At 43.7% G+C, this 50779-nt stretch overlaps 2 protein-coding genes across 2 annotated transcripts; one reads left to right on the top strand and one right to left on the bottom strand.

Annotated features, from left to right (window-relative positions):
• Positions 1-3140: 3140 nt before the first annotated feature.
• PECR (peroxisomal trans-2-enoyl-CoA reductase) lies at positions 3141-44522 on the bottom strand. The gene is made up of 9 exons (XM_056861624.1): positions 43868-44522; positions 30782-31075; positions 27903-28036; positions 20214-20379; positions 14364-14445; positions 8273-8369; positions 7090-7197; positions 5489-5600; positions 3141-3240 (listed from the first exon to the last, which is right to left on the bottom strand). The coding sequence occupies exons 1-9, from the start codon at positions 44520-44522 to the stop codon at positions 3152-3154; spliced, it is 1737 nt and encodes a 578-aa protein (XP_056717602.1). The 3' UTR covers positions 3141-3151.
• A 1166-nt stretch (positions 44523-45688) lies between these two features.
• TMEM169 (transmembrane protein 169) lies at positions 45689-48396 on the top strand. The gene is made up of 2 exons (XM_056861666.1): positions 45689-46067; positions 47761-48396. Exons 1-2 carry the CDS (start codon positions 45773-45775, stop codon positions 48372-48374), a joined length of 909 nt encoding a protein of 302 aa, XP_056717644.1. The 5' UTR covers positions 45689-45772; the 3' UTR covers positions 48375-48396.
• The last annotated feature ends 2383 nt before the right edge of the window (positions 48397-50779 follow it).

The following is a 50779-nucleotide window of genomic DNA, read 5'->3' as shown; positions in this document are numbered from 1 at the left end:
TATCATGCCAACATTATTCCACTCTACAAAACTGTTTGAATAATTTCGGTTGTTGGCTCTGCTGGATTTTAAACTGCGCAACAGCTGGCAAAAAACCAAGTTTCACTTCAGATCTTGTTAGTAGAGTTATAGTATGGAAAAAATAGTTTTTTTATTTCCCAAAAGTAACTTCTAGACACCTCAATTATGCAAATTAATGGGTTTCATGAAAAAATTGTACTTGCTTCTTTTAATTGGGGAAGATTCTGTCGCTCGTCCCGGCTGCCAAAAGGGAAAGTAATGGTGCCCGCTTTGCAGTTGCGATCCGTCCGAGCTCTCTGTGCCGATTCCTCGGCAAAGGAAGCTTCAAGGATGGTGCGCTTGCCTGCGCCGTTTCTGCACCCCCTCTTACATCAAGGGGTGCCGCTCATTTTTTGGGGGGCAGTTCTTTTAGCCCCCCCAGCAGCCCATAGCCGGCGTACTCTCTTCATTTGATTTAATTTTGTCACTGTACAATTGAACTTTTAAATTGACTCATGTACATCAATGTATATACTATTTTGAAAGTATCATTTGATTTTATGTAACCTATAGTGGATATGTTTCAATAATACCACTACAGTTACAAATTATTGTTTCTGCATTTTATGCTTCTGTCCTTGTCTACTAACCACCTGGAGGTTGGCAACCACAGGGGAGGCCACGCAGAGAAGGCCTGGAGGGCACCCCCGCTCCCCCCACCCTCCCAGGCGGGAGGGCAGCCAGCTGTGGGCCCTGAGCAAACGAGTCGCCAGGGGGGTGCAGCTGGCAGCCGATCTGCAGGGAAGGAAGGGAGGAAGGAAGGAAAACAGGTACCTATCCACAAAAAACCTGCGCTCACTGCGCCCCTGTAAAAAACTCAGTGAAAAATACGTGGGACCTTTCCCAATTTCACGGCTCATCAATGACGTCACGGTGGAACTCAGTCTCCCTAAGTCCCTCAGGGGAATCCATCCAGTATTCCATGTCAGTCTTTTGAAACAACATGTACCCGCTCCTGAGTGGCATCCCAAGTCTCCTACCGAGATCCCAGTGTTGGTGGGGTGGGGGAGAACATTTTGAAGTGTCAAAGATTCTCGATTCTCGCATTCGGAGGGGTCGCTCTACTATCTAGTGCTTTGGAAACATTTAGGTCCGGGCCATGACGAATAGGTGGCCGAGCACAACGTAGCGGCTCCCCGATTAGTTTGTCAGTTCCACGAAGCCTACCCCCACAAGGCTCGGCCGGCTGCGGATAGCGAGGGGGGCCCCTGGGGGGGCAGAATGTCAGGCCTTTGCTGGTTCAGGCCTGGCTCCATGTCAAGCGACCTTCGTTCACATGCCTGTAGCTACTGTGTATACTTCCCTTCCTTCAGCTGCCTAATTGTTTTGTCTACGCTTCATGATAATTCTTATCTTGGGCTTACCTCATTGTGTTTTCCTCTAGTAGCTAAAGTGCTTTTAAGCTAGAGCTTTCCCTATTGTGGTTATTAGCAGCCTTCCTCTGTTTCTATACAGACAGTTCTTATATTTACCTTTTTGCTCCTAATAAAGTATACTGCTTCAGGATCACCTGCATGAGCGTGTTTGCTTTTGGGATGCTACAGGTAAACACCTGATTCTGACAAAGAGGAAGAAAAGAGAGAAAGGTCTCTCCCACACACACACACCGGCCCCGCGCAACCAGGACCCAGGCTCCCCGCCTCCCCCAACACACACACGGCAGCACACGCAGCCCCTCACGACCGGGCCCAGCCTCCACGCCCTCCCACCTCCCCACCCTGAGTTCACAAAAGGCCCTCCAAGCCCGATCGGCTCCCGCGTGCATGTTCCACCGCTGGGAGCCGCCGGCCTCGAGAGGGGCTTACAGTGTGCAGCTTTACAGGGGGCAGCCTTGGGGGAAGCGTCCCTCCCCTTCCCCCCTCCTCTCGCCCACCAACAGTTGACAAGAGGAGGTCCAAAGGACACCGCAGCGCCCCCGCAAGCCGTGGCCCCAGGAACACCCTTGGGGAGGGCCGCACTGTGCTGCGCCTCCGCGGCTGGGCCCTGGAGCTCCCGAGGGCCACTGAAAATGTCCTCGGGGGCGCATATGGCCCCTGGGCCGGACGTTCCCCATCCCTGTTGTAGAGAAATAGGCCATTTATTTAGAGACACAAACTCCCACAATTTAAGAACAGATGCTAAAAAGAAGCTTAGTAATAATTTCACCTTGAATACAAGATGAGAATAACTTGTTAAGTAGAGCTTAAATTAAAATGGTTTCAGTGTAGCTAGTCCCTGTGCTATTTACAATTATTAACTATGACCAACCTGTTCATGGTACAGCGATATACGCTGAGTTTGATCCAAATGCATCTTCTGCCCATAGAACATTTATAGAGCAGAAGGGGTTCTTCCCCCCTACACACTCCAATTCTCCCATCTCACTCAGCTGCTCCCGCTCCCCGTCACACCCCATACTAGCCCTGAGGTCCCCATCTTCCAGGAGCAGCATTTCAGGGAGCACAATGGGCTATAACTGGAAGAGGGAGGTAGAAAAGATCCATTCTATGGATTGCAGGTCTCCCAGTAAGTTGGATTCTAGGACTTCTTTTCATCAAGTTTTCATCCAACCTTGAAAGACTTCCATTGTGTGAAGTTTTTCTCTGGTGAAAGAAGACTTATGGAGCAATCCTGAGCAGGTGTACTCAAAAGTAAGTCCCATGTTATTCAATTGGGCCTACTCCCAGGAAAGTGTCCTTAGGATTGCAGCCTCAGTGGATGACACTTATAGGATCCAACAGTGGAAGAAAATCACAGGCTCCAACCCATTGTCTTTAGCACTGGCACACATGGTAATCAATACAAAATAGATCAGATCATGACTGTAGAATTTTGATTGGCCTCATTCACTTCAGTGCCTTGCTCCTACATAGACAGATGTAGTACAATCAAGTTGCAAGAAGATAGGTCCATAGGAAGCCATACTGACTTGATATTTTAGTTTTTCTTCCCTACCTAAAGTACACCGCATATGTAGACAAATAGTTGTTTCCAGGTTGGATCAAAATCAATTAAAAAAATCAAAACAATCAGATTTTTAAAATTTAAATCAGGCTTTTTATTTAAATTGGATTTTTTAAAAATAAAATGTGTTTTAATAAAATGTGTAATTTTACAGTTTTGATAAAGATTTTCCAGAAAGGATCCTTGTGAGTGCTTTAGAATTATCTCCCTCTGGAGCAGGCGGCCATCTGTTATGATCTGTGAGAAAGGATAAAATAAAATTCAGTTTCTTTGGAAAGCAAGCTATTTCATTCCTGTCCCAGCTAAGAAGCTTTTTCATACAACAGAGAAAGCAAACACTTTCTTTGAGGCAAGGCTAAATAAAAATCTGCATCAGATTTTTTTCTGATGCAAAAACATATTCTGTGGTGAAAATTTTGGCTCCTTTAACATTTCCACTGTTTTTCAAGGCAGTCTAAAAATTTAATAGAAATGACCAGAATTACATACATTTGTTTATTACGGTCAAAGACCAGCTTGCACACACACACAAAAAATATCATAAGTAATTAAAAACAAAATGTCTGAAATTTGCTCAATGAAACGTAAATTTAGTTACATCAACCCTTGGTAAAATAGTATGTTTAATATGAAAAGTCATTATAACAGCTTCTTCTGCCTTATAGCGCATGCCTTGGCACAGAATCTCGCAGCCTGAAAGTTAATATCTTTAACAGAATCATCTAATAATAAAGTAGTATAGCTAACTCTGTCTCTATCTGGGAAGCTAGACAAAATTGGATCAATGAGTGTTTTACGTATGTCTTGATAAAATGGGCAGTGTAACAGAACATGTTCAACTGTTACCTCCATTCCAGACTGACATGGACAGAGGCGGAATTCGTAAGGAAGACAGGCATATCTCCCATCAAGAAGAGCAGATGGAAGGGCATTAAAACGGGCTAAAGTGAAGGCTCTCTGATATTTAGGGTGATCTAAGGCATAAAGATAATTTGGGGGAACCAAAAATCTAATACGGTTCTCCACTACTCGGATTGAGTGAGCCCTTGATCTATCATCTTGAAGGGCAATGTCCCAAAGCCTCTGTTTGGCTGTTATTTTTGCTCCTTGATATCCAAGATTTAATAGGGTTGTACTTGATAAACCTAAACGTTAGAGTTTGTCCTCAATTAACTTCTCCTGAAAATGGATTAAATTATCTGCAAAGATTAGGGGAGTTAAACCAGATGAGGTGAGCTTCAACTTTAACCAATAAGAAATGGCATGGTACCAAGCACGTGTTTCTAATGTTACCATCCTGGCTTCCAATCTAATCAGTGAGTTTGAAATACATTGTGGGACTCTGAATAGGGATCTGAGGAACTTAGAGTGGACTACTTCTAATTTGTAAATACCAGAATTTGGAATAGGCTCAAAGATTGGTGTTATGAAGAGGAATGAAACAACTGCAGGGATAGCCAGGAAAGCTGGGCAGAGCACAGAAGCTCAAGTCAATAACTTCTGGCATTCTAAGATATCAGTGAATACTAATAAACGCTTTCAAATGTCTCAAGAATTAAGGTGCTGCAGTAAAGACACATAACGGCTGTGGCATCTCAGTCTTCTGTCTGCATCAGCAATTTTTGTTGCTGTGTCTGCCTTGCTGTTTGCACAAAGGATATGCAGCATGTGTCCCACAATACATTAACACTTGCACATCACTTCCTCATTTAGCAGGTATGAGCTCTTGCATAACTAGCATCAATAATGTAAGTTAATTGCCTATATTGCACCCATGCCCCCTATAGTGCAATCTTAAAGTTATACCTTCTATGCCTACTGATTTCAATAGTGTTAGAAGGGAGTAACGTGGCCTAAGATTCACTGGTAGACATCTTATTATTTTCATCTTGCAGCAGCAGCTAAAAACCTGGCTGGTTTAACGTTCTCACATATAATCTTAAAATTTATTGGAAGGTTAAAGGCATACGTGTGCAAATTTAGCATTTACTAGGAAAAATGCAAACAAGCTGGAACTTCTCAAAAGAGCAATACAGAAAATGCAAGATCATTTTTTGGCCAGCAAGCCTTCAAAGTAAAATGAAAAGCAAATAAGAGTGTTGGAGCAGACACAACCTTGGAGACGGACTTGTTATTGTGGCATGAGCTCATCAGTTGTGTTGGACGTGGCAAGATCTTTCCCATGACAATTTATTGTACAATTAATCCTTTTGTTTTTTAGGTAGCTGTCCAAGCAGTCTTGGGTCTGTGCAGTCATTTTCAAATTTCTTCCCTCACAACCGTGAAAATAATGTTTCCAAGAAAGAGAAGCAAAAACTGACTCCCAGGAGCCAAATCCTGAACCAGTCTTCATATTGTACTTTGCCTAAAGCCACTTTTTTAAAATTCTGGCTTCTCGTCGTATCTCTCTAACTCTTTACTAAGATACCTTGTGTATTTTCACAGCAAGTATAAAAGCATTTTAAAAAATGAGTGTTTTTTTTACCTGCAACTTCCCATTGGCATGAGTATAAACTCTGTCCACCATCAACCTTCACAGTTTCCCCAGTTATATAGGAGGCACCCGGAGAGAGCAGGAAACATACCAAGGAAGACACCTTACAAAGAATCAAGACTTACTATGAAAATGATGGGGGATCCATCCCTTCTACACCACTCTAGCTATAAATGCTCCTTAGATGAGCCACCATTAGCACTCACTACAGAGCCATCCTCACCAATATTCTGTGGTGGAACAAATAGTAAACTGAAGACAAGGTATTTAATCCAAATAAAAAATTCTCTCTTGGCATTGTACTGCCTACAAATGCTAATTAAGAGTTTATATACTTTTCTGGTTGGGAACTCCACAGTGCTAACCACCATCATGAATCATCTCTATAACATAACAATTCTAACTGCTACAAGTATGGAAAGATAGCACTACATAGTTAAGAAGAACATTCCTCTTGTAGACTTGTTCAACTATATGATCACAGCAGCGAGATTAGTACTGGCAACAACTTGGAAACAAGAAAAAACTCCAGAATTGGAAAAATGGCAAGATAAAATATCAGAATATGCAGTGATGGCAAAGCTATCCAATTTGGTGAATGGTAGAACAATGGAAGAATTTCAGAAGAAACTGGTGTTTTATTTTGATTATATAAAGTAGAAACCATAACTTAGTAAAGAAGGGTGGAGGCATATTAATAAACGAATAACAATATAAAGGCAGTAGATTTATCATGTATATGAAATAGTTTAGAGCAGCAGACAAAGAATTAAAGAAAGGGAAATATTAATTGTATTAAGTACCAAGTATTAGGTATTGCTTCGACAGTAGTGGAAATATGGATAAAGGATTTAGATTGATTAAATAAATGTCCAGTATGACACAAATTATTAATTCAAATCGAACTCCCTGAAAGATTGTTTACACTGTATGTATGTGAATGATTGAGAATGTTATGTTTGTTTGTTTTTTTCTGAAAACTTCAAATAAAAAATATATTTTTAAAAAGAACAACATTCCTCTTGCCTGGGGCAAGTTCAATATTCAATATTCACATGGGCAAAAAATAACTTTCTCTTTCTGAGTGAAACTTCCAGCAAACCTTTTATCATACCTTAATTAAGTATTAGTAGCACTGCTAGGAGCCAGATAAAATTTCTTTGGGATTTGATGTTGCCTTTTGATTACCAACTATCCCAATTCAAGCCCAGAACCATGGTAGCTGCTTGCACTAAATCAGACTTATTGCATTCCCCTCTTGTGTTTCTGCTTGCACAAGATCTGGTCCAACAAATTTCTGGACATTACTATATATAGGGAAGACAGCACTAGATGTTGCACAAGATCTTATGCAAGCAGAACTGTGCTATATGTTGTGGGGAGGGGAAGGGAAGGTGATTGTAAGCCAGTTTGAGTCTTCCTTAAATGGGAGAGAAAGTCGGCAGATAAAAACCAACTCTTCTTCTTCTATATATATTTATGTTTTTGTTCGTGCATCACTGGGTCCAAGCCAATCTAAATCTGAATGGGGGGGTGTTCAATCACCTGGAAGGCTCTTCCTCATGCAAAATATTACACATATGTTATTATACCTCTTCAGGAACTCCTAGTCTTTTTGCAGGAATCTTTGAAATGTAGTTTTTAAACATTGTTTCACCAGCTTTGTAGTTTGCAGCAGCAGTTTCTGAAAAGATCACCCCCTGCATTGAAAGACAAAGCTCCATTATTATTTTACACAGAAAAAGAAACCCCATCACACCTTTCTAAGCCTACTGAAAAGCAAGAACCATTCCAGCTATTAGACACAAGTATTTTTACACAAAACCCCAGCTTTCTTCTATTTTTTCAAATAATTCATTGGTAGAACTGTGAATTAATTCATTGCCACAGTTCTGCACAAACACAGATTTTGGCAATGAGTTCATCTTACGGATCTTGACATTGTTGCAGATCTGATTTTTTTGCATCCAGAACTATGCCAATAAATCCACCCCAATGAAATAATTTTGTTTTAACTTTAAATTTGCCTTTCTCCTGAGCTTAATTTAATTAAAATAATTTACAGCAAATCTCTACATGCTTTGTGTACAGATTAGTTTTGAAGAGGTTTTCCCGTCAAGTTCCAGACAAAGAAACCCAAACCCTTTATGCTTGTGTTTAGTTCCAAAACCCTTGACAGACTCCAATAATTATAATCAACTGCACATCCAGCATGTGAAAAATACACCTGGTTCCAACTCAGCAATCAAGCTAAGGCAGATCCTATCTCCATATTACAAAACCCTTTCTTGGGTTGTTTCCCAGTCTATCATGAGGGCTTTCAATCAGACATGAGTTGCAAGTTTCCAGCTGAGAACCTATTTGGATCAAGACCATGGCATGCAGTGAGAATGGTTCCCCACCTTGCCACTTTCCCAACTTGAAAAGGCCCTTGGAGATGCTATTTGACTAGTTCTGGAATCCTATAAGTAACCCATCAGTCCAAGTGGAGCCCCTAACATGGCAAAAAACACCCCCTGAGGATGTTTCTGGTCTAGAAAATGTCATGGGGAGAGGCAGAAGCCTCTTCTCCCTGTCTGCCATGAACTCAATCAAAATCAGTTCTTGTTGCCTGGGAGCTGAGTTCTCAGCAGGTACTCACAACTTATATCTGATTCAATGACCCTGGTCAGGTGGCCCTGGTCACAACCCGAGGACTATTTAACATGTAGCTAGCTCCATCTCTTTTAGAGACCAAAGATGTTTGAGCTTGTCTGGTCCCATTCCATTACCTACCGGGGCAATGGAGTTAATTCTCACTCCACTCTGGGCCCATTCAACAGCAAAGCTTTTAGTCAGGTTATCAACTGCTGCTCTTGCTGCACCCGAGTGCCTGTGAAGAAGGATGATCAAAACATGTAATCACTTCCATCAATAAGGTAACTTAGGCACATGGCAGCCCTGTCAATATTGGAAGCTTCATTACCATAAAGTGGGCCTATGATATCTAGCAAGTTTAACTTCGTCAGACTCCAATAAGTAATCTATGTCTTACAGATTTTCATGATTAAGGGACAATCCAAACTATCGAACCTTATGACAATGAGGCAGGCAAGGCAAGATTATTTACCAGCCCAGAAGTTAATTGCAAGTAGGCTCATTTGTGTGAAATTGCTAACATGTTTGGCGAGTGAAAGGATGACTGAAGCCCCGTAGTGGAGAACATGGTTTTCTGGTGTGTGATATCAGGCAGGAAAGACAGGATTGGAGTTTGCCTATTTCGTTTTTCCGTCCTAATTGAAAGTTACCAGAATGTAAACAGTAGCACTCCCTTGTGACCATCCAAACTCCATACTTGCTAACAAATTACAGACTACTGTACCTTTTCCCTGTTCCTACAGGCTTTCCCTGTAATACTGCTGAAAAAACAGTGTTGCTTACCTGTAACTGTTGTTCATCTAGTGTCTTCTGTGCAGGCACACATGGGTCCTGCGCACCCGCAGGCCAGCCATGGAGAACTTATGCTGGAAAGCTCTAGAATTTTCGGGCTGCTCGTACCCCCTCCCCGCCCAAGGCTCTTCCCGCCCAAGTGGTCACATGACGGGGGAGGGACGAGCGGCCGCCCCTCCAGTTGTCCACTTCGCAGCCGCGGAATTGACCTGTAAAAAGAGCAACCCACAGCGGGGATGGAGGGATGTGTGCCTGCACAGAAGACCACTAGATGAACAGCAGTTACAGGTAAGCAACACTGTTTTTCATCGGCATGGCTTCTGTGCAGTCCCATATGGGAGAGTAGCACGCTAATAAAACACAGGAGGCGGGAGTAAGATTGCAACTAACATCTTTTTATTAACTCCCTACAGAACTGTGTTCAAAACCGCCACACCCACAGCGGAGTCGCAGCGGGTACCAACATCCATGGAATAGTGGCGAACAAAGGTAGCTGGGCTAGACCAAGTCGCAGCCCGGCAGATATCCAAGCTAGTGGAACCCAGGAAAGCGGCCGAGGATGCTACTGCCCTGGTGGAATGTGCCTTCAGGTTGAGGACACTCCTTACCTGCTGCCTGATAGGCAATGGAGATGGCCTTGGTCACCCACCGTGAGATGGTCTGTGATGAGGCTCTGCGGGCCTTCTTTGGCCCGAAAAAACACACAAACAAGTTATCGTCCTTCCGATACTGCTTAGATCTGTGCAAATAAAATAAAAGCGCCCTTCTCATGTCTAGCGTGTGTAAACGTCTTTCTTCATCTGTTTGAGGGTTCGGGAAGAAAGTGGGCAACACTATGTCCTGGGAAGTGTGGAACGTGGAAACCACCTTAGGGAGGAAATCTACGCTGGTGCGAAGGACCACCCTATCACTATGTATCTTAAGGAAAGGAGGGTCATGGCGCAGAGCAGATAAATTGCTGACCCTCCTGGCCGATGTAATGGCCACCAGAAACGCCACCTTATAGCTAAGGTAATACATCTCACAAGAAGATAGTCCACTGCATGACAGCTGAGCCAGTCCGCCTGCACATTCAAAATCCCCTGAATGTGTTCCGCTTTGACGGACAGAAGGTGGGTCTCTGCCCAGAGCAGAATCTTTTCCATCTCTGAGTGAAGGGAGGAGGATTTTGATCCTCGTCTATTGAGGTGTGCTTTTGTGGTAATGTCCGTTCTGATGAGGACATGACGGCCTTTCAGTAGATGGGAGAACTGAAGAAGAGCTAAGCGTACAGCACAAAGTTCCAAGAGATTGATGTGAAGGGCCCTTTCTTCTGGGCTCCACAAACCCTGGACGAAGAGATCCTCCGCACTGGCACCCCAGCCTTCAGTTGAGGCATCGGTGAAGACCTGAAAAGGGTCATCATGTAGGTAGACCTCTGGTGAGATTTGCTGACCTGGACCACCACAGAAGGCTCTTTCTTATCTTGGTGGTCAGGCTAATGGTTTTGTCTAATTTGTGGGTTATCAGCAACTGATAGGGCCTTACCAGCCACTGAAAGGGTCTTGCATGGAACCAGGCCCATGGGACAGCTGGTAGGCAAGAGATCATCAGACCCTGAAGACGAGCCATGGCCTTTACTCTTGCTGCTACAGCTGTGGCCCTGGCTAGGTTGGCAAGCTTTTGAGCCTTTACTTCTGGAGGGAAGAGGGAACTGATGGTAGAGTCTATGACAACTCCTAAGTGTTGAAATCTCTGTCATGACTTTAGTTGGCTTTTTGGATGTGTGATCTCTGGACAATCGTGGTGATAGTGCACAGATGAGGATATTGTCCAGATAAGGATGCAACTGTATCCCTTCCTTTCTTAGGTTTGCCACAACAGTAACAGATCTTTGTGAACACACTGGGAGCAAAAGCCAATCCGAATGGAAAGGCCTTGAATTGGTAGTGGACATCTGTGTATGCAAAACGTAAAAAATCTGTGGTGTGATGGGCGTGCAGGAAAACCTCTGTGAGGTCGATGGGTGTTGAAGGGCCTCCACAATAGACCAGAGAGTCTCCATTCTGAACCTTTTTGGAGGGATATGGCAATTCACATACTGAGGTCTACTATGGCTCCCAATCTCCCGATCTCTTTGGTACCGTGAAGAAGATGGAATAGACACCCTTGGAAATCTCTGGAGCGGGAACCGGCTCTATTGCCCTGATTTGTAGAAGGTGATTTATGGTGTCTAGCGTTCTCCTGTGCTTTTCCTGGCAACATGCTGTTGGGGATGGCACAAAGCGATCTGGTGGGGGTTGGGAAAATTCTATCAAATAACCTTGCTGAACTACCTGGAGGGCACAGGCATCGGCCTGAGAATGAATCCACTGAAGGACGAACTGCTGTAGCTGTCCTCCCACCATCTGAGCCCTGGAGTCATTACTTTGAGGATTTGTTGGACTTGTCCTGTTTGTCACTGCGGAAGAATTGCTGGCTCTTTCTACCATCCCGCCCGAAGTGATGGAAGGCTCCCCTGGAGTTCCAGGAAGACTGTCTATGATCTGAACGAAACCTGGGCAGTGTGTGTGAAGACCAAAAGGAATGAGGGTACCTGTTGTCCCTTCTATTGCTCTTGGGCATAGCTCTCTTCTTGCCCTTAGACTCCGTTAGCATACAATCTAGCCTTTCCCCGAAGAGCTTGTCTCCTTGGTAGGGATAAGCAAGTAAAACAGACTTAGATTGAAAACTTGCCTGCCAGGATCTTAGCCATAAGACTCTTCTGATGACGGTATTTGTAGCTGTAGCACAAGCTGAAAAGGTCAAAGCATCTAGAGAAGCATCAGCTAAAAAGGAAGAGGCTTTTAGGACTCTGGACAAACCCTCTGCTACCTTCTTGTCTGGTTTAGTGATTAACTAGATCAGTTTCTTAATCCAAACTAAGGAATCTCTGGCCATAACAGCGGCAGTAGCATTGGCCTGAATGGCAAGGGCGGAGATTTCATGGACTTTACACGACTGAAACTCTGCCTTTTTATCTAACTGGTCCCGAATGGAACCTACGCCATCCTCCGATACCAACTCATTAGACTGTAAAGCTGCCACAGGGGCATCTACAATCGGCAGCTTTAAAAGGTCCATGGCATAAGGTGCCACCTCATACAGTTTCCTGGTGCTAGGGGAAAACTGAAGTGGGGCTATCCCATTCAGCTTTAATAACTCTTTCATAGTGTTCTGGCTGAGGGACCCTCAGGTTCTGAGAGTCATATTGAAGGAAGTACTCCTTCTTTCCTTTTCTGTTGGTCTTGGGTTTTGGCTCACTAGGAGGGGCGGAATCATCTGAAAGGTCCAGGGCGAAAAGGGCCTTTGCCAGAAGGGACTGAAAGTCCTCGGGTGAAAACAGTCTTGGATGCTGTTCTTCCACTAGACGAGTCTCTTCATCAGATACAAATTCCCCTTCTTCCCTGTCGTACTCCCCAGACTCTTGATCTAGGGAGGCACACTCATCCAAGCTCTGATTATCTGGAGCAGTGAAGGGGGATTTCATCGCCGCCTTTGTGGGCTAATGTCTTCCTTGGAGCATATGACTGCAACAGGGTGCCTCATGAAGGGGCTCTGCAGAAGCCTGGGACAGAACAGGGGAGTGAACCTGGGAAGGGGGTTCCCCTTGAAGAGATATAGAGAACTGCAGAGCTTGAATAGCCAGCAATTGGTCTTGCATGGCTTTAGAAATCACTTCCGCGACCTCCTCATAAGTAAACTACTTCTTACTTACACTTTTGTCTCTAAGGGGAGAGACCGTGTCCTCTGAACACTTGCTGTCTGAATTTAATGGAGGAATGCTCCCCTTTGGTCAGCTGAGTAGCGCGGGAGCTGCCAGGGACCAAGGCGCTGGCTTTTACAAGTGTGCACTTTTGTTTACTAGCTGGTGCAAGCCATTTTTTACTAGCCTTTTTTACTAGCTGGTGCAAGCCATGGCTTTTTTGGGTCCTTCTCACCCGATTCTAGCCATTCCAGCTCTGTCTGCTAGTTGGAGCGACTATCCAAAAACTCTCCTTTGTTCCCCTGAGGGTGAAGAGCCGAGTTGTGATCACCGTCATAGAGGAACCTGGCGTCCTCTCCCTTTAGATTAGGTGCGGCAGCCATTTTGTGGGCCGTCTTTTCCTGAAGGGGAGAAGAACAGACAGAAAACAAGATAGGAGAAGAAGGAACGAATACAAGGGGCAAGAAGTAAGACAGGAATGATTTGGGTAAGGATTAAGGAAGGTTAGGAAGGAAAACAAGAATAGTAGACACTGAAGCTGCAGCAGCTAGTCTGCTAAGGTGCTCTCCCCAGCAAGGCAGGAGAAAAACTGGAAGCAGCGGGAGAGTCATGTCATCAGGCAGGAAGTGCAAAGATTTAGATCCTGCCTCCCCAAGCAATGGACGAGAATCACCCGAGCTTTCAAGATGCCCTCTCCTCAGAGCGGGAAGAGTGCTGTCTGCTCAGAAGAGAGGTTTGCATGCCAGTTCTGCACTAGATATTTATTCCTGAATGAAAGCCCCCAAGGTAGAAGCCATTACATATCCTCTCCTTTCATGATGGGAAGGAGCTAAACAATTCCTTCAGCCAACCAGGAAGAGGGACATTCCCCAACTGAGAGGTTTGTTAATGGAGTGAGTAGCTAATACCAAGAAATACAAAGTATGAAGAACTACTCTTAGCACTCACTTAGTGCCCAATGTAATTAGAGATATAACCTGCTTCTGAAGGCTGCTTCCCAGTACCATGTTCTTGTTCCTAGGAGTTCCTTTTCATTCATTGTTTACATAGGGAGTTACACTGCAGTAGCACTCCCAGAAATAAAGATCAGGCATGAAAAGTAGTCCTGAAGGGGATGTTTAAAAAACAAGGTATCTCAGGGAAGATATCTGGAGACTAGCTGTCATACTTGATTTTGACATTTACATTGTCAAATGTAATCAGCAATGCTGATTCTGTGACCTTAGGCAGATGATGAGAGGGAGGGCATCTTGGCCATCTTCTGGTCACTAGGGGTGTGGAGGGGGGAGGTAGTTGTGAATTTCCTGCATTGTGCAGGGGATTGGACTTGATGGCCCTGGTGGTCCCTTCCAACTCTATGATTCTATGATTGTGTGTCTAATTCACTCTTCTCTACAAGGATAGATGGACTCACATTCTAGCTGTATCTGAAGAAGTGAGCTGTAGCTCATGAAAGCTCTTACCCTGCTAGAAATTTTGTTAGCCTTTAAGGTGCTACTGGACTCTTGCTCTTTTCTACTGCTACTGACAGACTAACACAGCCACCCATTGTGATCTATCTGTCATAAGATAAAGAAGTGGATGTTCTTTTCTATCTTTTGTTGCCGCTATAGGTTTGGCTATATAAATATAATATTTACTGTTGTGGAAGTTTTAGCAGAAGCAAGCAGTACATGTGTGAAAAGGTGATTTAGATGGAAATGGTATGCTTACGACATTCCAGGAAACCCTTTCCACATATTAGCCACGATGTTGACAATGGCGCCTCCATGATCCCGCATCCAAGCATTGTACACTATATGGAAATAGGAGAAAGGAAAATGAGTATTTTGTTTTACATTTTCAGGTAGCATTCAATGGTTAAATAAAACTGTTGAGCAGGAAAAACATTTAGTACTGCCTCAGCCAAAAATTTTGTCAAGGAAAGAAAATAACCCTGTTAATATGCTCAGCTATAAATATGGACTCATAAGCAGCAACAGCATTAAATCAATACATCTGCCAGAGTACCCCCATTAAATTGTTCATTTCATGAATGTATATTCACATCAGTTGAATAATGTGGAGGTTATCAATCTACCTTGCTGCTGCCATCCAAGATCCATTAGTTTCAGAAAACTCTACTAGTCTACTGCAGCTAGATGGGTCTTAAGGCCCTAAACCTGAAAAATCTAAGCAAGGAACAAGAGAACCCAATTCCTTTATCAGTTTTGAAAAGTCCAGAAGCAATATAAGAACAAGTTAATGGTTTTCTTTCATTTATTCCCCTGTATCTGATAACATTTTGGTCTTCAGCTTGAATTAGCTGAAGTAACAGCATCCCATCACTCCTAGTACCAAGATAATTGTTCAGCTGCAGACATAAAATGCAGTTAATTCATGTCTGCTATAACATAGAATCATAAAGTTAGAAGGGACCACCAGGGTCAAGTCCAACCCCCTGCACAATGCAGGAAATTCACAACTACCTCCCCCCTCCACACCCCTAGTGACCAGAAGATAGCCAAGATGCCCTCCCTCTCATCATCTGCCTAAGGTCACAGAATCAGCATTGCTGAAAGATGGCCATCTAACCTCTTCTTAAAAACCTCCAGGGAAGGAGAGCTTACCACCTCCCGAGGAAGTCTGTTCCACTGAGGAACCGTTCTGTTAGAAAATTCTTCCTAATATCTAGACGGAAACTCTTTTGATTTAATTTCAACCCGTTGGTTCTGGTCCGACCTTCTTGAGCAACAGAAAACAACTTGGCACCCTCCTCTATGTGACAGCCCTTCAAGTACTTGAACATGGTTATCATATCCCCTCAGTCTTCTCCTCTTCAGGCTAAACATACCCAGCTCCTTCAACCTTTCCTCATAGGACTTGGTCTCCAGACCCCTCACCAGCTTTGTTGCCCTTCTCTGGACACGTTCCAGCTTGTCTACATCTATCTTAAATTGTGGTGTCCAAAACTGAACACAGTACTCTAGGTGAGGTCTAACCAGAGCGGAGTAAAGCGATACCATCACTTCGCGTGATCTGGACAGCCCTTGATGCAGCCCAAGACTGCGTTTGCCTTTTTAGTTACAGCATCACACTGCTGACTCATGTTCAGTGTTTGGTCTACTAAGACCCCAAGATCCTTTTCACACACACTACTGCTCAGACAAGTCCCCCCTATCCTATAATTATGCATTTGATTTTTCCTATCTAAATGCAGATAGATAGGAATTTACATTTGTCTTTGTTGAAGTGCATTTTATTAGTTCTAGCCCATTTCTCCAGCCTGTCAAGAACATCCTGCATCTTGGCGCTGTCTTCTACCGTATTTGCTACCCCTGCCAATTTAGTATCATCTGCAAATTTAATAAGCATCCCCTCTATTCCTTCATCCAAATCGTTTATAAAGATGTTGAACAACACAGGGCCCAGCACAGATCCCTGAGGAACTCCACTACTCACTTCTCTCCAAGTAGACGAGGAACCATTAACTAGCACTCTTTGAGTATGATCTGTCAACCAGTTGTAGATCCATCTAACAATAATAGGATCTAACCCACATTTTCCCAATTTGTCAACTAGAATACTATGTGGAACCTTATCAAAACCCTTACTGAAATCTAGATAAACTATGTCTACAGCATTCCCCTGATCCAGCAAGGTAGTAACTTTCTCAAAAAAGGAGATAAGATTAGTCTGACATGACGTATTCTTGAGAAACCCATGCTGGCTCTTAAGTGATCAGATCCATCCTTTCTAAATGCTCAGGGACTGACTGTTTGATGATTTGTTAGAACACTTTTCCTGGTACAGAAGTCAAGCTGATGGGTCGGAAGTTATCTGGATCCTCCTTTTTCCCCTTCTTGAAGATGAGGACAACATTTGCTCACCTCCAATCTTCTGGCACCTCACCTGTTTGCCAAGACTTTTCAAAAATAATGGACAGAGGTTCCAAAATTACATCTGCAAGTTCTTTGAGTACCCTTGGGTGCAATTCATCTGGCCCAGAGGATTTTGTTTCATTTAAAGAAACTAGGTGTTTGTGCACTACCCCAATGCCAATTCTAGGCTGCAAATCCCTTCCCTCATCACATGTTCTGTTTATGCCATGTTGAGCACCACTTCCCTCACGAGAAAAAACTGAGGAAAAGTAAGAATTGAGGAGTTCTGCCCTCTCTTCATCTCCTGTTACAATTTCAATTTCCGGTCCATGCAATGGGCTTATCTTGTCCTTGTTCTTACTCTTACACTGTACATAGGAAAAAAACCCTTTTTTGTTGTGTTTAGCATCTCTCGCTAGCCTAAGTTCATACTGAGCTGTAGCTTTCCTAACTCTCCCTACAAGCACTAGTTATTTGCTTATATTCCTCTTTGGTTATAAGGCCCTCCTTCCACTTTCTAAATGAGTCTTTTTTATTTCTCAACTCTTTAAAAAGCTGTTTATGGAGCCACCCTGGCCTCTTTAGGCTCCTCCCATTTTTCCTTCTCATAGGAATGGTCTGGGATTGCGCCTTCAGTATTTTATTTTTAAGAAACTCCCACCCTTCTTGAACTCCCTTCTCCTTAAGTATTTCTGACCATGGGATTCTACCTAGCATAAGTTTAAGTTTGTTAAAATTTGCTCTTTTGAAGTCCAACCTACATGTCTGACTACATACAGGTTTTCCTCTCCCCAAGATTGTAAATTTCAAGAGTAGGTGGTCACTGCTACCCAGGGTGCCTACTACTTTAACCTCATCGAACAGTTCTTCCCTGTTGGTGAGAATCAAGTCTAAGATAGCAGACCCCCTTGTTTCCCTGTCCATCTTCTGGAATAGGAAGTTGTCAACAAGACAAGTCAGGAATTTATTGGATCTTGCATTTTTAGCAGCGTTGGACTTCCAACAGATATCCGGGTAATTAAAATCTCCCATGACCACCATGTCCCGTCTCTTTGAGAACTTTGTGATCTGGTCTAGGGGAGTCCCATCCAAGTCCTCTGCCTGGTTTGGCAGTCGATAGCAGACCCCCACGAGAATATCATGATTATTTCTTATTCCTTTTATGTTTACCCATAGAGTTTTGAGTGCACTACCATGCTCAGATTCATGTACTTCTTCACAAGTGTACACATCTTTGACATACAGTGCTACTCCTCCCCCTTCCTTATCAATCTATCCCTTTTAAACAAGTTGTACCCCTCAATCTTAATATTCCAATCATGAGTGACATCCCACCAAGTTTCAGAAATGCTTATTAGGTCAAAATCCCCTGCCTGTATTAGGGTTTCGAGTTCTTCCTGCTTGTTTCCCATACTCTGCGCATTAGTGTACAGACATCGGAATCCATGGTTTATGTGCCCCGTTTATTGTTCTCATCTCCAGGTATTATCAGCATACAAGGCTTTAAATTGTTGTCTTGCTCTCCCATAGGATTTAGTTTAAAGCCCTCCTGATCAGGTTTGCAAGGCTCTCACCAAACACATTTTTTCCTACCCTCGTGAGGTGTAAACCATCCCCCGACAGAAGATCTTCTTCTCGAAAGTGTAAGCCATGGTTCAGAAATCCAAACCTTTCTTGACGACACCATCTACGCAGCCAGTCATTAATTTGGAGTATTCGTCTTTTCCTTCCTAAGCCACGACCTTCAACAGGCAGAACTGACAAAAACACAACCTGCGCCCCCAAGTCCTTCACCTTCTCACCCAGAGCCATGTAGTCTCTTTTAATACGTTCTGGGCTGTGCCGGGAAATATCATTTGTTCCCACATGAACAGGTAAGAAAGGGTAATAATCTGTGGGCTTGAGGAGTCTTCCTACCCTTTCTGTCACATCCTGGATGCGTGCACCCGGTAAACAGCAGACCTCTCGGGACAACAAGTCAGGTCGGCATACTTTAGACTCTACCCCTCTCAGGAGGGAATCCCCAATTATGAGAACACGCCTCTTTCTAAATTGTGGGGCGGAAGATTGAGTCCTCTCATGTGCAGGAGCTAAACAAAGCGTGAAAGAAATTCCTCAGGCTCCTGCACATGAGAGGACTTGATCTGGGGATCCCTTTTGGAGGGCTCAGTGCGCAACGAAGTGAGAGAGGAGGGTGTCCAGATCACGCGAAGTGATGGTATCACTTTACTCCGCTCTGGTTAGATATGATAACCATGTTCAAGTACTTGAAGGGCTGTCATATAGAGGAGGTTACCGAGTTGTTTTCTGTTGCTCAAGAAGGTCGGACCAGAACCAACTGGTTGAAATTAAATCAAAAGAGTTTCCGTCTAGACATTAGGAAGAATTTTCTAACAGTTAGAGCGGTTCCTCAGTGGAACAGGCTTCTTCGGGAGGTGGTAAGCTCTCCTTCCCTGGAGGTTTTTAAGAAGAGGTTAGATGGCCATCTGTCAGCAATGCTGATTCTGTGACCTTAGGCAGATGATGAGAGGGAGGGCATCTTGGCCATCTTTTGGTCACTAGGGCTGTGGAGGGGGAAGGTAGTTGTGAATTTCCTGCATTGTGCAGGGGGTTGGACTTGATGGCCCGGTGGTCCCTTCCAACTCTATGATTCTATGATTCTATTCTAGGGGCAAGGCATTTTTGCTCCTCTTGCTTTGCTGACAGTACTATGGCTTTAAGCCAGTTTTTCTTTTTCATAATATATAAAGAGGCGTTAGGCTTGTTCACTGTGATCTATCAGACAGCCTCTATGAGTAAGAGCTAATATATCAGTTACTACGTTTTGTTCACTAGCCAGGTAGAAGGATCTGCTGGGCTCATGGTAAGCTTTTAAAAGGATCCCCAAGTTCTCTTAATTCAGTTATGAAGAATGCTTCTAATTGTAACAATAAAGATAGCCTACCAATAAAGAACATGAGAGCTAGTAGCAGAGGAAGCAGAAAAGCTTTGGCTTGTGTCCCGCGCCCAGGCCAGCCCCGGTTGCGGGACTGCCCAGCGGTGCGCTTATGGGGCAGGAGGAGGCGAAGCCGGCCCGGGGAAAGGGGGCGGGGCCGACGGTTCCGCGGCCCGCGGAAGCCCCGGGAGAAGTGCCAACCTGGCCGGGAGGGCTGGGGCCAGGCGATGCGGCAACGCCGCCCGGCGGTGGCAGGGATTGCGGGGCGACGCCTCCGGTGGCCCAGGCACTGGGGCGGAATTCACCGGCGGAGGAGGAGCCGGGCAGGGAAGAGCCGGAGGGGCGAGAAGGCGCGAGCGGGGGCGGCGGAGCACGAGCCGCTTATCAGCTGGGTCGGGGCCGCAGCCCTCCTGAGGGGGAGTGTGGGCGGACGGAGCTGCCAGGGGCTGATTGGTGGAGCCCCTGTCAGACAGGAGGGGCGGATGGGATAGGGTGGAACCCCTGGGAGCCTGGCTGGCTATATGACTGGGGAGGAGGTGGAAGGCCAGGGAGGAAGTGGTGCAGGTCTGCCGTGGAGCTGGTGGCTCAGAGGAGCAGGAACTGACCGTGGGCTGAAGAGGAGGGAAGGACATCCTCTCAAGAGGCCCATTCTGAGGCCAAAGGACTCTCCAAGTCAAGCCGGCCAGGCCGCGGGGCTAAGAGGCGGGGTCCAGGGGGACGGTTCCTCACAGCTTAGTTGCCAGCATTTCCCTCTACATCCAACCTCACCTGCTTTACAACAATAGAAGGTTCCAGTCAGGTTGGTTTCAATCACAGCATGCCATCCTTTTGAACTGATTGCTTCTGCAGGACTAAGGAACTGGCCTCCTCCATTATTTACTAAGAAGTCTATCCTACCATGAAGATCCAATGTCGACTTCACCAGTGCATCGACCTACAACAATAAAGAAGATGGGTTGGCAAGTCTGCAAATGGTAGCCTTTAACATTTGTCATTTCCATCTGCTGGTTTTCCTTTATAGATTTGGCCAAAAGGTGTCAATAAGAGAGTATGTGGAAGTGATTACTTTTTGAATGAGGCCTCCCCCCCCGCCCATACACACACAAAAGACGCATGAGGGCTAGCAATAGTATTCAAAATAAATAGAAACCATTACACCATGGTTAAAAGTGCCAAGTCCATTGAAAAACCCTGAAAAAGTAACCCTACTAACTTTTGCATTAGGAATAAAAAAAAACTAAAGCAATTTTACTGGCAAGAAACTCAGTGAGTTCTTACATGCAGAACATGCTTGGCACACTAACAGCCAAACTTCCCTTAGGATGTAAAGGAAAGGCCATTTACACCCTGAGCCAACTGTTGTGTATTGAGCCCACCTACATCGATTTGGAGGAACTGGAGAGACTGCCAAGCTCCAATGGTAATTGGAGAGTGGTTTTATCCTTCATTCAAAATATCATACCCTGTATTCTCCTAAGGATGAGGAAATGCTTGGCATCCTTTCAAATCTGGCCTAATAGGGTAGGGTTGCCAACCTCCAGGTGGTTAGCAAACCAAAGACAGCAAACAACTTGCATAAAAAATTACATTTATCAGCAAAAGTGGTATTCAATTTTCATATCCACCTTACAGCTTACAGAAGTATAAGGACAATGTCCACTTCATATGTATAATTCATATACAGAGTAATCAAACATAGGTTATTGTCCTTAGTCAAGGTTATGTTTCTTTCGCCCAAGAGGTAAGTTTAGTTTGTCAGTTCACTTCTACAAAAGTCTGGTATCCTTTCTGTTTCGGCTTATGACAGCCTTCCTCAGGGACCACTACACAAATTAAATAACAGTACATACAATGCAAATAGCATAAATCATAGAATCATAATTACATTGAATACATACAAAATTATATACTTACAAGCTAGCTGTTATTCACTTGCTTGCGCGTTGGCAAAGTAGCCATCTTTACACACAATTTTTAAAGAGTTCAGTCACATGGTTACAGAATAATCTTCAAGTAACATGATTTAAAGATACAGAACACGTTTTATATTCCAATCAAGAAATTAAAAAAAAAAATCACATTCTTCATAAGTAGCATGTCAAGTCCAATGATGTATTTAACCCTTTAGGATATAAGGTATCAAACAAATGTATATATTTGGATTCCTGGCGCTTCAAAATCAAATCTATATCAGGCCTGTCATATTTGTATTAATAAAACACCATAATACAAAAAATGATAACTCTTCATCTGTGTGGTTTTTTTCAAGGAAGTGTGGAGTTAAAGGCGCCTCTAAAATATGATTTCTGATTCTAGATCTGTGTTCGCTGATGCGATATTTGATAGGTCTCAGTGTTTTGCCAATGTACCAATATTGGCATGCACATTTAATGCCATATATAAGGTATCGTAAGTCGCAGTTGTTGAAACTCTCAATAGTAAAAGTTCTGCCTGTTACTGGGTTAGTGATTTCTCGTACTGTCAACATAAATCTACAACTTTGACAGGAGCCACATTTAAAGTTAACTTTTGGTAAACTACAAATTGGTATTGAAAGTGGTATTTTATTAACAAGCATGTCCCTAAAAGATCTCGTGTGTTGATATGCCATACGTGGTGGTAACTGGCAGCCAGGTAGATGCTGAACCAGATGCCAGTGTTTATGGAGAACTTGTCTAATTAAAGAGGACATTGAAGTGTACTGTAACACGCAAGTAAGTCGCGTGGTCATTTGAGTGGGGGATTCAATAAGTAATTCATTTCTAGGCTTACATTGAGCTTTAATCCTAGCCTGTTTAATAACTTTCTTGGGGTATCCCCGGTGTCTTAAGTCTGTCTCAAACTCTTGTACCGACCGCATGTAGTCTGCTTCATCAGTGGAGTTTCTTTTCAGTCGGAGCAGCTGACTGAACGGAAGATTATTTCTTAAATGAAGCGGGTGGAAAGAATTATAATGTAACAAGGTGTAACGTGACATTTGCTTCTTGTAGGGGCGAACTCCTAGCATACCGTCAAGCTTCTTATAGATGGTCACATCTAAAAACGGAATAGCCTCGTTATTATGTTCCCCACTCAGCTTAATATTAGGATCCTGTTCATTGATCCACTGAGTGAATCCTACAAAACTATGGGAGTCTTTCATGGCTAGGAACAAATCGTCCACAAAAATGACGTACACAATCGTTTTTTCACTGAACGGGTTGTTATGCAAGATATATGCATGCTCAAACGCTACCATATAAATATTCAAAATGGACGGTGCGCATACGCAGCCCATTGCGACCCCGTGTATTTGCAGATAAAAGTCATCATCATATACAAAATAATTCTTTTCCATCACAATATCCAATAAATTTAACAAAAATTGAGTACGAGGTTGTGGATCTATCCATGAATCTAATAGTTCAGCAATTATGGTGCGCACCGCGTCCGTGGGGAAGTTTGTATACAGGGAGTTAACTTCAAGGGTACATAGCACCTAATTTAAAGGGACAAAGATTTGTTCTATGCGTGTAAGTATATAATTTTGTATGTATTCAATATAATTATGATTTATGCTATTTGCATTGTATATACTATTATTTAATATGTGTAGTGGTCCCTGAGGAAGGCTGTCATAAGCTGAAACAGAAAGGATACCGGACTTCTGTAGAAGTGAACTGACAAACTAAACAAGTTTGGACGAAAGAAACATAACCTTGACTAAGGACAATAACCTATGTTTGATTACTCTGTGTATATGAATTATACATATGAAGTGGACATTGTCCTTATACTTCTGTAAGCTGTAAGGTGGATATGAAAATTGAATACCACTTTTGCTGATAAATGTAATTTTTTTGCAAGTTGTTTGCTGTCTTTGGTTTGCTAACTAACTTACAGCACACTAACTCGTGTTTGCCAAACCTCCAGGTGGTGGCTGGTGATCTCCCGCTATTACAGCTGATCTTCAGGTGATAGAGATCAGTTCCCCTGGAGAAAATGGCCACTTTAGCCATTGGACTCTATGGCACTGAAGTCCCTCCCCTCTCCAAACCCCACCCTCCTTAGGCTCCACCCCCAAAATCTGCAGGTAATTCCCAACCTGGAGCTGGCAACCCTAGTGTTGAAGGAGAAAAGTAAGAAAGCTCTCTAGCTAAACATCACCTCAGCATTTCTTTCAAGAAAGGTGAGAGGAGGGAATGAAGAAAAGTCAAATACTCCCTCGCATGGGAAAAATGACATAAACCAACGAACTAAGCCACAGATATGCTCCAACATGATGAAAGAGATGAAGGAAAAGATGGCAAAAGTTTTTAAGCTATTGAAAATTTTGAAAGTCTGTCTCTGAAAAATCATCAGAAAAGGAAAAATTTTTTAAAACTCTAAGTTTATTTTATAACAACAATAAAATAAAAATACAACAGTAGGTTAAACATCGTACAGTTGAGATATGTTTTAATACTTGGTTCCAATATATGTTCCAATTTTATACATCAGTGCTTTTTACAGAAATCGTACCACTTTGCAGAACTTAATAAATCCAAATCATACGATAGTTTTGTGGACACTGTTTATGTCATGATGCCCCCCTCTCCACATATTCTAGAAAGGGCAGCCATCTATTTAAAAAGTTTGTAGAATAAGATAAATTATTCGCTACTTTGAGTTGTGAAGATATCTTATTTGAAATTAAAAGGTTCCACACCTTCTCATACCATTGCCCAGTAGAAGGCATCTTTGCTTTTTTCCAGTACAAGGCAATCAGAAATTTTGCTGCCAGTAGAAGTATTGAAATCAGTTTCCGTTTTTGGGTAGAGTTGTTGAAAATCAAATTTTTCTTGTAGGACAATTAAAGCATCATGAGGGACTTTGTATTGCACAATTAATTCTATCTCTCGCAAGATCTTGTCCCAAAATAAACTTTTGGGCATGTCCACCAGCAGTGCAGAAAATTAGCTGGGTGGCCACAACCTTTCCAGCACAGACCTGAGTGCCCTGGTATGATATTATGAGGGCAAGAGGGAGTGAGATACCACTGGCTCATGATTTTATAAGCTAGTTCTTTATTGTTGGTAGAAACTGATTTAAGAGGATACATCTTCCAAACAGATGTCCAGTCATCCTCAGAGATATTAGAATTGATTTCTCTCTGCCACTTCTTAGTATATGAAGGAATCAAAGGAGAGTTATCTTTAAATGTTTTGTATAAAATTGAAATAATACCTTTACAATAAGTCTATTCAGTATCAGTGTCTCAAATTTTGTCAATGGTCTTGTAATACTTTGTTGGATAGCTGGTGTTTGAAATAAATTCAATAATTGCAAATATTAAAACCAATGAATTTTACTTTCACCCATGATGTCTCGTAGTGATGACCTAGTTTTTAAATGTACCTTTTCCAGACAAGTCTTTTAATCTACAGAAGTTCCTTTTTTTCCAAATGTTATAGAGGCCTATGTTCTGTCCAGGTGGGAAAAAGGGTTGCCCAGTTATTGTAGAATCCGGTGAAATCTCTGGAGCCAAGACTTTCCTTCTATTATCCCAAATTTGCAGTGTAGTTGTAAGAAAGGGGTTCTGCTTTATTCCTTTTGGTCTTGCTGAGTCTTTTTGCCACACTTGCTGAGTCTTTTCACTCCACAGTCTTCATTATATCTGAAATATTCTGTAATTTCTGAACTAACATCTTGAACCACCTTTTCATTCAATAAAAGCAAATTATTCATCTTCCAATTGGGTCCTTTTCCATCTTTTTCTTTCCCTGACATCAGACAGGATACCCATGCATGGTCCAACCATGCTTTTACACCAATATCAGCTTGTACCATTTGAGAGGCTGAACAGAAAGATGCAAGAATCAAGTCTATTATAGTGTGGATATTGTGTACAGGGTAGTAAAATGTATAGTCTCTTTCCATACCATGGAGTTTTCTCCAGACATCCAAAAGACCAAAGTCTCTTAAGATCTTGGATAGAGCAGTTTCATGATCTCCTCCTTGAGTACATCTCAGCTTAGATTTAGATCTGTCCAAGCTAACACTGGAAACATAATTAAAGTCACCACCTACAATTACCTCCCCATTTTTAAAGGAGTCAAGTTTAGATAGTATGGTGGTAATAAAATCTATGTTTTGAGTTTTACCCAGCAGACCACCACTGCTAACAACCCTCATGTTTCCCAGCAGACCTTCATTTCTAACAACTCACTAAGCAGCAAGCATGAAACCAAAGACTGACCACCAACAGCTGTTTAATAATCCAAGGAAGCTCATCCAGCCTCCACAAACTATGAAATCTAGACAAAGCTCTCTGCAGAAAAAAAGGGAAGTGAGGTCATCTCCACACAGATGCAATAGCTACATACTCCCCTTTCTCAGGAAATGATAAAGGCTAATCAGACTAGCATCAGCAGACAAAGTATTCGATGTAGAAAAGCCAAGAGCAAGAAAGGCTATAAAGCAACATCACAGTCTTCTTAACAAAGGAAACTGGCAGGCTGGGTAATGTCTGGGAGTCCTCTGCCAACAAGCAGAATTATTTATGGCATACTAGTGGGAAAGTTTGGTTATAAGGAGGCCCCTGAGGCTTGATAATTCGAGTTCAATAAGTTATTCCCTAGACACCCTACATGAATCTGCTGTTGCAGATCACTTGGGCAGACAAGAGAATGCAGAAGAGTTCTAGAGGTCCAGCTCTCAGCTATACATAAAGAGAATAGCCTTTGATAAAGCAGTAGTTTAGGCAGCAGAGTTGAAAGCGGTGTGAGAGTTGTTTCTGATCAAACAAGTCTGGCAATTTTTGAAGCACTAGTTATTTATTGAGTAAAATGTTAAGCCACCTTTCCAGGAACCTGCCCAAGGCACCTTACACTAATATTTTTTTTAAAAAAACTAAAATATATTCATTTAAATCCAGCATAAAACACACATCACAAAAACAGGCCACCTGACAGCTTAAGACAATAGTTTCTGATCCAGACCAAAGAAGAGCTTTTTCCTTAGCTCGTATGAATGCCTTTCCATCGAAGGTCCTACTAGGTAGATTTAGTCACATTCCGTATCAGGAGAGACTCTGCCCCTGTGGTTCAGGATCTCCAGATTCGCTTATGCATATTATATTGGAATGTCGCCTGGGTGAGGGCCCTCGTAATGACTGTCTATTAGATCTGCTTGATACAGAAATAGTCAATAATAAAAGTCGAATGTTATTTGCTCTATTGTCTGATACTAAGCCTGAAACAACTGCTTCGGTTGCAAAAATTTTGGTAACGTTATTGAGACAGGGATCCATGAAGCCCATCTAATATTTTAAGTTGCTGTTGTGACTGCGGTTTATCTAGTGTGAATGGTCAATGATTATGACTATTATTGTTTATTGTGTTATATCACAGTCTCGCTGGATGGGCAGATTATTTTAACCTTTTGCTTAATTTCAATAATATGGTATATTTTATATATTTCATATTTATTTGTATTTTATATATTCTGTATATTTCTGAGCCTGATAGGGGCCCTGGTTTGTTCATCTTGGGTTGGTATGATTTGATTTTGATCGTGAGAATTTGTACGAGATGTCTTTTAAACTATGCCTATTAAAGGTTAATGAATGAATAAACAATAGTTTCTAGACTGCTGAATTTGCTGGCAGCTAGATTCCCAAACCAGGTATGTTAAATATTACCCATGTTAAAAATAAACATTTCTCAGTGCCTCTAGAATGTAAACAACAAGGACAGATTTCTCATGGGTCATTTCAGAATGGGCAAACCAGTCTGTAATGAAGAACTGCCTCACAAGCCCTGCTCTCTATGACCCATCTTCAGAAGTGAAGTGGGTAGCAACCAGAGACAGGGCTTTTTCAGTAGTGGCATCTCGTTTGTGGAATGCCCTTCCCCTTGAGGTTCACCTGGCACCTATATTGCTTTCCTTAGGGGCCAACCCAAAACATTTTTGTTCACCCAGGCTTTTAATTAAACATTTGATATTTTAACACTATTTTAGCCTGGAAACTGTTATTTTATTGGGGTTTGTTTTATGATCTATGTTTTTATGCTCGGCTGGGGCTTTTTTAGTGCTTGATTTTAATTAATATTGTTTAAAGTTTTCTTTTTATTTATTATTTTTATTATGTTAGCTGCATTCAGCAGGTTTCTGGAGAGGTGGCATAAAATAAATAATACATTATGATGGACCTGCATAGGTTTATACACAATTATGCAAAATGCAAAGATAATGTTTCCCAAGAGTTTGTAAATCATGCAGTTACACCTCTGCTGAAACAACCAGAATAGTGAGACATCTTGCAAGGATGAAATGTGTCAATGTTTTGTTTTAATCTTTCTAGCACAATTTTTGGTGATACTCTATTCCAATGATGTTATAAATATATCTATCTACTCCATCTTAGGTAAGTATTTTCTAGCAAGTCATTATACTGGGCATCCACTCTACACAGTAGGACAGGAGTATTTTGTTTACCTCCTCCTCTTTGCGAATGTTGCACTGCATTGGGGTCACTCTGGCAGAATCTGTGGATGGGTTTTCGGCAGCTAGCACTTTCGCTGCAGCTGTCAATCTATCAAGTTTGCGAGAGGCAATGACTACATTGCAACCTGTCAAAACAAAGATGCATTTTAGATTATTAAGTAATGATAATGACTACATTCGACTTTTGATATGATCAGAGGTCTCTTGGTGTCAGCACTTGCCCTATCGAGAACCACTAACCACAGCAGGAGACGAAGTTGTCCGAAGAAGTTGGTTTAATGGTAGCATAGGTAAGCAGAGCATAGAGAACCCAAGACAGCAATGGAGGAAACTGGCATGCACTTGATAATATAAAGCACTGCAAAGAGCACTCAGCAGAACAGTCTCATGAGATTATTTCGAACACATTACAAACAGTACAGAGGCGCCGCTGCTCCCACGGACATCTGCAGGCTTCAAAGAGACCAGAAATGCAAAACAATCCTTGAGGGAGAGACGGTGAGAAAACGGAACCAACTGAAACACAGGCCTGACACTTGGTCAACAAGTGGCAGTGTATACTGAGGCATTGGTACTTTATTCCTTTTAGCAGTTCTGGAAATCTATAAATAAAATTTGCCTTATCTAAAAAAACATTCGTAGTTTAACACTTGGCTGGCAAATTACACATTGTGCAGTCAACAAAATGGGACATTCAATAAAGAATGCATTAGGATTGTAGAAGTCTGGATCCAACCAGAAAGAACTGAAGCATAGCATAAGTATTAACATGACACATTAAGTGGTGCAAAAATTACATAATAGGACCCTACTTCTCAAGTCAATGGTGGAATTCAGTCAAAGATGAATCTGATACTGTGATAACAGTAACAGACACACTAGATCGGTGTGAAATATAGCATCAAATCACAGCATCAAACACCTAATTTCTCAATCGTCTCTGTCTTCAAGGACTAGGCAATCTGTTAAAACCCTATATAAATTCCAATGGTACCATTATTTCGCTAAAATATGTGTACTTGGTCTACTGAGAAATGCCCATAAGCAGCTAAAATAATAATTTAAAATTCATACTAGGAAATTCAACCAAAAACTGCACAGCAGAAACAACACATCACCCATCAGTTCTGTTTGCCATCTGTTTGCACATGTAGTGTGTATTAATCAAAGTATTTACAGTATACAGCAATAAGAGATAAATATGCCACCTACACTTGGTTTAAGACTTCACGTGTATTTCACTCCAAAGGGCATACAGAATTTTCAGCAAAGCACAAGCTAGTACTTTACCATCTGCTAATATTAATTTACAAGAAACAAGGACTCTAGCACCCTGGTGTGACCAACGAACACTGATGAACTTAATATACCCATCTCAGAATCAAGCTGCCAAATGCTTTAATTTTGGTTCAGACTTTAATCATCTACTTGAGTATAGCTTTAAAGTATCAAAGTTCACGATCTGCTCTGCTGGAACGGTTATATATCAACAATTAATAAGAGACACTAATCCTCTAACAGAGTAACCAGAAAGTCTGTGTAAACAAAACGAAAATGCATAAGGATGAGTTTACTGGGACGTGTTAGATTCAGTAGAGCTGCAGAATACTGCTTTGTTGCATGAGGGTGCATACAAAGCAAGGGGCAGATTAAGATAAACGGAGTTACATGGCATTGCTCTCACATATATGGTACCAATGAAAGCACCAGTGCAAAAGAACATTTGTGTGCATGTGGCTCTGGTGTTGTACGACCCAGAGAATCAGACAACAGAAAGAAATGCAGATTCTGGAAGCAGGGTGACCAAGTAAGCAGTCACTACATTAACAAGAATAAAATAAAATGAAGAAACAAAAGTTCAGGTACCTGCCACTATAGTAGGTCTCATGCTCGTGAACCAAAATCCAGTCAAAGAAATGTAAAACTCATAGCTTAGAGATCAGAACTTTATATGCACCAGGGCAACTCTGGCCCTATTTAAAAAACCAGGGAACCAAACAAATGTCATAGAAAACAACGAGCCCTTGCTTCAGTCAGGGGTAGTCTTGCTACGGAAGGGAGGGGAATCCTATTTACCCTTCAAAGTAGATTAAAAAAAAAAAAAGATTCTTTAGCTCTAAAGTTGGAAAGAACCCCCTTTGTTCAATGAAAAATGGTTTTAAACAATGGTCATTTAACAACCGGACACTGCAGTGAGGGTAAGCAAGCATACTTGCAATAATTTCTGTTTTCCTTTTTTGAAGCAAATGTTTTGGGAATCTGAAACAGGAGAACAGCTTCAGAATTTATTCACCCTTCCAATACCAGCAAGTACATACCATCTTCGGGGTGACCACAGAGAAGTTTACTTAATAGACAAGCACCAAATGCGCGCAATGTTGACCAATTAGGACATACTTTACCAGAGCTTCCAAAAGAGTATTTTGGCTAAGCTGCTGCTACGTGGCAAACAATAACGAAAGGATTAAAGCTGTGACAAGAAGTAAATAGATTTGACTATGGACATGAGAGTAATAAAAAGACAATCTAAAACGCAGCAAATGGGAGATGTGAGCCAGTTTCCTTGCATTGTTTTAAGGGTGGGGAAGCCTTCCGCGCCCTCACCCCCGCCTTTCCCACACTTCGCTTGCACCTCCTCCACCCAGCTCGCAACGCTTCTCCCAGCTTCTCGTCAACCACCAAACCAGCGCAGCCGTTGAGCCTCGGGCCAATCCTGAGGGCCCGATTCCCGCCCGAACGCTGGGCTTTTCAAAGCGGCGCTCGTCCCAACGGCTGCCCGCTTCACACTCGCCGCCCCGCTCTTCCCCTCACTCGCCACGGCCCCGCCTCGCCTCCCGCCGCCCCTCTCGCTTCGCCTCTCCTCTCCTCACCGAGCTGCAGGAGGTCGGCGGCGATGGCCAGGCCGATGCCCGAGCCCCCGCCGGTGACGATGGCCACGCGGCTGCGGAAGAGGCCGGCCGCCAGGACCCGGCTGCCCGCAGCGCCGCGCCACGACAGCGGCGACGACGACGAGGCCGCCGCCATCGCGCTCCCTCCGCTCCCAGCGTCGAGGCCCCGCCCGCCCAGAGCACGGAGGCCCGCCCACTTCCCCCCACTGAGGAGGCGGGCGGGAAGGCGGGCGGAGGCGACCCTCCCCCCCAGGCCCCGCCCCGCACACGCTACAGCTGGACGGAGCGACCCCGCCCCATTCACGTTGCAACCCAATGGAAAGCTGCTCTCCCCCACCTATTCAGGGCATCGGGGCGGCGGCGAATCTGTTCTCCGTCCCTTGCAACACACAAGGTCGGCCTGCAGCATCCTTTCCTCCTCCCCCGTTGCCTTTCGAAGAACTGAGGGTGGAATTCACCCGCCTCCCCACCCCCACCCCCATTCATCCTTCCTACACGGCCCGTCCCACAAGGGAACGAATAAAGGCCTCCTTCGCTCGTATCCTCCCCAAGCGGGCGGGATTGGGTCATCAGTCTCTCCTGCCCAGCGGGCAAACGGAGAAGGGGCCACGAGCCTTAGCGCCCGCCAGCCCCCCCCCCCCGACGAAGGGCCGCGGCCTCCAGGCCGCCCCTGCAACGGCGCTGTGCAGCAGCCAATGTGCAGGCTCGTGAGAGTGGCCCCGCCCCTCCTCCTCCGGAGGCGCCTCTGCGCCCTTCCCCATCTCCGCAGGTGAGTCGCTCGGGGGCGGTGGTCTCGGGGGCTCCGCTGGGGTCGGGGGCGGTGGAAGAAGCCGCGGCGCCTCCTGCCCCCGCCCTCCGTCGCCGGCAGAGAAACCGCGCGCGGCCGCCCTCGGGGCCCCGAGATGCGGGCCGGTCCCCGCCCCCGCTGCAGGCAAGCCTCGGGCATTTGGCAGCCACGGGTAAGCGGGATGGTCCCGTTTCCCCCCCATTAGGGGAAGCAGGCAACCCACCACTTCTCTTCCTTTTTAACATTAAAGCAGATGTCAACCAGATGTTGGCGTGTGCCCCCTTTGTAAAAGAGGTTGCAGCTTGCAAATGTAAACGAGGAGGGCTAGTTCCCTGCCGCTGTAAGTGATCCTCTTTGTTGAGAGACATGCAGCGCTATCCTTAGGAGAGTTGCATCCTTCTAGGTGGGCTTAAGTAGAACGCTGTTTAGGATGACACCGTTAATTTTTCTTGTGAAATAATTCCTTTCCCTGAGTGTTTAAAGGACTGATGGCCAAAGAAAGAAGAATGTATGGGGTCACATGCAATTGGAATTATTAAGGAGATGTCCCAGTTACTGGCATATTTGGCATCTATGAAGATTTCTTGCTTAACATGAACTTGCTAGCTTGACTTGAGGAATTCTCTGCAGCTGAGAGAAGAAAAGTATTGGCCACCTTGCAAGCAGTCTTCGCAAGGCATCTTGTATGCAGGGAATGTTGCTTACATGTTTTAAAAAGCTTTGTGGGGTTGTTGTTTTAATCTTGTACCCTAGAAGGAAAATTCCACTTTTGGGGCGGGCGGGGGGGGGGGGGAATACAGGGAATTATGCATGGCAGCAAATGGTCTTTGAATATCAAAGCCATTCCTCATGTGCTTGGACTGTGAGACTTCTTTAAATCTATTGGTATCAATTAAGGAAATCAGATTACCAGGCACTGAGCTAGGTCTCAGTTTAGGAATAGGAACAAAAATTACTCTTGTCACACCATACAAGCTAAAAGATTAATTGTGGCACTAGCTGTCATGAACTAGGATTTATTTCATCAGATCATCCAGCTCATGAAACTTTATGCTATAATAATTCGGTTAGTGCCCCAACACTTTTATTTTTCTGCGACATACTGACTTTGCAATAGAAAACTTACAACAAAACAGCAGTGTCCTTCCAGGCTTTAACTGTGAACCCTTTATTCTACCTGAGATCCCTGGAACAGTTTTTCCTTTAATGACCCAGTCACATGTGCAGCAGCTGATTGCATGGTTCCCAAGCATGGATTCAGCACCCTATCAGGAAGAAGCATGCTAATTCTGTGGGAAAGTCTCATGGGATCAACTGCTGCATGGGTCATTGATGTGATGGCAGCCAAAAGCAAAGCACTGTGTAAGCAAACCGCATGTTTGCGTCCTGTATGAGCACACTTAACGCATGAATTGGTCCATTCATATATGAAGTTATCCCACTGGCTGCACGCCCTCTGGCTCAGCCTGCACCTGCTGGAGAACCAGGTGGCCAATGCTGACACAGTAGAATGGACTATACCACTTCCAGACTGCAGGTGGGGGTCCCAGGTGCTCCACAGGGAGAAAAAAGCACCCTTTCTGCAAATAGAAAATTAGCACTATGTGGTAAAAAGTTCATTTGTAGCTCTTTGCCAAGTGTGCTGGTTTTCTGTTTGCAGAGATTTTGGGAATATTTAAAGATACAATCACCCATTTACAAACTGAATACATACTGTGCATTTGATGGCCTGAACACATTTTTGCCTCATTCTGTTGCATGTATAGACCAAGTAACCAATTGCTGGTGTGCTAACTCTGCACACAAATGGGCTGTGTCATATTGCAAGCTCATTTATATGCTATGGAGTCATCCATGGAACGATATCATGGGCAAGCATGGCACCAGCATGGGGTTTGTTTCACTCCAAATGTGACCTCAGCTGTTTGGGAACTGTTCTCGAAAAAGAGACTCATTTGTGGCTTGTGGTTAATAAATCAAGGTGATTTGTACCTGCTAAAATATTCATTCCTCTTACAGTGACAATTAAAAAAAAGAATTGGGTGTGGTTTTCTTCAAAGCAACACGGCATTTTATCTCATTAGCTGAAAATCTCAGGAAGTGAGACAAGTAAACTTGCAACTTCCCTTTCTTTTTTATCTCCCCACCACCACCAAATCTACGTCTAGTGTCATTTTCCTCTCATTGTAGTGGTCAGGTGCTTATCTGTTTTGTTGGAAGATAATTATTTTTTAATGCAGGGAAATTCTTTTATATGTATTCCACCCTAAAATCTGCACAGTGATTTCAGAGGTTACCATGCACTTTTCAGATAGATGGTCATATGAGTTGTCCCTAACCACCCAATTTTATGCACGTTCTATCAGAAATAAATCTCACTGAACATAGCATGACTTACTTCTCAGTAAATTGTGCTGGTGTGTATGTAAGGTGCCTTCAAGTCGCAGCCGACTTATGGCAACCCCTTTGGGGGGTTTTTATGGCAAGAGACTAACTGAGGTGGTTTGCCAGTGCTTTCCTCTGCACAGCAACCCTGGTATTCCTTGATGGTCTCCCACCCAAATACTAACCTGTCTAGCTTCTGAGATCTGACGAGATCAAGCTAGCCTGGGCCATCCAGGTCAGGGCAAATTGTGCTGTTACTCAAACTTAAATCAGTGAGACTGAGCAGCAAAAGTATATGGTCTGGATTTTTGTTTAATCGCATATTGTTTAATCACATTGCCTAAAGCATCACTGTAAAGGGAACTCTGTTGAGTTAACCACCAGTCTGCACTGTCCACGAGAGCTGTAATATCAAACACTTCTTAAAACAGCAGTTTCATATTATGTTTCCCTTTACTATTGTTTCAGGCCTCTTGTAAAGACAGGCAACACACAACTAGGATTGATTCTCACTTATTCTTGATGATGCTTTCATCTATATATTTTAATGGCAGTTGTATTCTGTAAAACTAGAATAGGGATGGAACATCTGATCTACTCAAAAGACTGACAGTTAATTTTATTAAACAAATCTGGGCCTCGCATGGCAGCCATTATACCCAATGGGGGATCCTCCCATCACAGCCATTATAGCCATGGGGGATCCTCCCATCACAGCCGTTATAGCCAATGGTACCTCCCTCCATGGCAGCCATTATAGGCAACCCGGCTTGCTCACTTGAAATGGGGGGAGGGATGAGGTGTACTCTTATGCTGATTAGGAAGAAACACTTAGCAAGTGATCCATCATCTCAGGTACCAAAAGGGAAGCCAAGGAGTTGACTGTCAGTCTGAGAGTAGTGATAGCAAACTTTATTTATTTAGTTGCTGTTGGCCGTTTAGATCTTTGCTTTACAGAACTGGGGACCAAAAAAGAAGCCATGAGACCTGTTGGGGACTGACTGTTTACTGTGGCATGGAATTTTGTAGGGGCCAATCACCTTTTCCAGAATTACATACCTACCACTTTGTCACATGCGTCTGATGCCAGTGAAAGCTTAAACTGCAGTAGTCCAGTTAGACTCACAGGTGCCAAAACATATGTTGTCTTTTTGCTGTCCTGCCTATACATCACATTTTCATCCCACCCTTTCTCCAAAGAGCTCGGGGCAGCGTAAATGGTTCTCCCTTCCCGTGCAGCTGTAGTGTTGCCAGGTTGCAACCTAGAGATTCCACCTTTACCCTTAACCTGCTGCTTAACTGGGATTTGAGGTAGCTGTGTTTTTTCCACCCTGCTCCCTCCCCATCCTGTGGGGAGGGGACAAACAGGACTGGGACAGCCATAAGGCTAAGTCAAATTAAAAGGTACATTTGAAACCCTATATTGTTACTTTTCCAAAACTGGCCTCAAGTTCTGTATAAGCAGAAATTCACATAGATACCTACACCCTTCCTCTGAAAGAAAAGAGAAGGCTTCTTGCTCCTGTTTTACAGTTGACTCACTGGGAATGTGTATAACCACCAATCAAGTGTTCATTGGAAGAGGCCATGTGTTTCATGTCTGCTTAAAATCTGGACAGTTTTGTGTTTAGCTGCTAAACCACAGCTGTGCATGAGGTTTGGCTTGTGCAGAGGTTGGTGCTGCATGGGACTTGACATGCAGCATTTTAGGTGTCTCGTTTAAAAACCACATCGAAGGTAGCACAGGTGAGGTCTAACTCACCAGAAAACCACGAGAAAGACCATCGTAATATTTGTGCAAGTCAGTTGCGTGCCTGTGCAACTCAGACTTGAGGCTAGTGCTGAAGGCACTTCAGGGCTGGCAACCTCTTCCCAACCCCAGTGGGTTCCTACAACTGCACTAGCACGTAATTCTACAGAACAGGAATTTTAATGTAGAAACATATCCAGGGGGTGCGGGATAGTAACGGGGATTTGTAAGTCCCTGGCAAGGCCTTTTAGTGCTTGCCAGTCAAGTAATAAGAATTCACTGGTTCCAGGCCTTTCTTCCCAGGGCTCGCTTGACACCTTCCAACCACAAAGTCTCTACCTGGCACTTCAGTCCTGCAGCAAGAATCTCCGTTCTCTGCTCCAGCCTTTAGTTCCTGTTTTCCAGCTTTCCACCAGCCTGTTTCTCCTCCTTGGCCTGTTCCTGACTAGGCCCACCAACCCTCTCTCCCCTCTGGAAAAAAGGAAGGCCAGCCTCTCCAGAGCCAGGCTGCTGGGAGATGTAGTCTCCCTGAAATTCCATTACACAATGTTTCTCCTTTCCTGCACCCAACAACCATCATACTGTAATACTTGCCAATTTCTTCTGTAGTGCTTTAGGATTTGCCTGTCAATTTTGGCTGACCTACATATCACAGATGGTCTATATAACGGTTCTTTGATCCCTGAAGAAACACTAATTTGGGTTTTGAAAAAATCAGTTCTTTATCTTTCAGAGGGCCAGTCCTGCAGGGTGAGCCCACACACTCCCTTAGCTTGAATACAAATGCTGCTAAGATGTCTTTCTAGATATGAAAAATTCATTTTTGAAGCACTTTTAGTGTCCCCCTCACTTAGCAAAAGATTTGTCCGCTTTAAAGGGGGGGGCAGCCCCTTTAAGGAAGAGATTCGTTAGTTTTGCATTTCCTTGCTATCAATCTGTATTAATTCTGCACAACTGTTTTTGCTGCTTTATTGTTATGGGCCAGATCACACATGTATTCATCACTTCTTCAGGGTCTAATGTCATATTACTCAAGCTTTGGTTTGTCCAAGTCCACCTTGAGAACTTTCAATCAAACGTGTTGCGTGTTCCCTGCTAGGTGTGTGGGGGTTGATTTGGATCAAGAGTATAGCACTTGGGGAGAGCATGCTTAAGCCTTCCCCTGCCCCTTTTCCTGACCTGAAACAGTTCAGGGGGTCTATTTGTTCCATTGGGAAGCCAACGTGTACCCTGGCAGTATACAAGGAGTCCCCAGTGGGGCAAACAACACCTCCTGAGGCCATTTCATGTTGGGTAAGGGGAGGGGGAGAGTAGAATTAAGCATGCTCTCCTCAAATACTGTGGTCCTGAAGGAATAGAGGGGATGTTTAAAGTTCTGCATTTAGGTAGGAAAAATCAAGTGCATAATTATAGAATGGGGGAGACATGTCTCAGCAGTAGTGTGTGCGAAAAGGATCTTGGGGTCTTAGACCAAACACTGAACATGAGTTAACAGTGTGATGTGGTAGCTAAAAAGGCAAATGCGATCTTGGGCTGTATTAACAGAAGTATAGTGTCCAGATCACGCGACGTGATGGTATCACTTTGCTCTGGTTAGACCTCACCTAGAGATGAGGACAGTGGGGTCCCTCAGGGATCTGTGTTGGGACAGTGCTTTTCAACCTGTTCATCAGTGATCTGGAGCTGGAGGTAAATAGCTAGATGGCCAAGTTTGCAGATGATACCAAATTATTTAGGGTGGTTAAAACAAAAACGGATTGTGAAGGGCTCCAAAAGGATCTCTCCAAACTGGAGGAGTTGGAAATATTGTCGAAGGCTTTCACGGTCAGAGTTCATTGGGTTTTGAAAAAACCATAACCTACAAACGGTGTTTAAACCCACCAAGAAAATACAACAGATGCTACGATCAGCAAAATTCAAAGGAGACCCCCTCACCTCTGCAGGAGTATATCGTATACCTTGCAGCTGTGGACAAGTTTACATCGGGACCACACAACGCAGCATACAAACAAGGATAAAAGAACATGAAAGATACTGCAGACTTGGCCAACCTGAGAAATCAGCAGTGGCTGAACATGGGCTGACACAAACAGGACACAGGGTTATTCCAAGACACTGAGTTTAAGAATGAATAAGGCTTGGCTTCCTGTCCTGAAAACCTCAGACTAACAAAGACTACAGTCCACAATAGCCATGCAGATTAGTTTTGGATTTCACACATTAACAGATCACTTCAGGATACAATGGTTCCATATTAACATACCACACCCTCATTAGCACATCATCTTGATACTTACAGGACAATGATTAGCACATTACCTTTGATACTTTTTGCAGGACAATGATTCAGCTCAAACCCAACCCCTTTCTGACTATATACTACTCTTCCTACACACTTGACACTGAGAGACACTGTCCTTCAGTGTTACTCCTCTGAAGATGCCTGCCACAGCTGCTGGCGAAACGTCAGGAAAGAAAATACCAAGACCACGGTCACGCAGCCCGGATAACCTACAAGAACCAATGGAGGAGTTGGCATTAAAATGACAAATGACATTCAGTGTGAGCAAGTGAGATTCAATGGCAAATGAGATTCAGTGTGAGCAAGTGTAAAGTGATGCAAATTGGGGCAAAAAATCCCAACTTCACATATACGCTGATGGGATCTGTGCTGGCAGTGACAGACCTAGAAAGGGATCTTGGGGTGAAAGAGGATAGCTCGATAGAGATGTCAACCCAGTGTGCAGCTGCTGTGAAAAAGGCAAATTCCATACTGGCCGTAATTAGACGAGGATTAGAAAATAAAACTGCTATCAAACTGCCCTTGTACAATTCTGTGGTGAGACCACACTTGGAATACTGTGTACAGTTCTGGTCACCACACCTAAAAAGGATATTGCAGAGCTTGAAAAGGTGCAGAAAAGAGCAACCCAAATGATCGGGGGCTAGAGCAATTGCCCTATGAGAAGCAGTTAAAACGCTTAGTGCTGTTTAGCTTAGAAAGAAGGTGGTTAAGGGGAGATATTTTAGAGGTCTATAAAATTATGCATGGAGAGAGTGGACAGGGAGCAGCTTTTCTCTCTCAATATCAGAATGCGGGGTCATCTGCTGACGCTGGAGGGGGAGAGATTCAAAACAGATAAAAGGAAGTATTTTTTCATACAACACATAGTTAAATTGTGGGACTCCCTGCCCCAGGATGTAGTGATGGCTGCCAACTTGGAAGGCTTTAAGAGGGGAATGGACATGTTCATGGCGGATAGGGCTCCTAGTCAAAATGAATACTAGTCATGATGCATACCTATTCTTTCCAGGATCAGGGGAGCATGCCTATTATCTTAGGTGCTGTGGAACACAGGCAGGATGGTGCTGCTGCAATCGTGTTGTTAGTGGCTTCCTAGAGGCACCTGGTTGGCCACTGAGTGAACAGACTGCTGGACCTGATGGGCCTTGGCCTGATCCAGCATGGCTTTTCTTATGTTCTTATCAAAAGTCCTTACAGCAGGGATATAAATTTCATTTACTAAAGCAACCTATTAAACTATCAAATTGAATTGTTTAAAGATTACCAAACTCACATTCTGTTTAGCACACATGTGTATATTAAATTATGTGTGTGTATTAAATTATGTGTGTGTATTAAATATAACACACACACATATGTATATGTGTATATATTCAATATATTTAATTCTCAAATCTCAGTGTAGCCAAATCTATGGATACTTAAATCCAAAGACTAGAGCCATACACAGACATGACAGATCTTTCCACAAAACAAAAAAGCCCCAAATTTGCAGAAAAATCTGAAATCTTTTTTTTTTTTAATTGGAATGGGTTTACAACCCTCCAAAATGATAGAGGCAGCTAGGCAAACACAACAATATTACTAGCTTTCAAGCCTTGGTTTCTGTCAGTAAAAGGCACGAGGGAGGGACAGGGCCCTTTTTAGTGTAGTTTTGGGTTTTGAGGGACAACTCACAGGGACCAGGCCCAGCAGCAACCACTAGGTTAAGTTGGGTAGGGGTGAAGGACTCCTGTGGCTTCTTGTTACCACAAGGAACTCTTCACATGTTCTGATAAATCAGCTACAACATAGGTAACATGTTTAGCTTGCTTAGTACACCTGTATTGCTTTACATTTGAATATCTGCTGTTGTTGCTGGTTGTTTTCCACTGTATTTTGTTTTGCCTTTTTCCACCCCCTTTTGAATCCAACCACCCTTTCCCTCCCCCCCTCTCTTTTACAGTAAACCTTTTATAAAATCTTTTTTTTTGTGGCTTCACCTAGTTCAATCTATTTCTCTGAGATATTTCTCTTAATCCCTCCCATACTAGACTGCACGGGTGCTACCAGGTTGGTTGAAAGTTATTTTGTTATTGCTCTAGTATTGTGCTGGAAGACTGCCTTCTCAGTGGGTCAGTCTCTAGACTGTGGTTCTCAGGAGGTTGTGAGTGGTGGCGGGTGGTTGCCAGGGTGCTTTCCAGGGAACCCTTGGTCTAAGGTTGTTTCCCAGCAAGGACAGGCACCATTTTCTCCTTCCCACTGTAATATTCCCTCAACTGCTTGTGGGTCCTCTGCTTGTTTTTACGTGTTATTAGCTCTACTAAGAAAAATTAACATGTTAATATGTTTTGTTGTCAGTATTTTCCACTGAAATCACTGAGACCCTAAAGCACCTAAAATTTTGCTTGTCCAAATCTAAACTGGAACTGTTGCTTGAGCTGTAAATGGTATTTTGCTGATCACAGAACAGGCATAAATTTGATGGAATGTGTACTTAGTAACACTCCCCTGTGGCAATGCTGTCAGGTTCTGACTAAAGTCATCTGAAGAAGGGCTCTTGGCAGGACCGAGGCCAGAGTCTGGCTTCAGGTCAAGTTCTGGTTCACATGCTACAAACTCTGTGTATAGTTTCTCATCCTGTTATTCACTCAGCCTGCAATCCCCAGCTGTTGTGTTGTCTACCTTGCCCTGGGAGCGTTATCTTGGACTTGTTTCACTTTGTTTTTCCTTTCTCTAGCTCAGGGATGGGGAACGTCCGGCCCAGAGGCCGTATGCGGCCCCCGAGGACATTTTCAGTGGCCCTCAGGAGCTCCAGGGCCCAGCCGCGGAGACGCAGCACAGTGCGGCCCTCCCCGAGGGTGTTCCTGGGGCCACGGCTTGCGGGGGCGCTGCGGTGCCCTTTGGACCTCCTCTCGTCAACTGTTGGTCGGCAAGAGGAGGGGGGAAGGGGAGGGACGCTTCCCCCAAGGCTTCCCTGTAAGGCTGCACACTGTAAGCCCCTCTTGAGGCCAGCGGCTCCCGGCGGTGGAACATGCACGCGGGAGCCGATAGGGCTTGGAGGGCCTTTTGTGAACTCAGGGTGGGGAGGTGGGAGGGCGTGGAGGCTGGGCCCTGTCACGAGGGGCTGCGTGTGCTGCCATGTGTGTGTGTGTGGGGGGGGAAGCGGGGAGCCTGGGGCCTGGTTGCTCAGGGCCGGCGGGTGTGTGTGTGTGTGTGGGGGAGGTTTTTCTCTTTTCTTCCTCTTTGTCAGAATCAGGCGTTTACCTGTAGCATCCCAAAAGCAAACACACTCAGGCAGGTGATCCTGAAGCAGTATACTTTATTAGGAGCCAAATGGTAAATATAAGAACTGACTGTATAGAAACAGATGAAGGCTGCTAATAACCACAATAGGGAAAGCTCTAGCTTAAAAGCACTTTAGCTACTAGAGGAAAACACAATGAGGTAAACCCGAGATAAGAATTCTCATGAAGCGTAGACCAAACAACTTGGCAGCTGCAGGAAGGGAAGTATACACAGTAGTTACAGGCATGTGAACGAAGGTCGCTTGACATGGAGCCAGGCTTGAACCAGCAAAGGCCTGATATTCTGCCCCCCTCGCTATCCGCAGCCGGCCGAGGCTTGTGGGGGTAGGCTTCGTGGAACTGACGAACTAATCGGGGAGCTGCTACATTGTGCTTGGCCACCCATTCGTCATGGCCTGGACCTAAATGTTTCCAACGCACTAGATAGTAGAGCGCCCCCCTCCGAATGCAAGAATTGAGAATCTTTGACACTTCAAAATGTTCTCTCCCATCCCACCAACACTGGGACCTCGGGAGGGGACTCGGGATGCCACTCAGGAGCGGGTACATGTTGTTTCAAAAGACTGACATGGAATACTGGATGGATTCCCTTGAGGGACTTAGGGAGACTGAGTTCCACCATGACGTCATTGATGAGCCGTGAAATTGGGAAAGGTCCCACGTATTTTTCACTGAGTTTTTTACAGGGGCGCAAGGAGCGCAAGTTCTTTGTGGATAGGTACTCCTGGTCTCCCACCTTCATGTCCCACCCTGGGGTGCGGTGTTTGTCTGCTTGTGCTTTGTATTTTCTTCTGGCCTGCTCTAAATTCTTTTGTAGCCAGGGCCAGGTACTTTGCATGACCCTAACCCAATCAGCCACTTTGGTGTCGTCCGCCTCCCCTGTCATATCCACATTACCAAAAGGCCCGAATTCTTTCCCATACACCACCTGGAATGGGCTGAAACCTGTGGACTGATGTGAGGCATTGTTGTAGGCATACTCTGCAAAAAGTAATAAATCTACCCAATCATCTTGATGGTAATTGACATAGCAACGCAAATAACACTCTAAAACGGAATTGACACATTCTGTTTGTCCGTCGGTTTGGGGGTGGTATGCACTTGACAATCCCTGTTCAACCCCCACCAACCTCAAAAAGGCCTTCCAAAACTTAGTCACAAATTGAACCCCGCGGTCGGAAATTATCTTACACGGGAACGAGTGATATTTGAAAACGTGACACAAACATCTTAGCCAACTTCTGGGCTGTAGGCAGTCCCGCGTAGGGGACTAAATGCACTTGTTTAGAGAAAAGATCCGTAACCACCCAAAGTACCGTCTTCCCCCAGCTAAGAGGGAGATTGGTGATAAAATCCATGGCAATGACTTCCCAGGGAGCCGAAGGTGTCTCTAACGGCTTTAATAGTCCAGGCGGCTTCCCCACCACCCTTTTGGCTGTAGCACATGTGGGACAGCTGCGAATGAAAGACTCCAAGTCCGTTCTCATCCCCGGCCATCAGAACTGTCTGCATACCAAATGCAGGGTTTTAATGAAGCCCAGCTACTTTGGACCCGTCGCCTCGATCCATCACCTCCCTCTGCAAGGCGGTTGGAACATACAGTTTGGTTTCCTTAAACCAAAACTCCCCCCACGGAATCAGTTTGTCAGGTAGTTCATTGGCAGCTCTTTCCGTTTGTCAGGCTTCAATTAAGGCTTTTTAAAAAGTGTCTGGTAGCCCCTCTAAGGGAGGAGACCCTTTGGTAGAATCTTCCCGGACTGGGGGAAGACCTTCTGGCGGCTCCTCCAGGGCGGGAGCCTTCTGTGCCTGGGATCGAGTCTGGACTGTCAAACTCGGCATCACCCCTCACTGTTCCGGGGTGAAGAGTGAGTCCGTAGGGCGCTCCACCTTGCTCTGATACTGGAGAAGCCAAGAAAGCGCATCCGCCAAGTGGTTTTGCTTCCCGGGACATGCTTTAACACAAATCGAAACTTGGAAAAGAACTCGGCCCAGCGCACCTGTTTTGCAGTGAGTTTGCGTGTACCCTTCAATGCTTCTAAATGCTTCTAAAGAAAGTAACCTAATTGACTCTACCATTCCTTATTAGTTTTAAAATTAAGGTGTGCCCATGGCCCCTTTTTTCCCCCCTTTGTTGGTCCTCCCCCCTTCCCCCCTTTCCCCCTCCCCACCCCCTTCCCTCAGAAGATGTTGAAAATACCAGGGGTTTTCACCCCTTCCCATCTTCTTTCTCAATGGAGATCTGCGTTCCTCCCTTATGCCCCCCCTTAACAACATTTTACCATTCTTGTTAAGCCCCGTGTAACTGCCTGTCAAAAGGTCAACAATTAGTTTCACTTAAACAGTTTAATATCTTCCTTATTCTTCTTCTTTATTCTTCTTCGGCTTACCTCTGTTTGCAGTCCATAGTTCCAATTTATTTATTTGGCTCTTTTTTCCAAACATACTTGTACTTCAAGGTGTTGTTTTGCCTTGTCTTGTCTCTTGGCTCTGCTTTGAGTCTGGCTGGGTCCTGGGTCCTCCTCCTCCTCCTCTTCTTCATCTTCTTCCTACTCACTCTGTAGTTCCATCGATTCCCTGGACTCCTGTTCCAAGTTGCCTGCATTTATGCCAAACTTCTCCAGCATTTTTAAAGCCTCTGTTGGGTTCTTTGCTCGGTGCAGGACTCCATCTTTATACACCAGAATCACTGCCGGATAGGCCCAGGACAGCATTATTCCATTATCAAACAGCTTTTGGGCATATGGTTTCATTACTGCTCTCAGCTGAAATGTCTCCATTGAAAAGTCCTGTCGAACTACAATTTTATTCTCTTTGAATTTCAGGTCTTTGATTTTTCTCAAGGCTTTATACACATACTGCTGCATTTTTCCCCTGGCAAAGGCAACTATTACTTCACGCGGGTTCACTCCCACTGGGGGGTGTGATCTCAATGCCCTGTGAATTCTTTCCAAATCATTAGGCTGAATTTGCACCCCCAGATCCTGGAGCCAAGTTACGAACGTTTGTTCCAATTCCTTTGCATTCACATTTTCAGTAAAGCCCTGAAAACGAAGATTTCTTCGTTTCTGTCTGTCGTTTAAAGCAGCCAGCCTACTTGTTAATTCCGCTATTTTCTTCTTGTTGGTCTTTGATCTTCTCTCATTCGCTTTGACTGTCTCTTTAAACTTTAGCAGTTCAGAGTTTGTTTTTTTAACTTCAACGTAAATCATTATAATCCTTTTTTAAGTTTTTCTCCAGGCCTGTAATAGCCAACATTATATCTTTAATGTCCTTTTTGGTGGCGATTTTTCTTACTCCTCCTCCCCCTCTTCTGCTGATAAGCCAGAAAAAAACCACTCACATTCCGAGCAACAGCTTACTCACCATAAATTTTCTTCCCAGTGATGTTGACCTTTTCTTACAACAATTAGTTGTCTTTCCAATCAAACTTTCACCATTTAAGGGCTATTTAATTGCTTTCTCCTCGGAGGGGGTAGAGAAGGGCTGCTGAAGTCCTTCCCGCAGTTCTCCGAGATAACAGTCAGAGAAAATTACTGGTGAGCCAGCGTGGTATAGTGGTTAAGAGTGGCAGACTTGAATCTGAAGAACTGGGTTTGATTCTCCACTCCTCCACATGAGCGGCAAACTCTAATCTGTTGAACCTGGTTTGATTCTCTGCTCCTCCACATGAAGCCTGCTGGGTGACCTTGGGCTAGTCACAGTTCTCTCACAACTCTCTTGGCCCCACCTACCTCAAGGTATCTGTTGTGGGGGGCGGGGGAAGGCGATTGTAAGCCGCTTTGAGACTCCATGTGGTAGGGAAAAGTGAGTTATAAAACCCAACTCTTCCTCTTCCTCCTCCTGTTCCTCCTGTATACAGGTAATGGAAGAGAAAAGCATAGCAACATACAGTATCATATGAAGAGTAGTCCTAAATTACTCAAATATGTGCACACAAAATAAGCATTATCCCTTAGTATTGTGTTTCTTTCTCCACACATAAAACAGTTTGTTTTTGCATATTACAGATAGGAAATTGAACCTGAGCAGCAGTACCATTTGACAAACTTATCATAAGGAGCAATGGTTTGTCTCCGGGGTCCAAATCCAACACTCAGTCTGCTATGTTACAATTTTAAAAATTCAATCTGTTTTAAACTCTTGGTAAAAAAATAATATAAGTATGCAAAATAAACAATGGTAATGTTGATTTTGGAGCTAGGAGACCAGACCTATGAGGTTGTCAAGTGCCATAAATTAAGTATTAGGTGGCAGAATACCATGGACTCTACTTCATTTTACTAAATGGAATGAGTATTTGCTCCAATTATTTTCTCTTCTTTTCTTTAGGAATGCAATGCGTTTGGTCAGTGCTATGGAATGGATGTTATTGTTAGCCCGAACAACCCTGCAAATCAGTGTTAATGGCTCATAAGTACAGACCAAGCTGATATTTTATTGAAAGAAAAGCCTTGCAGAGATGCCAAGAGAGAATACTAGTGGAACAGAAGAGCCTGTGTTAAGGGAGAACAAGGGCAGGACACAAAACTCTCAGTGCAACTCCTTACGCAGAGCTGTAGCCACTGCAGTGACCTTTGATGGAGAGGTGACTACAGACAGAAGGAAGAAGAGAAAGAAAGAACCCCGCCCAGAATCAATAATCGTGTATCGGTCAGGAAATGAAAACAAGGTGGAAGAAGAACAGGTGGATGAAGAGGGGGGTGAGAAAAGTTCAGAGGAAGGCTCCAAGTTCTTGGGACAGTCTATAGGAGATGGTAAATGCCTTGGAATAAGTGATTGGTGATTTATGGTGCATGTTTCACTTCCTCCTAGAAGCTAAGAAAGGGACTTGTATGACTTTGTTCATTCATTCTGGAAAGCATTTGTCAAATCATGAGCCTTATTATCCCCCCCCCTTTTCATGATAGCCTTTAGTGGGGGTGAGACAGATTCATGGAGGATAGGTATGGCTATTGAGTGTGTGTAAAGTGCCTTCAAGTTGCAGCCAACTTATGGCAACCCAGTAGGGTTTTCAAGGCAGGCGACTAGCAGAAGTGGTTTGCTGTTGCCTTCCTCTGCATAATGGCCCTGATATTCCTTGGTGGTCTCCCATCTAAGTACTAATCAGAAACAAAACTGCTTAGCTTCTGAGATATAATGAGATCAGGCTAGGTCAGGATCAATAGCTATTAGCTATGGTGAATTAAGGGAATCTCCATATACAGAAGCAGCAAACTTCTGAATACCAGTGCCAAGAAGCTGCATCAGAGGAAGGCCTCAGCCTCTATGCGCTGTTTGTTGACCCTCCAATGCAACTCATTGGCTACTGTGTCAAACAGGATGCTGGACTAGATGGACCACTGGTCTGATCCAACAGGGCTACTGTGTTCTTTTTGTCCAACATTTGCATGTCTGAAAAGTGTAATCCTTGGCCTCCAATCGTTTTTACAAATGTTGATGTAGGCAGTTGAGTAGATGGTAAATGTATGGTGATGCAAGTATTAATGCAAGTGTTGGTCCTGCAAGATGAGAAACCTGAAATAAATGGGGGGGGGGGATTTAGCATGTTCTTAGGCAAAGTTAAATACTTCGATTTCAGTTAGCTTGACGCACACAACTATACATAGGAGCAGGCTGTTTTCTTGGTTTGAATCTGCTGCATACTTACCTGAAAGTAAGCCCTGTTGGATTTAATGGGACTTGTATCTGTGTAAAGATGCATAGGCGTAGGAGGAATTAACGTCTTGAAAGTCATGCAACCAGCTTTTCAAACTAAATGTTCTTCATCAGGCATAAAAACAAAAAATACATGAAATAAATAAATTTGTGGAATGTACAAGTGATAGTTACTTGGTTGAGCCTGTACTTTTAGGAATAAAAAAGGAATTAACGCTACAGCATATTAAGTTAATAGCTAAGGTTTGCTGAGAGGATTTGCAGGTGTCCCTAAAATTAAAGATGACCAATGTTTAGCATATAAAGTGTCTTGCTGTATTGGACCAAAGAACCATCTGCATCTGTTTCCAACAGTTTAACTTTCCTGTTTTCCAATTGGGAAGACTACAAGTAGGACATGAAAGTAATGCCCCAGCCATTTTGATCATCTCTGCATTTGGTATTGAGAAGTACATGGACTGAATCAATTAATTTGATGCACTGTCTTTTAAAGCACTCTAAGGTAGTGGTGGCTATTGCTACATCTGGTGGGGGTGAGTTCAAAGTGTTAATTTTATGTGCAGTGTTATTTCCTTTTCTGTGCTCTGTACCACCTGCCAATCAGCTACATTAGATAGCCATGTAGTCATCCAGTTAAATTAGTTTTAGTAAAGCATACCTAACCTAAACAAATGCAGCCTCTAGTTCCCTTAACATGCATCTAGGACACTGTTTAAATGAAACTGATTGCACAAAAAATGATAGTCTGATTTGGATCTGTCTTGTTTTGATTTTATTTTTTTGTGCTCCTAGGTTCTTGGACTATGCCCTTAGATAGCAGATATGTTACATTAACTGGAACCATCACAAGAGGAAAGAAAAAAGGCCAGATGGTGGACATTCATGTTACACTAACTGATAAAGAGCTGCAGGAGCTGGCTAAGTCGAAAGAGCCTCCCAAAACTGAAATTCCTGAAGGAAAAAATATTTGTGGGCTGGCTAAGGGCCCCCATGTCCTTCTCTGGAGCCTTGCCTGCCTTCCTGTCATTTTCATTATGTCCTTTGTGGTTTCTTTTTACTATGGGACCATCACCTGGTACAATGTCTTCTTAGTGTACAATGAAGAGAGGACCTTCTGGCACAAGATCACCTTCTGTCCCTTTCTAATCATCTTCTACCCCATCATAATTATGGTCGTTTCTTGCTCCCTGGGCCTTTACACAGCGGTGACTCAGATCTCATGGGCCTTTGGGGATTGGTGGCATGCTGTGAGAGACATGGAAAAAGGGTTCTGTGGCTGGCTGTGTAGCAAGATGGGCTTAGAAGACTGTTCTCCATACAGCATTGTTGAGCTGTTAGATTCTGACAATGTCTCAGGTAGTCTATCCGCTAAAGGCTCAGTGCAAGAAGAGGTTTCAGCTGTCTGAGCCTTTGTTCCAAAGACTCTGGATTTTTCATGTTCACATGTATTACAAGTGTACCTAGAATGGCTAAAACAGGTGTGCACATATGCACAGTCTTGGTGAATAAAGCCCTGGAAGCTTATTCAAACAATCCTGCCAGAATGTGGAGGGGAAAGGGAATTTGAATGCTTATCCTATCAGAAACAACCTGTATTCAGAAAGCTAACACGTGCAAGAATTAGAATTCTGATCTAGTTATATTCATGATTTACTAGTCTTCAACATGCAAGGGAAGAAGAGTTGGTACAGAAGAATATTCAGATGTTTTGCCTACTTCTGTTCTAACGTGCTTGGGAGGACTGTGCCACAAGCTTTCTCTGAATGTTTGACATAGCTTAGGGCCAATTTATACCACTTTGGGCTGCAGGTGGGAGTGCCCCATATTTGAATATACTCCCACAAAATATCCTTCTGTATACACAAAAATAGTATGTAACTTGAGAAGGCTAGGCCTCTCTGGTATGCAGTTTTTTTAAATGTAAAGGGGTTTGGTGTGCATGTTAGGGAGGGGGTCCATGTGAGAGCAGAGCTTTCCATGCAAGCCCTGCCCACAGCCTGACATGGTGCAATCCAGGAAAAGCCTTTCTGCTTGATTTCACTGATGGTGTAAATTGGCCTTTAGGTTTTTGAGTAATCCTGAAGCAGCGGTGTGCTGGGTAAGAATCTGTCACCTCTTGTGGCTGGCTCATAATACTGCTGGCCTCATCAGTGTTTGTTTGTTTTTTGGATTTTAAACATTCTTTTTATTTGGATTGATTGGTTGAGAGTGGAATAGAAAGAGGGTAGGTGCCAAAAGTGTCCTGCCGACTTGAACATGCAGCTGCAGCCCTTGTCCCTTCGGTCAATGCCTGCCTCTTGCCTGTGCTGAAATACAGGAGCTGCCAAGGATAATTGCCGTAATCTGAAAATGTGTTTGGTTGCGATGCATTCAAATCTGTGCACTTACTTGTGGGTAGTTGTACAGTAGGCTAAGAGCCTGTGATAAGGTAAGTGTCATCTTAGACAGTGATGTCCTTAGAACGGTCCCTTTGAGCAGGAGTGGGCAACCTGGGTGCTCAAGCCACGTCAGACCCCTGTTCCTATTACATTTAGCGGTTTACAGTTTCTGAGTAGTCCCAATTTCCCCTATTTAATTCACCCCACATTTTCAATACAATATGTAGCATTGATTTAAGATGGTCTGTTATCTGGTTTAATACTTGTGCAAAAAGCCAAGCAGAATTGGGGGAAATGTGCTGGACAGAAATCAGTTGTACTTGTGAATGTATATGTTTATATAGATCACTAGCCCAAGCCTTGTACAGCTTATATGTGGGGGTAGGGATGGGGCAAGGGTGAGGGTTGATAGCACCAAATGTGTTCTGTCGTTCTATATAAATAGGACAGATTTCCTATTATTTACAGCTGGCACTGACTAAGCATCTATATAGATAATTTCCCCTTACTTGGAAATGTGCTATTGTACCTGCTTCTGTTCTTGCTTTACAGTTAGCTGTTGATTTCTGCGAAGGGAACAAAGCTGGACCTAAAAGCTGGTGCTATTTGTATTTGCCTTTTAGTATGCCTTTCTAAACTCTCCTCTTTCTCTCACACAGCTTTAGTTGCCTAATGTTGAAAAGTGTCTGTAAAGCTTACTCACTTCGTTAAAAGTTATGCTATAGATGAAAAGCACAATGTTCTTTCCTTCCCCCACTCACAAAGTGTTCATTGCGTGCCATTGGGTGCATATAGATGCACCTTTATTTGTGTGGTCAGGTTTCTCTGAAAGCCCATGCTTTGCATGCTGTTCAAATATCCCGTTTTCTTTCCAAGGTCAAGCTCACTAGGAAAAAACCAAAATGGTTCCATTAATTTTGCTCCCTGTTGGAACTGGGTATTTACCCTACCTTCTGAGCTTTACCGACTTATTTCTCCTGTTTAACGTCTCTGCAAACTTTGTCATGTTTTTATGTTAGCTCGCCTGAACATCCTCCCAACTGAAATTCTTCGGGATAGATTTAAAAACATCCCTGTCTGTAATCGGACCTGCCCATGCTCACAGGACCAACCAGAAACAGTGGCTCATGTGTTGCTTTAATGCGGTTTTTACCTGCCCCTATGGGAAACCTACATTGACCCGCTGATGCAGGATATGTTCTATCTTCCCGCAAAGGATAAAGTGGCTTTCCTCCTGGCTGATGAGCGCCCCTGTACAACAGAGGAGGTAGCAAAATTTATTTTAGCTGCTATGAGGATTTGAGGAACCAAGCGTAAATCCATTTGCTTGTTGTCATGACTGATTTATTTTATGTACATACAAACTGTATTATTTTATCTAGATACAACTATATTTAACAATTGTAATTCATATGCCATTAAAGGTTGATATA

Source organism: Euleptes europaea, chromosome 15 (genome assembly GCF_029931775.1).
Source record: "Euleptes europaea isolate rEulEur1 chromosome 15, rEulEur1.hap1, whole genome shotgun sequence".
Classification (NCBI taxonomy): domain Eukaryota; kingdom Metazoa; phylum Chordata; class Lepidosauria; order Squamata; family Sphaerodactylidae; genus Euleptes; species Euleptes europaea.
Note: the sequence above shows the minus strand (reverse complement) of the source record. Positions and strands in the feature narration are given on the sequence as shown.

Coding starts and splice junctions, on each gene's coding strand:
- PECR (XM_056861624.1), bottom strand. CDS start 44,522: ATGATTTACGTTGAAGTTAAAAAAACAAACTCTGAACTGCTAAAGTTT. Junction 8,370..14,363: donor AAAGGGTTTCCTGGAATGTC/GTAAGCATACCA, acceptor CCTTCTTCACAG/GCACTCGGGTGCAGCAAGAG. Junction 3,241..5,488: donor ATGCCAATGGGAAGTTGCAG/GTAAAAAAAACA, acceptor CCTTTCTCACAG/ATCATAACAGATGGCCGCCT.
- TMEM169 (XM_056861666.1), top strand. CDS start 45,773: ATGCCAAGAGAGAATACTAGTGGAACAGAAGAGCCTGTGTTAAGGGAG. Junction 46,068..47,760: donor GGGACAGTCTATAGGAGATG/GTAAATGCCTTG, acceptor TTGTGCTCCTAG/GTTCTTGGACTATGCCCTTA.